The following is a 68,758-nucleotide window of genomic DNA, read 5'->3' on the forward strand; positions in this document are numbered from 1 at the left end:
CAGTACCGCATGGTCGCCCAACCACCTCTGCAGCCGGGCGATGAGACACCTGGCATAGAGTTTGGCAATCGTGCGACCAAGGGCAATGGGCCGCTGTGCCGTTCGATGTGCCGCTGGCGAGACTGCCGCCGCGCTGTCCGTTTGGCCGCGGCGTAGGCAGCTCGGCAGCCCTCCTCGCAGCACCGGACAGTGTGGGGCTCGGGGAAGAACACCATGAGGGTACCATCCTTACGGTTCGGCTGGCTTTCCTGCCCAGGGGTGTTGGGTTCGCCATCGTCCTCGCTGTGGTCATGGGCCGTGCGGCCGTGGCCCCCAGGATCCATTGAGTGGGCTTACCCTCCGGACCCGGTGGCTCTCCTTAAAGGAGGCCAGGTCAGGAGGCTAGGGGGCGACCAGGGGTGGCAGCGAGAAGGCCAGGCCCAAGATGGACGATGGCGAGGGCAGGGGCCAGCCGGTTGTGCCCCAGCACAGTACCAGTCGAGACGGCGGGACCAACAGGCACCCCGCAGGCAGGCAGCACCGGATTCCAAGCAGTGGTCAGACCGAGCAGGGCAGGAGTCTCCGGGAGGCAGCAGGCAGCGCCAGGCAGCGGCAGGACCAGGAAGCAGGGCCGGTGTGGGTCGTCCAGGGGCCACCAGGTGGCAGCACGTGGGTCTGTCCTGGAGGCAGTACAGCAGGGAGCCGTCGGCCTAGAAAGATAGGGCTGAGTCAGGGGAAGATAAAAGACACTGCTATAACACGGCATGTATCCGGGCGCCTCCACAAAGATAAGTGTAGTAAAGGCCGGTCAAGCCGGCTGCATGTACTACACCAAGGAAATTTTAGAGCGCAGCTCTTTGGCGTCCGTTCCTGGGTTTCGCGTCGTCGTCGGCGTTGTCGTCGGCCTCGTAACCAGCTCCGCCCCCCTTTAATCCCCCCAGCGCTAGCAGCGACCGACTGATACCGCTGGATGCCGCTGACGCCGCTAGAGAGTCAAGATAACGTGACTGCATAGAATACCGTCGCCGCCATGCAGAAAGAGGAGGAAAGGGTCCCCCCCCTGTTTTTGTGTGGCGGATAGGGTGCTCTTCAGTTGCCGACGCGCGGGTATTTCACGTAGGCCCCGGCACGTCGACGAATACGTGACCACCTTCCCACGGCTAGACCTGGTTCTTAGCGCTGCGGAAGCGAGGGTATCATATTGACACGTCTATTTATATTTATCGGGCGACCAGGTTTCACCGCCTAACAAATCTTATCGCACAGCGCGGGACGCGCTTGCATGTATCCGAAGTTTCTGGAAAGTTATCGATGCTTCTATCCGCAGCCTGTTGTTGCCGAACCTTGTGTTATCTGATTTATTCGCCTGACGCGAATGATGTAGAACTTTATGGAAGGCACGCGGGTCCCAACGATTAGTCTGGAACATTCGACGATTGCGTATAAAAGCCGACGCGCGTGAACCGCTGATCAGATTTTCGACGATCGCCGACTGGTTTCCCCGCTTTCGTTGTGCTATAAGTGTAGCCTGTTTTGTGGGCACAGGTTCGCCCAATAAAAAGCTAGTTTTGTATTCCACCGTACTGCTTCTTTCTTCGCCGTCTCTACCACGTGACAATATTGTTTGTGTCGGCATCGGCGGCGTTGTCCCTGAAACCAACTCCGCAGCTGGGGTTGACTCACTATCGGCGTCAGCGGCATCAGTCAGTCGCTGCTATCTCTTCCCTCCTCCCTTTATCGTGTTGTCCGCTTGCTGCGCGCGCTTGTGCCCCCATCGTTTGCCGCTGGGTGTACACGCCGCCCCCCTCCCCCCTCTTCCTGCGAGTCTCCGGTTGTCAAAGTGCCGGCTCGAACTTAATTCCTTTCTTCGCTCCTCCTCCAATGCAACCCCTGTGCGGTGGCAATCAGAGAGCCAGATCGGTGGCGGCGGATCTGTATATATGCACCGACCGAGCCGAAATTGCCGCTGCCGTTCCCCCTGTGCGGTGGCAATCAGAGAGCCATCGTAACGCGTCCCACGGCTGTGACAACCTCGCGAGGCACTTGTATAGATCTCGTCATTGAGAATCAAGCATTGGTGTACCAAGTCGAACATATATCAGTCTATTTCTCCGACCACAAAGCTTCCTTCATGACTGTCAAGAACTGTTAGTGGAGTCTTTGTTAAAGGAATACGTGTGAAAAATAAAAAAAAAATTCTGTGATAGCGCATACATGTGTTGCTCGATTTCTTTGCCTCAATCTATCGAAAAGGTGAAACAGCTTATTTGCTGCGCTGAAATTTCGCATTAGGAAGTAACGTAATCGTCGGTAATTTTTTCTAGAACAATCTGCCCACCATCCTTTAACAAATCTGCTGTTACCTGATCCTCCCCAGCTGCCTTCCCCCTTTGCATATCTCCCAAGGCTTTCTTTACTTCTTCCGGCGTTACTTGGGGGATTTGAAATTCCTCTAGACTATTCTCTCTTCCATTATCGTCGTGGGTGCCATTGGTACTGTACGAATCTCTATTGAACTCCTCACCCACTTAAACGATCTCATCCATACTAGTAATGATATTGCCGGCTTGGTCTCTTAACGCATACATCTGATTCTTGCCTATTCCTAGTTTCTTCTTCACTGCTTTTATGTTTCCTCCTTTCCTGAGAGCATGTTCAAATCTATCCATATTATACTTCGTTATGTCAGATGTCTTACCCTTGTTGATTAACTTCGAAAGTTCTGCCAATTCTATTCTAGCTGTAGGGTTAGAGGCTTTCATACATTGGCGTTTCTTGATCAGATCTTTCGTCTCCTGCGATAGCTTACTGGTATCCTGTCTAACGGAGTTACCTCCGACTTCTATTGCACACTCCTTAATGATGCCCACAAGATTGTCGATCATTGCTTCAACACTAAGGTCCTCTTCCTGAGTTAAAGCCGAATACCTGTTCGGTAGCTTGATCCGGAATTCTTCTATTTTCCCTATTACCGCTAACTCATTGACCGGCTTCTTATGTACCAGTTTCTTCCGTTCCCTCCTCAAATCTAGGCTAATTCGAGTTCTTACCATCCTGTATTCACTGCAGCGCAACTTGCCGAGCACGTCCACATCTTTTTATTCATCCTTCAAATGATCTCATGTGAACACAGAAAAACAGTGTACAATTCACTTATTGCTATCAACTTTCAGATGCTCTCGTAACCATCGCACATTGTCGGGTTGTTTGACAAACAAGCTATGCTGCATTATACAATGCTAGCTCCCTTATGAAAATGACTGTTTAAATGTTGTTGGCATATTCATGATGAATTGTTGACTCAATAGCCTTTCAACAATAACTCAACAAGCATTGAAACCACAGAGCAAAAATTCAACAGTAAAGTTGTTGGGCAGCTCACAACAAAAAAGTCGCTGACTGAGTTCTGTTGGTATATTGTTGAATAGTGTTGAGTATTATTGAGCCCTTGTTGAGTAGTTTTCAACAATAAAGGCGCTGACTAAATTCTTTTGATATATAATTTAATAGTATTGAGTACTATTGAGCCATTATTGAGTAGTTTCTAACAATAAAATCGTTGATTAAATTCTGTTGATATATTGTTGAATAATATTGAGTATTATTGAGCCAATGTTGAGTAATTTCCAACAATAAAGTCGTTGACTAAATTGTGTTGATATATTGTTGAATAGTATTAAGCCAATGTTGAGTAGTTTTCAACAATAATATCGTTGACTAAATTCTCTTGACATATTGTTAAATAGTATTGAGTATTGAACCATTGCTGAGTAGTTTCCAACAATAATGCCATTTACTAAATATTGTTAACTTATTGCTGAATAACCTTGAGTCACGAGCAATATTGGGTTTCGAAGTATATGTGAAAAACACACGAACATACGTATGTGTGCGTTTTTTGCATATATATGTTCCTTTACTGATCACTTATCACCATTGCATATTTACAGGGTGTTGTTTCACGTTACTTGAACCATAGACGTATATACACGTGTTTCAGCTAACTTTACTCAGAGTTTAAAAATATACCGATCCACCATAAGACGATGCGACCAAATGCATGTTGCTCACTCTTGTATGTGTTACGCTATTCTTCTATTTTTCCTAAGCAGTTCATTAGTCAAGAAAATTATCCATTCTGAAGGAACAAAGTTAGGCGAAAAAATCAAATTAGAAAGGTCTAGCGCACTTTCTGAAACGTCCGATTAGGCCATTTCTAACTTTCTATCTATTAAGTGTTATTGTTTTTCAGCTTACTTCACATGCCCGCAAAATACAAGAAATATCACCTGACATACCCGCTTGCGCACCGTGCTTGCAGCGCTCTCAAACGAGCCTACCATAGAGCAGGGTGTGTTGCCACTTAAAAGGCGACAGGGCAGTGACGAAGGCGTTGGCTGTGGTATTAACGCGACAGCGTTAAGGAGCTCGTGCCGCTGAAAAGCCGGTGTCGTCGGCGTCCGCGGCGTTGGCCGTGAGCGATAAATCATGGCAGGCACTTCATAAATAAAAAGCAACTTCCAAGAAGGCCTTGGGTGGGAATCGAACTAGGGTGTCCGGAGTGTGAGACGGAGACGCTACCACTCAGCCACGAGTTCGATGCTTGAAAGCGGTACAAACGCGCTTCTAATGAACGCGGTGTTGCCTTAAAAACGTGCCGTAGAAAGTTATACTGCGGTGTATATCGGTAATTATGAGCATGTAACTTACAGAAGTCGCATTGACACGAGTAGCGAAGTACGTTTGCTCTACATTTGTTCTGCGCTTACAGCACACGCAGAGCCATCTTGCGGCAAACACAGAAGACCCCCTCCTATCAATGTACGGCGTTGCCCCGACAGGTGGCGCGCAATGCGCGCATTGGGGCTGTGCGCGGCCCCGACTCTCTCTCCCCTGACGACGCTTCGCCGTGCTCCCACGCGGGTTGCAGAATCAAGCGCCGTTCCTTTCTTTAGATTACTATCTATCTATCTCTCTGCCCGTGCCAATAACGACGTTTGGCTGGCGTAAATCGTTTCCCCCTCCGAGAGACCGAGTTCTTTGGTTCGTTCCGTTTGCTCAGGCGCACGTTTCGTTGCCGCGCCAAACGCTGCGTTGCTCGACGCTCTCCGTGTGATAGGTGGGCGCAAAGTCCGATGCGGGGCGCCCCGCAAGTGATCTCTGCGCCGTAGCGCATTGTCTTACACCCCTTGGCGGGTCGATGGGAACGCTGTCGCGTTCCACTCTTGAAGGCGAAGCTTAAGCGTCCTCCAATTTTTGACGCCAGCGACGTGCTTCCCTCGCTGCGGTTCATGATGGCAATAACCAGACGGATGTTCACACCGATTAAATGGTATGATTTCGTTTGTGCGCGGAAGGCTTAGGAGCAGTGCAATCGCGACTCGCAGGTGGGCATGTCACGTGGTGCTTTTTCTATTTCGCGAGCATCCGCAGTAAGCTGAAAAACACTAATACTTAACACATAGAAAGACAGAAACGGTTTATTCGTACGTGTTGCCAACTGCTCTGCAACTTTCTAATTGGAATTTCTTTCCTAACTTCCTTGCTTCAGAAGTTGGTTAATTATCCTTGACTCAATAGCTAACTAAGCAAAACACAGAAATAGCGCGACACGCTGCATACCAAAGGGAGCAACATGCATTTAGTCGCGTCGTCATAGACTGCGTAGAGTTTACACTCGGCCTAAAGTTAGCTGAAAGAAACACCCTGCATATATATATATATATATATATATATATATATATATATATATATATATATATATATATATATATATATATAGAACAAAACGAAAAGCTTGGCTGATATGTACGTCATCATGCTCATATTTCACATGGAGGCCAAATTCTTTTCTGTGACCTAGACGGGGTGCTGGCGAATGTGTTGGGAATCTGTTCGACCACCAAGCAGAATCTGCGCTGCTATACGTTCTCGGTGACAAATCGCACCGCACAGAAACACTCGCACAATTGTTTAAAAGAATGTGACGACAGACCGCCTGCACTTTGCCGTGACGTCGAAATAAGAAGCACAAACAGCGACGTTTCTGTACTTTTCTGGTCAATAGTTCAGTGCGCATGGTTGCGGCACGCATGACTTTTTTAGAGCGCAGCTCTTTGGCGTCCGTTCCTGGGTTTCGCGTCGTCGTGGGCCTCGTAACCAGCTCGCCGACGAATCTGCTCCGCCGCCGCGCATGCGCGCTGTCGGCTCTCCGGGCGAGGGAGGATGATGGAAGGGAGGAGGAGAGACTGTGGAGGAGGGCTGGCTACACAAATGGCTCTTTGGCGTCCGTTCCTGGGTTTCGCGTCGTCGTCGGCGTTGTCGTCGGCCTCGTAACCAGCTCGCCGACGAATCTGCTCCGCCACCGCGCATGCGCGCTGTCGGCTCTCCGGGCGAGGGAGGATGATGGAAGGGAGGAAGGCTGGCTACACAAATGGCTCATTGGCGTCCATTCCTGGGTTTCGCGTCGTCGTCGGCGTTATCATCGGCCTCGTAACCAGCTCCGCCCCCCTTTCATCCCCCCAGCGCTAGCAGCGACCGACTGATACCGCTTTCGTGAGTCCGCTACCGCACTCACGAAAGACGTCGTGCACTTCCTGCAACTCGCATTAACCGTCCATCGATCCACACCGATGTTAGTAGTGGGGGACTTTAATGTTGACATAAAGACAAACAGCAATTTCCTAACACTTATGCGGGAGAACATCCCGTTCCTCTCGCTCGTAACGCGTCCCACGGCTGTGACAACCTCGCGAGGCACTTGTATTGATCTCGTCTGTGAGAATCAAGCATTGGTGTACCAAGTCGAACATATATCAGTCTATTTCTCCGACCACAAAGCTTCCTTCATGACTGTCAAGAACTGTTAGTGGAGTCTTTGTTAAAGGAATACGTGTGAAAAAAATAAAAAAAAATTCTGTGATAGCGCATACATGTGTTGCTCGATTTCTTTGCCTCAATCTATCGAAAAGGTGAAACAGCTTATTTGCTGCGCTCAAATTTCGCATTAGGAAGTAACGTAATCGTCGGTAATTTTTTTTTTAATCCAAACGACGAAAACTGTGCGCGCACAAATTAGCACGGCGTTTGCGACGTTTGAATTTGGCGCCTTTTCCCGCGCATGCCATTAGCTTCGGCCGGTGCACTGCGTTACTGCGCTAAAGAAAGTAGTTCATCAAAGAAGTGAAGCAAAACACTTTCATACACTTGCAAAGCACAACAATTGTTCTGTAATAACATGACATCGCAAAATTTGTTATCAAATGGTACAATTTATGATAATATAAGCGTGTATTTGCATGAGTGTACATGTATGATTGCGCGTTCGCGCTGTTGATGCTTGGAGCATTCCGGCGAGTTCGTGCACGCTGTTTGCTTGAAAGCTTCCTGCGTTTTCTGCGCTTTTTGTGTGCTTCGCTGTGACATCTTTGGAATATTTCTGCGTGTTGCTCGCTTTTTATGGGCTTGTTGCCTCGAAGATCGCCATGATCGCCTCCGACTCAGCGACATCAAAGGTGAGTGAGTGTTTCGAATTCCCCTTGTTCTTCCATTGCGACGCGGTGAACGGGAGCCCGGAAATGAGTTGAGCGCCTGTGCGAGTTTTCCGCGCGCCTCTTTTCTAGTTTTCATTCCTAGCACTATCCTTCCGTTGGGAGAATTGGTTGTACAGCACTGGATTTGTGTTATATAACGTGGAGCTTTGTCCTGGTTTAACTTTACTCTCCGCTTGTGGTGACGTAAGGCAGCTATGTGGTGCCAGCTAAAACAGGGCATGTTGTACGCCATGATTTCTGATACGGTGTTCGAGCACCGATTGAGTTAGCCGTTATAATGAGCGCAAAACAATGCGACGTGAAACTATCCGATCTGTACTGTAATTGAAGATATTTCGTTTGCGCCACGCTAGTAGAAGGCGTGTTAGTGAGCTGTTGCAACGGAAGGGGGGGGGGGGGTGGGTATTGGCGCGGTGGGATCAGCGAAAATGTATTCTGTTGCGCTGTTCCCTTCAGGATCGAGTGACTCCGCGGTGCTTCAACGCCACTGTCTGTCAAGCCGTGCGGCCGACGTTCGCGCGATCGGAAAACACAAAGGAGGCTGTCGCGCAATAATAAAAAATTTCCAATGTGTACATGCGATTCTATGCGATACGTGACATACAATAGGGGTGATGCCACAGAGTGCTGCGAAATCATCGAGTTATACGCCTTGCCAACCGCGTGTGTTTTGTTTTCCACCTGGTAGCGCGCATTCAACTTTCTTTTTTTATCTTCTCCGTTCGATGCCATCGAGTGCTTCGCCCAAACGGCTTCGCGTAGGCGCTCTGCATTCACGGAAAGGCAGATTTCATAGCACTCCAGGTCCTACTTTACTGGGATAGAACATTAAAAAATGTAACAGCGTGAAATTTTAGCCTTTCGCACTTTAGCAACTGATTGATGCAACAAAGTTTTAAAATCAGTAAAGGAACGAGATGCCGGGCATATCTGCCTTGTCGTCCCACTGTGTTTCGAGGCGGCATGTATATGTTATCGGCAACATAAACATCAATAATTAGCATTGTCTCTTGTGACCAAAGAAGTAGCTAGTTATGTCGAAAAGCCATTTTTGCTTTGAATCCGAGCACTACAGAGTGAGCAGATTGAAAGGGGAGCGCATCGTTGTGAACTAAATGACGACGCTTTGCCACAAGCTTGGAATAATGCTTTGTCGAAACAGCAGGTCTGTGAAATTCATTCTTTGAGTGTAAGCAAAACTTCAGTAGCATCAGGTAGATGGGGAGTAAAAGAATGTAACACTGTGGCTTTATATGAAGGAGCTGCCTTTAATATGTGGCCATAACAGTTAAGTAGATGCGTGGAAATAATTTTTAAAATAAGTAGAGGAATGTGAAATAAATTATTTCACAAGCTCAAACTGCCATTGGCAAGAGCGGCCACACTTTCGTGTATTCAATGACTAGTCACTTGTATCCGTCCAATTATGTCAGCCTAATGGTCCATGTCGCTCTTTTGATTGTCGCTTTTGCTGCAACGTGGCTTCACGTTTTAATACTGACATCTTTTTTTCAGATTCAAAGTGAGCTGGGAGACGCCCCAGCTGGAACGCTAAAGGTGAATTCTTTGGTCATCCATTCTGTAGCGTCACCATGATCAAATACAGTGATGCCGTGAAAATGTATTGCAGGAAGCAGAAAAAAAACAACATTGCTGATGCAACTGCAAGGCATTTGCTCCAGTGATCAATTGGTGCAGAGTGCCTTCATTAGGAGACATGGTACCTTTAAGCACTCAGCTGAAAGGCTTAACAACTGCACCGGGACTGGGAGTGAATTTCAGTGTCACTTGTGAACATATTTAACGCAGAATGTGCCTTTTTCAGTGTGTATGCCTGATATGAGAGGGGCGTTCAGAAACTTAGTGTGGTCATTAGTGGTCTACATGAGTGCACATCTTTCTAGTTTTACCAAAACGAAGGTATAATGACTTATGTCATACAGCAGTGCACTGCTAGAGGTATCAAACCAGAACGGCAGCACCCTTTGAGAAAGTTGGCTGAAGAACGAGCAATGATCGGGGCTTTCTGCATTTCAAGGGCCAAATTCCAAAAAGATTGATGCCGAGCTAGACGGTCTAAAGTGCCGGTCACCAAATGCTCGATATTGGCATTATGTCTTGTTAAGATACAGAAATTGCATCACTGCTCAAAAAGAAATTGGAAATTGGGACGTTGATGGGAACTGGAAGGGCTCCCCTCTGGAGCAGCCAGTGCATGCCCTTTGCTATACTCATGATCCTACCTTAATGAGAACCAGTGATGCATGTTAACCTATTACGCAGCCAAGTGCATTCCTTGTTTTGTATTAAGGGGACACTAATGACACCCTAAATGAATTTTAAATAAAGCATCGTCTTAAATTACTACTTCTGTAAATTTCTTGGTAGTTGCTTGATTATTAGAGAAAATAAAGCTCAAAGTTTAATTTTCTGAGTATCGCCCCAAAATCTTCGTGCTGACACCTTATTGTCACATCATGGATTCCAAGTATTTTTTCAAATTGGGTTGTATTGGTTCTGTAAATGTTCCGGACGCTTTTTATTTTGGGTTTTTGGAATACGATGAAGAACATCTTTATTTGTTTAAAAAATTGCTACACCTGAACAGACATCATCTAAATCCATGACGTCACAACAAGCGGGTGTGGTATCTTCAAGGCAGCACTGCCACCAATCTTTCCTCTTGCTGCTTTTACAGTTTACTCAGCCTCTTGTCACGGTATGAGTGATTCTCTTGAATTGTAGGAAGGTCATGTACAGATATATCTAAAATAATTTTTCTCTTTAGTACTTTCATGCCGTAGTTGCTTAGGGGTGTTGGCACAGCTCCGCTAAGCATCAGGTCACAGGATCAAGCAACCTCATTTTGATGGAGGTTAAATACAAAACTGCCCAGGTACTTTGCAGCCTGATTTGGTAAAAACTAGTCCAGAGTTCCCCGCTATGGCATGCCTAAACATCAGATTGTCATTTTGGCACTTAAAACGCCAGAATTTAATTAATTTAATTTTGCTTTAACGCTCCTTTAAGCTGTAGAACTCATGATCTCTGCAAAAAACTCATGCTCAAAGTATTCTCCATAAGGATTAAATAAACAGTAGATACAAGTGTCTATTTATATTTTGAATTGTGGTGATACGTGATGACTATTAGAACGGTGGTACGAGACAGACAGAATTGTAATACAATGTGTGACGGCACGATGATGCACATCAAGGAAATGATCGAGTCTCCCTAGAAGTCCCTGACATGGACATCAACTGACTGTCCACAAACTTCTGAGTTCACTCCGTGATCTTGTGCAGCCTGTGCTTTGCGAGTCGATTAATTTAATTGAGGTGGTGGTTGGCACATACTGTCCTTGCAGCTTATGTACATTTCATACAGAGGAGTGGAATCTCACATATTACATCTGGAGCACAGCAAGCGAACATGACGTGTAGTGGTAATCTTAGTAATGGTCGACAATCATGTCCCTCTTCGAGCTCCTAATGCTGCTTGTCAACACAAGCAGCAGCAGTTGCCCAAGATAGCGGGAAAGAGATTCATTGAAAAGTGGCATATGCCCAGGGTCACATAGCCAGTCACCCAAGCTGTTCTGACGGTGGATTTTGAACTCTTCCCTCAATATAGCAGCCCAATCTCCCCATTAGACCATGGGCTACCTATTGACACAAATGGATGGGAAAATAGAGACAAACACCTGAAAATATGAAGTATCCTAAGAATGGTAATCACAAAAAATAGTACTAGATGTGCATGAGCGCAAGCTCTTGGGCCAGTTGGTGCATGAACTTGGAAAGGGGGTACCAGCAAAACAAAGGACGCGCACACACGGAAAAGGCGTTAGACAGGGAGTCCGTGTCTAATGCCATTTCCTTGTGTGCGTGTCATTTGTGTTTCGCTGGTACTCCCCTTTTTTATGTACTAGATGTTTGGATACCTTGGTTTATTATTCTTGTTTGTGCTGGATTGTCCTTCTGAAACAATGTGGTATCCAGACAGCATAAGAAGCTTGTAAGAAGTCAAGTTTAGCATTCTAAATTTGCAACAGGTACTTCTGTAATTTATTTGCAGTAGGGCTGTTGTGTGAATGTGCTTGAAAGGCTTAAAACTGTTTTGCTAACATTACTTAAACGTGCAGGTTCGCATAGGCTGAAGGAGTGCACATTGAGGTTATCCTGGCACAGCTTACCATCGCCTGTCTTGGTGGACCAGGAAAGTTTGCAAGGGCCTTGCTTCACCATGTGTTCACAGAGGAGGAGCTCATGGGCCATTTGGGCTTTGGAAATAACACCAAGGGGCAAAAAAGGCTCTTGACCCCACCAGGGTCATTGCTGTTATAGGCAAGTACCACATATCCTTTCTGGTTGCATTTTTACATTCACATTCTTTCTAAAATTATGAACTTGCCATTGGCATAACAAACGACTTTCAAGTAGCCTGTGTGTGCAGTCGTGTGCTACAATAGCCTACTGTTTGGAATGACTGTTCATATGATCTGAAGTGCGTAATGCCGCCATACGCAAATGATTATAAAATTTAAAAGCTGCCTTCACTGCTGAAAGTTTTTAGTGGCTCCACCACATAAAATGAGCTGCATTTGCGCATTAGCTGTGCTACTTGGCTGTCATAGCAAGGAATAGTTGTCTGTGAAGCACGCTCCAATTCTATTGGCATGGAAGACATGTTTAATTAGCCTGAAAGTGTTATTCTAATACACGAATTGCGGAGAAGCTATGCTCAAGTGTGGTTACTGCTCAGCACCAGCAGGAGCACGTTCACCAAATTGCAGAAATCAAAACAGCTCTCCAGGTTCTGATATGTGAAACAGTAATTTCACCAATTTTAACAGACCACATCGAATTAAGGTTGCTCCTATATTGAAGGAGGTCCATGTGATTCCAGACAGCAGCCTTTTAGCAGAGGGAACCTGAGTGGTGTGGCAATTTTCTTTTGGTTGTTTCAATCAAAGAAACAACATGGACAGAGTTGCAAGCATTGGTGTCAACAGTACTACATTTAGTGGGCGCTTACTCATTCTAAGCACTTAACCTATGACTCGTATTTATTAACGCACACTTTATCACTTTGTATTCTAAGATATGAAAAAAATATTTGTGGCATTTCCCCATATACTTCAATAAATTGAGAATAGGCTCTTGGGGCCTAATGTATTAAGCTTCTTACAGACCATCGCACATGTCCACTGCTCGCATTCTGAAATTGTTAGAATTGTTTTCTGCTTCCTTACTTCACCTACCTGTTACCAGGGTTATTATGAACCATTGCCAAGTAGATTATGGGCTTAAATTAATCAAAAAGCTGAATGGGCTTTTCTGTCGCTCTTGTTTAGCCCGTTGAGGGTCACATTTTGGGGAGAAATATGCCTTTGTAATTTAGGAGTTATATATTTTTTGTGGTGTGCAAATGCTCAAAACTTTCGAATGGAATAGTGTCCTATTCAATTTAGTCTTTGAATGGTCACTATTTGTAAATGTGAGTATTATTCTAGTATATCAAAACACAATAAAACATGTAATTTGAGCCAAAGTACGGTAAATTTTCACCTCCAATAACATAGTATAGACATAAAACGTAAGAACTTGTAAGAATAGCAGACCAGGCTGCATTACTTAAGTAGCTGTACTTTAGAGGCTGTACAGCAATCAGTTATGCTTACTGAAGAGTCCTGTGCATGTGAAGAAACTTTTTGCTGCTCCATTTGTGCTTTTAATAAAGAGCTCTTCATAACATAACAATGACAGAAACTTGCAAACATTAATAATACTTGGATGTGAGCCTCATCTTACAATAATTGTGATATCAGCTGTTCAATATTCAGAAGCTATCCATCATTTGACTTGCTTCTAGCATTATTCAGTTAAGCCTCAAAAAATCACTTTTCGTGCATCCTTAATAATTTTATTGCAGATTTAAGTTCTTCAGAGGGACTTTCCGAGAAAATAAAGTGGTACATAATATTTCTAATAACGATGAAGTGGCAATACCATTTCAGTATTTGCAGTTTTAGATGTTTTATTTTTTTATGCGGGATAAAGCAGCATAATGTTTTTGTGTAATGAAACTTACAAAAATTTGTGGCAACACTCCCAAATTACTGCAATGACAGACTCCAAGGATCTAAGTGAAACATCAGTTTTGGAAAAACCCAAGGAGCAACAGCACTATAAGAATATTTTCTAGAAGTCTCAGAAGGTTGCAGCACCTCCAGTGGGATGCTAGGCAACACTTTGTTCTGAAAAGGCAAATTTTTTCACAACGTTCCGTCACAGCCACAGATGTACGGCAGTAAACCCTAAGAGGGTTAAAGAAGTCAGTCCTATGGCATATGGCTCTTAAAAGACGGCATTTCTTCGTATCTGTCACATTCTGCATGTGTCATGCTAAGCAGCTTGGTGCACAACTACATGGAATCCTCATTATAGCAATAATTCAGTCGTTGAGGCAGAAAACATACTTTGCTCTAAGCAGCGTCTTCTTTAATGTAGAAAGTCCTAAGTCACTGTAAGGCGAGAAGTACATTCCGATTGCATGTGAACTCAGGAAACCTAACTTCAAATGAAGCTACACTCAATTTTAGTCACATGACAGTATTGTATTTGGAGCATGGAAAAGCACAGTGAAGCGCTGCACATTTTAATTATGAAAGTTACAAGAAATAATTTTAGTTGTCAGTTAAGGTTTATTTATGAACAACATGAATTTTTTTCACCATTTTGTTTGTCAGCAAGCAAAGTTCACATCTTCGAGATTGAGGATATTCGTAAAGTTATTTTGCTACAGTGTTTTGTTCCTCTTTGCCCTTTCCTGCATTTGACACTTAGTGGAGTCCTGTGCTACACTGAATAAATTTAAATGGCCATGCTGTAAAGCTGTACCCGTGGAAAGTTGGAATAAAGCAGCACAAATACATAAATCAATTTCAATATAACAAGGGCATATTGCATGCCATTCTTTTGTATGTGCAAGTTGCTTTTTAAAACTTGTTCTGGCTTCTTGTTATGCAGGGATCACATGTCGCAAAGTTCCCGGTACCAACATCCCTTATGTAAAGAACTCTGGCCTCGCTTCTCGCATGGGAGCAATAGCCTCTCAAGAGCCCAAGTTGGACAGCTCAAACCAAAACACAAGTGTTGTGCTTTTGTAACTCTCGACATTTTTATGTTTTATGTTAGTCTCCTAAAGGGCCCAATTTGGATTTCCCAAATGAGCATACAAATGTGCCTTTCTATGCCTTGACATTTTTATGTTAATTTTATTTATGTTAATTATGCTAGTCTCCTGAGAAGCCCACATTGGATTGCTCAATCCAGAATACAAGTGCTGTGCTTTGTTATGGTTCACTTCATTTTTATGTTAGTTTTTGATATGGTTCCAGTAAGGATAGTGTTTCCTTATTAATATATTTTTTAAGTATCTTAAGTCATTTCATGCCAAACCACCCAATTTTGTCAAGAACTGTTACATTATGGCAAAGCATTTCAAGTTTGCTTGATTTTGAGTAGGTACAATGAGAAAATTTTTGATAAAATTTGCTTTCATACATACACTTGAGTCATTGCAGGGCAACCAACCAGCGTGTTTTTGACCATCACAGATATAGTTGAAGCACCGAACTCTTGCTCCCCATTTATTTTCCTTCACAAAATTTTTTTGAATTTTCGAAAAAATTTATTGTTGTTGCCCAGCTAAGCTAGAAGGCACTGATACATGTTTCTTTTGAAAGGGAATTTGTATGATCCAGATATTCAGATGCTGTTCATGTCAAGAGACTGAAGTGGTGTGACTGCCAAAATTTGCAAAGTTTGAATTTTCTTCTAATGTAGGGAAATACAGAAGGCACAAAATAAATGTAAAATCAGACTGGTTGACTTGGGATAGCTGCAAAAGATTTCAAGCCTTGTAGCTTCATTTGATCAGCTAAAAGAACTGTAATGTTCCAATTTTTTGCAAGAAGGTTCGTGTTCAAGGTAAAAAATTAGCTTTGGTGGTTGGCACAAAAGTATGTCGCCCATCGTTACACAGCCCTACATGTCTGCTATGCATGTGACAAGTAACAAAAAGGTATTCTTTAAGTGCAATAAATTATTTTCTCTAATGTTCATTTGTGGATCACACGTACAGCATAAATATAGCATAAATATATGAAGCCATGTGATCTAGCAAGGAAAGATTGTTAATATAATCAGCCACAAAACTACTCTACAAACTGACTGCCTTTTTTATTATTGCGAAGACAGGTGACGTCAAGCGCGGCAGCTGCAGTCTGAACTTGTATTTTTTTAACATGAACGCAAAAAGTGGTCGCCAATGGTGTCTGACCACATCAGACTGAACATGGCAAATATGATTATTATAGGTGAACATGTTCCGGCTCTGAAACAGTGGTAACAAACAACACCGCAAGAATTTGTTCATACTTATGGAGGTTTTCAGTCGTAATTATGAAGGTGCTTTCTACTTGCATCAACATCGGGCTCCAGGGAGCAGAGCACGAAGTGTCCTGCTCCCTCTATGTTGCATTGCAATGCGACATGCCCTTTAAAATGCTTTGTATGAACAATATCAGCGCTCTTCCTGGATTTACTGTCTACATAATAGCCTATATTTCTTTTTGTAAAGTGCATGAAACATATCTTTTAACACTGCAGGATTCCCTCACATATTAATACGTACGAGGTCTGTTAGAAAAGTATTTGACTTTTTTTTGCGGACACCTGACGAATATGAAACAAGCGCGTTTTCATCAGCCACCATTGAACCTTTTTGCACATGCACGAGTTTTTCCCCGCCTGCCAATAGCGTGAATTGCTGGGACGCAGCATTTGAATGAGGTAGTACACAGTGCTCTTCGTCAGTTTTTTATTGCAAGGAAAATGGCGGAGCGACTGGAGCAGTGCTACTGCATAAAATTTTGCCAAAAACTGGGCGACAGCCACGTGGAAATTATTCGGAAGATTCAGACTGCTTTAGGACACTACGCTATGAGCAGCACACAGATTAAGGAGTGGTACAACCAGTTTAAAGACGGCCACGCATCGGTGGAGAGCGAGTCACGCTCCAGTCGACCATCAACATGCCGAAATGACCAGGTCATTGCCTAAGTGAACCCCGTGGTGATGCGGGACCGTCGTGTAACTATCCAAGAAATTGTGGAAGAGGTGGGCATCAGCACATTTTATCCACATTCCATTATCACCGAAGATTCGCCCATGAAAAGAGTTGCCCCAAAATTCGTTCCCAAGCTGCTCATGGTGGAGCAAAAGCAACTTCGTGCTAAAGTCTGACAGACATGCTGGATTCCACAAACAGTGACCCCAACTTCATAACACCATAATCACAGGTGACAAGTCTTGGGTGTATGTTTACGACCCGGAAACCAAATCTCAGTCATTACAGTGGAAGCATTCCACGTCACCAACCAAAGACCGCTAAGTGCGCATCAACGTTAAAGTGTTCCTGACTGCTTTCTTTGACTCCCGCAGTGTGGTACACCACGGGTACGCACCACAGGGTCAAACAATCACTAAAGAATACTACAGGGATGTCCTCCATGGCCTATCTGATGCTGTGTGGCGCAAGATACCAAAGTTGTCAACAGGAAATTGGCGCATCCATCACGACAATGCTTTTCTCGCATTTGATTCAGACTTTTTTGGCGAAAAACCAGACTCCTGTAGTTCGACAGGCTCCTTACTCTCCTGATATGGCCGCCTGCGACTTCTGGCTATTTCCCAAAATCAAGAGGCCATTGAAAGAAGCGCGATTTCAGACAGAAGACATTATTGCTGCAACGACAGCTGAGCTAAACTCTATTCGGAAAGAGGCCTTCTCGGAATGCTTCTAACAATGGCAGCACCGCTGGGAGAAGTGGCTGGAGTCCCAAGGAGACTACTTTGAGGGTGACTAGGTTTCCAACGCTCCAGTTATGCCAGTTTTTTTTTTCTTCAGCCAAAGGTCGGATACTTTTCTAACAGACCTCGTATTGATATTTTATGTGCCATGGCTGTATGGTTTACTTGGCCCACAACAAACACAAGCCTCGTTGCGTTAGAGCATCTGTCCCTTGGCAATAAAATGCAGACACTAACACCGCTTCTCTGTCATAGTGTGGAGACGAAGCCAGCTTTGTCATGGGCATTCCCAGCTGGCAAGCTGTGCGCACATCCGAGAAAAGTTGGTGCTGACAAAATTTCAAACAAGAATTTCTCGCATATAAAAATAATGCCTTTTTTAACTTCACACATGCATAGCAGACATGTAGAGCTATCCAATAATGTATCACATACTTTTTGGCCAAATATGCAAGCTGTTTTTTTCTTCAACATGAAGCTTCTTGCAAAAGATTAGAATTTGTTTTTTTTTACAGGCGATCAGCTGAACCTTCAAAGCTTCACATATTTTTTGCTATACTATGTCACCTGGGCTACCATTCTGTATTTAATTTGTCCTGTGAATTTTTCGTTACGAAAAAAAAAACTAACGGATTGCTATTTGACTCATTTTTGCCGGTGCCAAAAGCAATTGAAGTATTCAAATTTTTGAAAAATTGGCTATTTTGGCAGTTGCATCACTTCACCGTATTTCCACGCACACCATTTGAAGGCCTCGATCAATAAAATGTGCATTTGAAAAAAAATGTTGATTGATGTCCTCTTGCTTAGCTGAGCAGGAAAACTACTAAACTGTCACCAAAATGCCACAAAATTTCTGGCATAAATAAATAAAACTGGGTAACGAGTTTTGAACTCCAGTAAACATATGGCAATGTTTCAGCTATATGTGTGGTGTGAAAAAAAACGCTGGTCGATTCGGCATGGAATCCCACACCTGCAAGTGCATCTGTGCCATTGTCAGAGTTCAGTAAAAACTGCATTTTACATAACTTTGTAAAAATGGTTTATTGCTATCTAAAATAAATGAGTAAAATTAATAGGTGTAAGTTGGCTTAAACTTAAAATGCAACGAAAAATCTCCGGTAATGGGAATGATGTCTCCCATGTTTGCCTGAAACCGTATCTTTTTCTGAATTCTTTCGTTTTTTTTGTGGCAGTGAATAAAATTGAAAAGGAACTCACACTAGGAGTAACTTTGTTGTATTCCAGCACCTCACTAATAGCTGTTTCTTTTAATATAAAAATGTGAAGCAGTTAAAATGAATAAGTCTCTTGATATGGAATTACCTGCGCAGGAACGTTATCATGGCAGAAAACACAACTGGATCATGCAACAGCAATGCAGCATAATAAACTGCTCCCATAAGCATCATTTATTGTGATTGCCATGTTTCAAAAGTATGTAAGGTTTACTGAAATTGGCACACACCATTAAACCAACAAATAAGGATTGTGCAGTGATCCATTTTCAGTTACAGATCTTTTTAAAGTTGTCTATGCCAGGTAGCATAATTCTGGAGCTGGATTATTCAGAGGTGGAGATTACTAGCACAAGAAATGGAAACCTTAAACTGATTGTCATAAATTTATTAACTCCCTTATAACATCACGGCACATATTTCAGTTTGCAAATTGTAGCCAATGAGTTTGAAAGACATATTCACTCGAAATTATTTTCCAGGATGGCACCAGTTGTGAGATTTTTCCATAAATGTGAGAGAAATACATGGGCATTCCGGTTACTTTTGTGCTTCAATGCATAACAGTGCGTATTGTTAAAAAAAAGTAAGTGCTACAGCAGTGCATTTCTACAGCCAATTAGATGGCATGTGTCTCGTTATTGGTGTCATTCTGGAAGTTAGCTTTAAGTGCATACACCTTGTAAAATTACCGTCTACAATTTGAAAAGCTTTATTAGGAACTGAGTTTTTTTTTAATCAGCTGACTATGGTGTCTTGATTTCTCATGCAAGTAATGTTTCGCACTCTGTATCTAGACTTATGTTAGCTGCAACAGTCCGTGTTTAATAAATTCGATGAAACTTAAAGATAACCACCCTGCATATCAGGTCTCAGTTGAGTGCTGTGGGCTCAAGCAAATACTGCCATGGTAATAGTACCACTGGCTCCCTAATAGAGAAAGCAAGTACCTTTTTTGAGTGTTCTTATTAAGTCATGTCAGTCTGCTTCTACATTTATTTATTTAGGTATTTATTTTTAAAAATTTATTTCTTTTGAGAAATATGTTTTACTTCAGGGCCACACAGACTACTTCAGTATTCAATTTTATGATGGTGTCAAGCTGCAGGAAGTTTGTACTGTGCAATAGTTTTTAAGAAGTTTCTGATGTGCTCAAACTACAAATGGTTGTACATTTACACAGATGTTTGGTTACAAATCAACAGTTCACCTAGAAAAATGGTTTTTGTCTGCATCAGTTCAGCACTCTTGATATTGTAGAGATCCATCGACTCTGACAATTGAAAAAAGTGACATAACAGTACTGCTAGCAGTTTTACATTATGGTTTATTACAGGCAATCTAGGAGCATGCTTTTGAGCCCAGGGTGGCAGAGGCCTGCGATACAAAACCCCTGTATTTAAATTTTATCCCTAACCTCTCACAGCAAACATACCAACGTGACATCAAAAGTAATTAATGCAACATAGCTCAGCAGTATTTTAAGGAAAGTGCAGGTTTAAACTGCTAAATACCCAGTGGGGCATAAAGGGCTTCCAACATAATTTGTGTTGATGTTCAGCAGTTCTGCAACAATTCTTTCATGGGCTTTCAATATTGACGAACAACACATTTCAACAATACGACAATCGGCTTTCAATTTTGAGCTTCAACAATCCTTCAATGGGCTTTCAACATTGACAAACGACAAATTTCAACAATACGTCAATTGGCTTTCAACATTGACAAACAACACATCTTCAACAATGCTTCAATGGGCTGTCAACATTGAAATACACCATACTTTCAACGATATGCCTATGATCTTTCAAATTGAGAGGCCACAATGATGTTTCGACAGAATGTCGCAAGCCAATTATAAACAATCGTCAAAAATTTACTCAATGATGTTTCAACAATTCCCCAATGATCTTTCAAGGTTATTTGTTGACATTGAACAATGATATTTCAATAACTTTTCCAAATATTTTTTTGTAAGGGAGGGCTACTCAAGTGTCATAAAGATTCATTGAAACAAGGAGAAAATCATTGAACAACCTTTGAACCTTATGCCTCCTATGCTTATTCCTGCGGACAACTACTGTTGCAATGGTGGAGGCTGCGCTCTGCGCTACATACTGCTGCAAAGTGGCTTATTTCCGAGTGGAGTGTTGGAGGGGGGCATTAGTACGGCATCAGTGGGTACACGAGTTACCTATTTTTATGAATAAAAAATCTTGTGTGCAAGCGCCGGAGGAAGTTTTCCTCCCCTGTGGCGCCAAGTTCCTCATTTACATGATCCCACAGAATCAGGCTTATCCTCTGGAGGGTGGGGTAGGCTGCCCTCATCGGTGTTCTCCTTACCTCTGCGAGGCATCTTCGCTTCCATATGGCATACATTGTGCAGTTTAGCGCTAAGTTGGCAAATCTGCCTTTAGTTTTCTGCTGCGTTGCCTGAGGCCGTACTCCGAAAATGTTTAAAACTAGCCGCCAAACTGGTTTTCGCGGCAACACACTCGAATAGGGCGTGGACTGCTGTTTCCGTGTAGTTGCAGTTGGGGCAATGGTCACTTGGTACGATGCCCATTCTGTGCAGTCTCTGCCGAGTCGGGAGTACCTTCCATTTCTGTTTGACGTCGAAGTCTTGCATTTCTTTGGGGAGCTTTATATTCTTTAGTTGGGTTTCCTTTATGTGGTTCATTTTTTCCTGGTCCTGAATTGGTAATTGGATTTCTGTTATAGTCTCGGTGATTCTGGCGGGTGAATCCGTGTCTATGTTAATTCCCGGTGCTTCCTTCTCTAACATGGTTTTCGTGGCCGCGGCAGCCTTATAGAATTCTGAGGGGAACTCTGCTTGTGGTCCTGGAGGTCTACTACATTCTAAAACACTTCGATTCGTACTACTCCAATACAACATTAGGCCCTTGCCTATGTAATCGGCTGAGTTGCCTAAGTACCGGGCCGTATTTAGGGCTAAAAGTCGTGTGGTCGTTTTGATATGCAGAAGTCCGAGGCCTCCGCTTGTTGTTGCTAGCTGCAGGATGTTCCTTTTTAACGGGGGTGGCTTATTTTCCCACAAAAAGGCCGGGGAAACACAACTCGTCGGGGAAACTTCCTCCTGGGTACGCGGCGTGTCGCTGTACCACTGGCTCGCATTTTCTATTGGATTCAACGTTGTTCCTACCAGCAAAACAATTACTAGTACCAGTACAACAATACCAGTTCAAATACCAGTACAAATACCGTACAAATATACAACATGCACATACAAAATACATACAAAATATACAAAATATACAAATATGTCACTGCCTGCAACAACTCTCCCAAATGCAAACATGTCTCAGAAAGGTTCGCCTTCATCACTCCACGAGTCTGGCAACCAAAATGGCGCAGATGTCGCCCCATTTTGGTTGACTGCTGGTCAGTGATGCTGTTGTTGTTGACATCGGGGGATATCGGACATCGGAAGGAGAACTGTTCCATTATAGTGAATAGATACTTGTGCTTTACCCTGTCAAAGGCTTTCGCTTGATCCAGTGAAAGGAAAGCGCCGCTTATCCGTTTTCTTGTTGGATATTCGAAGACGTCTCAGGTAAGTGTCAGGTTTGCGAACAATGATCTGCCAGGCACTGCGCATGTTTGGTGGGGGGATATTATGTGTGGTAAAACGCGTTCGATTCTGTCGTTCAGCACCGCTGCTGTAACCTTGTAATGTGTGTTAGGTAGGGTTATTGGTCGCCACGATTGGGGGCTATTCGGTTGGGCACCTTCTTTGAGCAGTAATATGATTCTCCCTTTCCCAAAGCAGGGGGGTTTTTTCTTTTCGTTTATTATCATATTGATCATGGCGCACAGTGTCTCGCCTACTTCTTCGAAAAGGTAGTATAAAATCCTGTGGTGATGCCGTCGCACCCTGGGGCTGTATCTTGCGACATGTTTTGAATAACGTTTTTCAATTCTTCCATGGTGACGTCATTACAAAATTTTGAACCTTCTTCCTGGTCGAGGTGCTGTAATTTTTCGCATAGCCTGTTAAAATTACCGGTATCCATAACGGTATCTGTCTCGTCATCCTCGAATTGTTTCCTAAAGTGAGTTAGAAAAATGTTTTGAATTTCTGCTAGGTCGTTTGTAGTTGTTCCATCTTCCCTCATGGCTTCTGTTATTTCCCTCGCATCATTGTTCCCTTCTCGGTTGCTATTAGAGAGTTTTAGCCCAGCGGGTTTACGGCCAGCGGAGCGGAGCGGTCTCCACCGTTGCGCCAGCGGAGCGGCTCACGAAAAAAGAATTTTAGCCCAGCGGATCACCCGCTCGAGCGGGGTAAAGAGCGGGGAGCTCTGCTGCCCCACCTAGTGGTTTGAATAGGAGTTACTGAGAAATGAAATTGAATTACGCTTGCTTTTATTATGCAAGAAATGTTGAATAAAGATATATTACATGTTCTCAGTGCATTATTTGTTAATAATGTACTGAGTATTAATGTACGGGTCAGCGCGGCAGTCGCCGTCTTCGATGCAGAACTGCCGGCGTTCATGTTCGCGGCTGCCGTCTTGCATTTCCCATACACGCCCGCGCGCCCTTACGCACGCTCGCGCGCTGCGTATACGCTCCGCTGGGGGAGTGCTTTCCAGCGGGCGTAAACGCTGCTCCGTAAAACCGCTGGCCGCCTCAGCGTGGTGCGCATGCGCAGTCGCGTCTCCGCTCGCCCGCTCCGCTCCGCTGGCCGTAAACCCGCTGGGCTAAAACTCTCTATTTTCTTCTGTAGTGATTTTTATTTTACAAGGTTCATGCTGTGCCTTTCTAGTTCTTTTTTTCCAGGAGGCGGTCGTGCCTTCTTTGTAGGGTCTGTAAGTATAAGCCGGTGCCGGAGGTTACGGTTTCCGCCCTCTTTATGATTTGCATCCTCCGTAGCAATTCTTTTAGCTCGGTGGTATACTTTCTGTGCCGCGCTTTGCCTTCGGCTTGTAAAGCCGCCGTCCATTTTTCTTTTAGTTCTTCCCAGGGTGACGGGCTAATCTGCGGCGCTTGTGCGGTTGTTGCTTTTAGACTTTGCTTTAGGTTACTCTTGCTGGTGTCGTCCTGCAACAGGGCAGTGTCTAGCCGCTAACTTCCAAGGTTCGCTTCCTGTCCTGGGTGGCCCTTAATTGTGCATATTACTGGGAAATGCTCGGTCCTTTTTTTTTCAGAGGTTCCGGGAGTTTCGCAACTACACAGGTCTGAAGTTTGGAGACGAGGCAGTCGGGCACATAGATCCTGTCTATTCTACTCGACGTCCCGGTGGAAACGCGGGTGGGCTCTAACCGCTCATCATGAAGAAAAACCCGTGCGTCCGTAAGATACAGGTGGCGGATAATTTTGGTAAATTCTCTAGCATTATAGGTTGATCCCTCTTGCCCGGGCCCTCTGATGTCCCTAGCGGAATTTATGGCGCTGTTGAAGTCACCTAGAAGGACGTGCGGTATCTTTTCGAGAAGCAGTGGGTGGAGGGCTTTGAAGAATGCATTTGTGTCCGACCGAGTTGCCCGAGCGTACATATTTACGAACCGAATTTTAACGCGATAGCGTTAAGGAGCTCGTGTCCCAGAAAAGCCGGTGTCGTCGGCGTCGGGTGTCGGCGTCGGTGTCTGCGGCGTTGACCGTGAGCGATAAATAACGGCAGGCACTTCATAAATAAAAAGCAACTTCCAAGATGGGCTGGGTGGGAATCGAACCAGGGTCTCCGGAGTGTGAGACGGAGACGCTACCACTCAGCCACGAGTTCGATGCTTCCAAGCGGTACAAACGCGTCTCTAGTGAATGCGGTGGTGCCTTCGAAACGAGCCGTGGAAAGTTATACTGCGGTGTATATCGGTAATTATGAACATGTAACTTACAGAAGTCGCAATTACACGAGTAGTGAAGTGCGTTTCCGTTGTATTCCTTCTGCGCTTTCCGCACACGCAGAGCCATCTTGCGGCAAACACAGAAGACCGCCTCCGCTCCATGTACGGTGCTGCCCCGACAGATGGCGTGCCACGCGCGCATTAGAGCTCTGCGAGGCGGGTCGCGGCGCGGACTCTCTCACCCCTGACAACGCTTCACCTTGCACCCTCTGCAGAATCAAGCGCCCTTCCTTTCTTTAGATCGCTATCTGTATATCTCTCTGCCCGTGCCGATCACGACGTTTGGCTGGCGTGCATCATTTCCCCCTCCGAGATACCGAGTTCTTTGGTTCGTTCCGCTTGCTCAGGCGCACGTTTCATTGCTGCGCCGAACGCCTGACCACACGGAGGAAGGAAACTAAGGAGAGGCCCTGACGTCACTCTTTGTGAAGCAAAAGTGAAGCCGGAAGTTGGCGTTGCTCATGGCGATGCTCCGCTTTTTGTGCCACCCTCCTCTCTTGTTTGCATCTTTCCCGAAACCACGCCGTGGTTTCGCGCGCGGAGCGCGCGCGCTCGCGCAACATCTGGCAGAGCATGGTGCAGGTAACACAGCGCAACAAGACACGGTGACTAACGCAAACCCGCCCACACAGCGCCTTTGCCACGGCACGAAACCTACCAGAGCAACACGTGTGAGCGCCGGTCAAAACCATAACAACGCCGCCATTGTGGCCCAAAAGGCGTGGCCATACAGCAAAAAAAAATAAAAGAGCAGCAAAAAAAATGAAAACCTATACGTCATTACCGCCACACTTTTCTCCTAGCGCGCGGAGGGGGTAGCGCCTCTCCTTAGTTTCCTTCCTCCGTGCCTGACCATATGGCTCGACGCTCACCGCGTCCGAAGCGCGGCGCCTCGTAAGTGATGGCTGCCCTGTAGCCCATTGTCTTACACCCCTTGGCGGGTCGACGGGAACGCTGTCGCGTTCCACTCTTGAAGGCGAAGCTTAAGCGTCCTCCAATTTTTCCTGTTATCTATGTAGATGTCTAATATCAAAGTCCGCCCACTTGATCCGTAGAAGCAATGTGCTCGCTTTCTAAACTTTCCTGTTACGAAAATGACCCTTTCGCAGCACGCTCGGGCGTTTGTCAGCGAAAAAAAGCTTCTACCTGGAAGTCACGTTTAAATGTCTCCACGTCCAGTGGGGTCCTTAAATTAGCCTCTTGGATAAAGAGAATGTCTATTCTTTCCTCCCTCGCACGGTTTAAGATCTCGCGTTGTTTGTTTTTCTCGCGAAAACCCCTGACATCTAAGGTTGCAAAATTAATGTGGGTCATGTACTCCTGGCTCGTTTGCTAACATAGAAGTTAGATTGCAAACAAACACAAAAGAAAACAAAAGAAAATCCAACGTAAAAAGGGGTAAGGCGGTTGTTTTCCAGTCATTGGGGAGTTCTCGGGTTTTTATAGGCCGAGTGATGGGCGGACTTTAACAATGGGTTGTGTAGGCAATCGAGAAGGAGAGGGGGGTGGGGTGGGTATATTCCGCGTGCCTCATCGCTAAGCGCGGCAACTGTAGTAGGGCAGTTGTTTTTGGTTCATTGCGCTGAAATTTTCCAAGCAAGGAAGGACGAAAACGCGGACGGGCGTAGTGCATTTTTTTTCGCTCCTCCTTTTTTTTCCCCTTATCTATGCTGCTTGTAGTGTCATGCCTTGATCAGGGCGCGGGACCTTCCCGGCCTGCTATCGTTTCCGTGACGTCCATGTCAGTCTCGTTCGTTTGCATAGTTGTTTTCTTTTGCGGAGAGGTGTCCTTTCTGGGTATTTTTTTTTGACATCTTAGTTTCACTGTCGCTGCTGGCTAAATCTTCTTTTGCTCGCCTTTGGGTTTCTGGGCTTGTGCGATCTTTGGCGTGTTTTCTTCCTTCGCCTCCCCTTCTGTTTGAACGAGATCTGTGTCTTTGTGATTTTGGTGTCTGGGCGCCAACGGTCGGGGCGTTTGGGGTTCGGCCGCCACGTCCTTTGAGTGTATCTTTCCCTGCTGCTTTTTCTACGCCCTTTTCCTGCTGTAATTTTTGAGGGGGGTTTTCGGGACTTGGTCCGCTGTTAATTTTTTCCTCGTTCAGCTTTTTAGTTTCGAGAGAGAGCTTTCCCTCCTGTGGTTTGACCTCCAGAATTTCATACTTGCCGCTGCTCACTATTGGTATGTCTTCAAAGGCGCGGCTTTTTTCTGGGATGTTGTGTTTAAGCTCATTTGTTTTTGCCTTGCTGTCTTCGCTTCCTAAATCAGCTGTCCGGGTTGTGGGTTGTGGTTCACTTGATTCTCTCGTGCTTTCTGTTTCTGTTGAAACTGCGGTTAGATTTCGGGGCGCTACGTCGTCGGTTACTTCATCGCAGCTATCTTCTGGCGAAGTGTTTTCCGGCTGTCCTACGGTCGCTTCTTTACATGCGCCGTTTTCGCTTTCTGTTGTGCTCTCCGCGCCTTGCCAGAAATCATGATTTCTTTTGTGTGGTTGGGTTGCTAGGTTGGAGCACTTGCATTTTTGGTGCCAAACTTTCATTAATCGTCGGGAAAGCCTGACTTGGCTGCGCATTTGCTGCGTGCTCTTGGTCCGTGGGCGTGTGTCGCCCGACTGCCCTGCGTACGATTTGGGATACGCCTTCCGGCGAAAACAAGCTTTTGTGCCATGGCAGCCTCCACGCTTGTGGCATTCGTCCTCGCAGCCTTCCGTTTCATGTCCGAAAATGCCGCATCGTTTGCAGTACGGGGCGGTGCACGTAGTGGCCATGTGGCTGTCGGCACCGCATTTTGCACACACGCGCCTCATTCCGCGGTACTGTATTCACACATGACCGTGTGGCCATGGACCGTCATGAAGTTAGGAATTGGTCTGCTCATTTCTATCCGCACCACTCTTACACCATTTAGCTTGTTTTGGCGGGTAGCCACCTCTGCAAAAGCCACGCTTTTGACTTTGCCTTGGGTTGCAAGGCAAACGACAGGGTGTCTGCTGGCATGTAAATTGGGTACCGGTACACATTTACAAAGGTGACTGGTGGGCCGACAGCGTCTACAGGTACCTTAACGTGGTTTACATGAAAACCCACAGCTACCACTAGCTTAGTCGCCTGTGTAGCGTTCCCCGTGCATAATAGAAATTTTGCTCCTCCCATATGTTGTAATGCTAATACGCTGTCGTCCCCCGCAGTGGCTTCAACAGTATCGATAAGGTCATCGATTGAAATATCGCCCTCAGGGGCGTCGAAAGTAAGACAGTTCTCCCGCAACGGGGTCTCAAAACTCGTGTCCATTGTGTGGGGGGCGTGGCTGCTTGAAGCATGGCCTCCGGGATTTATTGTCGTACTGGTTGCACTCGTTGTGTAGAGCTGGCGCTGGAACGCTGCTGTACTCTAGTTTTGGGGGGAGTTCAGCAGGTGGCGCTGGCTCCGCTGCGGACAGGGGGTTGGCTGGCGGATCGACAGGGGGCGTTGGGAGGGGTGCTGGCTCACGTGATCATGGGCCGCTCGGAAGGCGCTGGAGAGGCCCGCCGGGTTGCTCCGCTGCTCGGCAGATGGCCTTCGGGCAGGCAGACTGGCAGGCGGGTGGGCGGGTTGATCCTGGCAGGCGCTTTTAGTCTCCTGGAGGTCCGCCGTGATTCTGACGCGACCTCCGGCGTAGCAGGGATCACTCGTAGAAAAAGTCTTCTGGGCCTGGGGCAGCGTTTGAGCAAGGACATTGAGCAACTACCACACTGGTGTGGCAGGGCAGCAGGGGGGGGGGTGGTTGAGTTGGCTGCAGCCAGGCAGGCGTGGGAGGCTGGTCTGAGCCCCAGTGTCTCGCCGCAGATACTGCACACGTTGATGGTGCGCTGGATTCTGGCACCGTGCTCGAGTTCGAGGTGCCGCTGGAGGGACTGCCGCCGCGCTGTCCATTTGGCCGCGGCGTAGGCAGCTCGGCAGCCCTCTTCGCAGCACCGAACCGTGTGGGGCACGGGGAAGAACACCGTGAGGGTGCCATCCTCACGGGTCGGCTGGCGTTCCTGCCCAGGGGTGTTGGGGTCGCCATCGTCTTCGCTGATGTCATGGGCCGTGCGGCCGTGGCCCCCAGGATCCTTTGGATGGGCTTACTTCCGGACCCGGCGGCTCTCCTTAAAGGAGGCCAGGTCCAGAGGCTATGGGGCCACCAGGAGTGGCAGCGAGAAGGCCAGGCCGATGGTGGACGATGGCGGGGGCAGGGGCCAGCCGGTTGTGCACCAGCACAGTACCAGTCAAGGCGGCAGGACCAACAGGCACCCCACAGCCAGACAGCACCGGGTTCCAGGCAGTGCTCGGGCCGAGCAGGGCAGGAGTGTCCAAGAGGCAGCAGGCTGCGCCAGACAGCGGCAGGACCAGGAAGCAGGGCCGGTGTGGGTCGTCCAGGGGCCACCAAGTGGCAGCAGGGTGGTATGACCCGGTGGCAGTGCAGCAGGGAGCCTTGGGCCTAGAAAGATGGGGCTGGTTCAGCGGAAATACACTGCTATAACCGGGCAGGTATCCGGGCGCCTCCACGAAGATAAGTGTAGTAAAGGCCGGTCAAGCCAGCTGCATATACTACACAAAGAGAAGTTTTTATTTGCTAGTAACTTACATGGCAAATACATATGCACAACCTTCCAGTGCGTAACAGATAGCAAAACATATAGTCGGATACAACTTTAGAAAATAGGCGGGGTTTACTCCTCCGAGGCGGATGCACATCAGCATCCACCAATGGGCGCGCACTCTGGACCGACGTCATGCGCCGGGCGGCCGGTGATTTCGCCGCTTCGGTCATCTGGGCGGGGTCTTCCCTTTTTTCTAAACTTGTATCCGACTATAGATGATATGTACAATGAAAAAAAACGATGATCATATTGTTTACAACGGTTCTTCCTGTGTGGAAGTTTTATTAGTATGTGTACTGTGAAACAATTCCGTATAACAACATTTGCTATACAGCTCTAGATACGTTACACAATAGATAACATGGTATTGCCATTTTCCGACGTGGCCGTTGACTGTGACTTCGCTCAAGACATGTGGCACAAGGTCCACTCACATGCTACTTGTTCCTTTCCTGCGTAGGCTGTGTACTTAGACACTCTTCCTACATGTGTTGTACCTTATGACATTGTGTTATATATCGACATCGCTCCTCAACTGCAGAGCTTTTTTTTGGCGGGGGGGGGGGGGGGGAGGTGTATTCGTATTTTAATACTTCGTCATGGGCGCTGTGATCTTATTGTTCTTAACCTTCCAAAACCGGGTGTGCCACTTCCTTAGGAAGTGGTCCACCCCGTTCCTAGATAGTTCATTACTTAGTATGATTTTCATCAAATTTCTGATCTGTTTCAAGACTAGATAAAGCGCTTTTTGCGGCTTCCTTATACGTTTTGCCATCCCTCTTCTCTCCAAAGACAATACATAATAATTACTGTTAATAACTTGTCGAAACGGTTTTTTTTTCGCTCTGCTTGCAGTAGTCGACACTTAAAGGTGTTGCATGCTAATTTCCACACTGCTTTTGCTGCTCCGCATTCTTTGAGTGCGTGACTTTGAGTTTCCAGCTGTGCACAATTCGGGCTGTGGTCTGTCTTTGTGATTCCAAGGTGCTTCAGCCGCGCTCTGGTTGGCAACACTCCCCATCGTCTTTTCCACTCGAAATCTTTTATTTCGCTCGGTAACACCGTTTTCTTCCACCATGCCCATTTTTCTTTCGCGCTTTTCTTAATTTCTTCTAGCTGGAGTTCCTTTATTGCCATTTCAGCATTTACTTCCGCTGGTTTGATTTCTCTTTTTGGGGTGTTGGGGCATAGTTCTTCAATTGCTTTGGTGGTATTAATTGCGTCCTTATAAAAGCCCATTGGGTTTTCTGCTCGCGGCCCGTACCCTTTTTCTGTTGATATCAGACGACCAAACGTGCTGGTCCAGTAGTGGATAGCCGACCTGCCTACATACTGTTTGCTGTTGATCAGCATCTCTACTGTCTTCGATGCTAGTGTTCTCGCTGTTTGCCCTACATTCGGTATCGCCAATCCCCGTCTCGACTTTGGTAGCCTGAGTATTCTTCGCGGCACAGGCGCCGGTTTCTTATGCCACAGGTAGATCCCGATTAAGGTTTCCAATTGATTCGCCACGAGTCTGGGCATGCGTGCGATTCGTGTCACGTAGAAGGCCGGTGCGCAGATCTTTGATCGAATCACTTCAGCTTTGTCCACCAGGCTTTGCTCTGGATGCGTTGGGTCATCTGCCACCTTCCGTGCTTTGTTCAGGGGTTCAGTCCAGCTTTTGGGTGATACGTCGCCTAGCTCGAACCACACCCCCAGTACTTTGACTGCATCTAAGAATTCTATTTCACCTAGCTCCTTTTCGCAAAAGGTACCGAATCGGAGTGCTTTGCTTTTTGTTTCATTTATTTTGGCTCCGGATAGTCTTGCATATTGCTGGAATATTTGTAGAACTGTTCTATAGCTTGCCTCGTCTCTTACAAAGAGGGAGATGTCGTCTGCGAAAGCCGAAATTTTTACTTCTGTGCTTCCAAGTAATGGAAATCCCCTTATTCTTTTTTCCTCATTAATTTTTCTCAGAAGTGGATCCAATGCCATCACGAACAGAATGAGTGATAGCGCGCACCCTTGGCGGGCTCCTTTCGTCACCTTGAAGTTTTTGGTTACTCTGTTATTAATTAGGATTTCGCTTTGCGAGTCGCGGTATAGTGTTTTCATTATGTCCATGAATTGTTGTGGGAAACCAAAATGAGACATCACATTGAACATGTATTCGTGTCTTATGTTGTCAAAAGCTTTCTCTTGGTCTAATGTTATAAAGGCTCCTTTGACCTGCTTCGCCTTTGCATATGCCAGGGTGTCCCTTGTGAGGGTTAGAACAGCGAAAATTGATCTGCCAGGAATCGCTGCTGCCTGGAATTCTGATATAATTGTCGGCAATACCTTACCTATCCTCATTGTGAGGATCGATGTTGCAATCTTAGAGTCTGTGTTCTGGAGAGTAACTGGGCGCCAGGCATTAGTATCGAGTGGGTCCGTATTAGCTTTAAGTAAAAGCACAATCCTTCCTTTGCTGAAGGACGCAGGTTTCGTTTTGTTCGTTATTAGTTCGTTTAATGTTTCTGCTAGCCTTGCTCCGATTTCTGAAAAAAAGGTAAAGTAAAATCCTGTCACAATTCCATCAAGTCCCGGGGCTGATTCTTTATTCATGCGACTAAGAACGCCAACAATTTCTTCTTTTGTAGCGGGTGCATATAATAAATGTTTATCTTCTTTAATCTGAGCTAAGTGTGGCAGCCATGTGGGTGTGTTTGGTTCAGGTTGGTCGACTGTTTCTTGCATTATCGTTGCAAAATGTTCAATAAAGAGTGTTTCGATTTCGTCCTGTTTTGTTATTACTTCCCCGCTTTTGGTACGCATTCTCCTGATGCTTTTGTTTTTATCAATCGTTGGTCTTGGATTGCGTTTTTATCTTCTTCTGTTGTTACTTGTTGGTCTTGTAATGTCAGTGGCTGACTTGTTCCCTGTTTTATTTCTTTGCTATGGTTTTTGTATCTGGTGTGGAGCAGTGGCGTAGCCAGAAATTTTGTTCGGGGGGGGCTATGCCACTGGGCCAACATATATATATATATATATATATATATATATATATGTGTGTGTGTGTGTGTGTGTGTGTGTGTGTGTGTGTGTGTGTGTGTGTGTGTGTGTGTGTGTGTGTGTGTGTGGCTGCACGTTGCAGCTCAGCCTCCTCCTTAAGAGGAAGCTTTAGCTCGGGTGCTCCTATAAGTACATGTAGAAGGGTAATTCGTTTTTCCCTGCAACCACTTCACCAAATTTGAGGAGATTTGTTGCATTTAAAAGAAAAAGTTTAATTCTAGTGACTACTGGCTTCGAATTTTTCATTTAGGAGGTCAATTATTTATTTAAAATTGGCCAAAACTGAAAATTTTCAGGAAACGAAACTATCAAGTTTAAAACTCCGTGACTCAACAATGAAAAATGATATCACAATTCTGTGAATTGCATCTAATAGTACATCTACAGCGGACAAAATAGATATGTTACACACGAATCTAAAAAAATTTAGTATTGTGGAAATACGGCTTTTGCAGAACCCTTGTACACAACGTAACAAATTCACGTAAGATACAAATTGACACAGCAAACTTGTCCGCTGTGACTGTTATAATAAATGCCGTTTACAGAACCACAATATCTGTTCTTCATACATAGCTATTAGTTTGTAAACGTCGTGCTTCTATTTTTTCAAACTTTCGAATTTTCCAAAGTATCTTAAACAAAATTCAGGCCCTAAATCAATGTTCTGTTTCCAACAAACACTAGGACTTGACTTTCTCTCTCAAATGCAACCAATTTGAATAACAGCGATTAGCAGCATTATCTCAGAAAAGCGTTTCTGCGTTTTACAAGTATTTGAATAGGCCGTGTCGGATTGGGCCCGAGCTAAAGCTTCCTCTTAAACAATTTATCGAGGGATCAAATACATGAATAATAAATGCATTGTCATTGCCAAAGATGCTGCAAACGAATTCTTGAAAGCTACGCACTGTAAATACAAGTAAAATATGTAATTTTTCATAAAATATTATACTCGTATGTGCCAAAAATTGTGCCTAACGCAACTGACGTCAATGCTTCCATGTTTTTTGTCTATTTAATAAGTAAAGAAAATATCACACGAACATTAGAACTATATCAGTTCGAAACCAGGAAAGCAGTGCATGCCGCTTATATGAAAAATTAAAAGGCAATGAACTCGAACAAGTTCAGGACAAATATGTTAATAAAACTTTGTCATTCAAGAACCGCGCTTACATTCTTGTATATATGCAATGGCCAGCGAAAAATCTCAATGACGCTGTCGTTTGTTCCAATGTATTACGCAGGAGTAGCTGTCCCTTGTCGTGTATCGTGAGTAATTGCACAGAAGTTATAGTCGCGACAGAGAGCACGTATAAAAAGCAGGACTTCTGCAAGATATATGAGGGCAAGTCAAATGAATGAGCCAACAACGGGGTACTTTATTTAAAAGTAGTCTTCATGAGAATTTAGACATTTGTCCTATTGACTAATGAGTTGCGTGATTCCCGTCTTCTAAAACTCCTTGGGTTGCTGCTTCAAAAAGTCTGTATCTGGTTCCCTTGAGCTGTTTTTTCGGTTGCCCCAAAATGTAGAAGTCGCAAGGTGACAGGTCTGAGCTGTATGGCGGATGTTGCAGTGTTTCCCACTTGAACTTTGCCAGTTTTCTATTAACCACATAGGCGACGTGGGGACAGGCATTGTCGTGGAACAAGATGACCCCATTCGTCAATTTTCCACGTTGTTCGTTCTTGATTGCGACACGCTGCCGCTCTGGCGTTTCACAATATCGGAAACAATTGATAGCCTCACAAGATTTAGCAAATTCTATCAGTAATGGACCCTGTCGATCGAAAAAAAAGTCGACAACACCTTTCCAGCGGGAATGATGGCCTTTACGTTCTTTGGGCGTGGTAAATTCGAATGTTTCCACTGTATGCTTTGCCATCGTGTTTCAGGCTCGTAGTAGTGGCACCAAGGTTCGCCCCGATCACAGTTGCAAACAAGAAGTCGTCATGTTCATTGTGATACCCAATCAGATGAGTCAAGGCAGCGCGAAACTTCTCCGTCTTCTCGCGATGGATAAAAATCCTGGGGATCCATTGCGCATCAAAGAGCCGATAACCGAGAAGCTCATGAATTATGGCGTGAACCGAACCGTGACTGATGTTCAGACGGTCTGCCAGTTCATCGATGCTTATCCTCCGTTCTTGTTTTAGCAGCTCATGAACCTTTGAAATTGTGTGGGGGTGCTTGCACGATGGTTTTGGCCCGGTCTTGGAATGTCTTTGCAACGTCCTTTGAACCGTTTGCTCCGACGCTTCACAGTGGTCAATGAAATGCAGTGTTCAACGTACACGGCAGTCATATGGTGATTAATTTCTGTTTTGGAAACACCTTCAGCTGTCAAAAACTTCGCGACACCGAGCTGTTCAACTTTTGAAGTGTCCATTATGTGATGCAACCATATTCAACCCAGTGTATGAGAGCATTAAAGAACATTTATCTTCACACCTGCATGTCACTTTTGTATATGAGACATGCCGTTCTCCTGCGCGCATGCCTCGCAGGTAATGAACCGAACCATTATTGCGCGGTTAGGGTAGGCTCACTTTCATTTGACTCGCCCTCGTACATTAGAAATGCAAAGATACAATGGGATATGGAAATGCGAAAATACGGCTTGATAAAGGACAGAAAAGTGTCACTGGAAACAAAGTTCACTGCATGTATACACAAAACCTCGCAACAAGATATTTAAGTATACGTATAAGTCTCCAATGAGTCTATGTATGTAAGAAGAAGTAACTGTATATAATGCGTCAAACAAGGCAAATAAACATGTTGCACAATCGTAGATTCACAGAATCCTAGATTCCGTCCCCATTCCATGCACTCCCCCCTATGTATTGCGCGCGACGGAAGGCGGCGCGCTTGCTCCCCGCTTTTCTCCTTTGCGCACACAAGACAGAGCCACCATCGTCGGCTCACCCATTCCACCTCCCCTCCTACGCTTTCACTCGCACATACAGCATGCAGCGCGTGGTCACGATGTTATCACCCTTGGACTTTATACGAAACATGAGGGCGATGGCAGGAATGCGCCTGGAGTGCCCATATAATTGCTTTCGCAATAATATAATAAACGTATCTGGCAACAGCAAAGAAGTATCATAATCGAACTTTCACCATGCGACAATTCGCTGCGCCGCAACAATGTATTTTTTTTCTGTGAGGCGGAGCCACCGAAATGGAAAAAAAAAACGCATAGGAAAATATGTTGGCCAGAATCTAATGCCTACTTCGGGCATCTAATGGGCCTACGGAAGGAATACCGAAGAAAACATGAGGCGCTTGGTCCACTGAGAACCATACGCATACTGCTCAGTATCCAACATCGGCGAAACAAGACTTTCCGGAAAGGTTCCGCTCAAGGAATGCGGTGCAATCCGAGTCCCCACAGTGATGGCGGCGAGCGACCATTGTTTTTTTTCTCGTCTGCTAGCCAGAAAGTGTCCAAAACCCTGTCCGGTGAAAATCCACTCGGCCAGAGCAAACCGAACGCGCACCGAAGTGCACCGCACGGTGGTAGGGGCCATACGAGAAAAACGTATGCGCTCTGGCTGGCTCTGGCAGCCCGCGGGTAGGGTAGCGAGAACACAAAAAAAAATTTAAGAGGCTCAATGTGTCCTCGCGAATAAAAGTCAAAGTAGAAAAAATAAATAAGAACGTAGTTACTTTGGCTGGCTTTAGTGTCTTGACATGGATGTTCTGGCGTAGGTTAAAAAAAATGTTAATATTTTTTTATGTGACATGACGGCACAAATGAACCACCCCAACGCTTCGTCTCATTGGACCTCGCTGCTTGCTTTGTCAACTCGTCTGCTAGTGTGCTGATTTGGCTTGTCTCGTTGTATGTTCCGACGTAAGACTTTAGAAAAGTCAATAGATCTTTGGCGTCAAATGTTTATAACAACATTAAACCCACAAAGTTCCGCAATTGAAAATCTAAAGCACAACTTTGGAAATGTCAATGCACCTTTCACATCAAGAGCTTATGAGATTTATACCCATAAAGTTTCGCAATTGGTATCCATGCGCTCCGTAGATTCCGTGGCCTCAGTGAGATGCCGTGGCGAGCCCACTCACCATCATAGCGCCCTTGAAACTTTGTGCTCGGATGGGACTGCTTGGCGTTATGCGACTCCCGGTGTATGGGCGTTGCCACGAAATCCAGCCAGAGCTTGCAATCTTCGCGGTTAAATGTCTTTTCGAGCGTCAAAAAGACATTCTAAACAAAATCCAGAGTGATTTCTGGCGCCGGGGGTCGCTTTGGTCGGCGGTGCATGGACAGCACGAAAAAATTTCGGGGGGGGCTGAAGCCCCATAAGCCCCCCCCCCCTGGCTACGCCCCTGGTGTGGAGGTCTAATAGGTATTCTTGCGTGCAGAACGTTAGTTCACTTCCTCTTTCTATTATACGGATTCTTCTCGATATTTCATTTAGTTTTTGTGTGATTAGTTTTTTTCTTTCTTTCCCTGCTTCGATAAGAATTCCTTTCCATCGTTCTTTTAGGTCATCCCAGTCTTCGTTTTCTGGGTTGGTTTCCATAGATCGAGTCAACTTTTCCTTAATCTGTAATATCCTTTTCCTTAATCCTTGATCCCGTAATAGGTTTGTGTCCATTCTCGACCTGCTCGGTAAATTCTCGATTCCGCACTGTCCCTTTAGCCTAAAACTCAGCGGTTTGTGGTCGCTAAAAGTCTTCAAACCTTCTGGGCCATTCATAATTTGGATATCTACCACGTCGGATATCAGATCTGATGAAAGGTATACACTCTATCTAAACGTGATTCTGTTCTCCCACCACATCTTGTGCCTCCAAACTCGTTACCGTGTGTTACATCCATGCGTCTGACATGTTATGGTACAACAATACTTTGCGTAGCTCCTTGGCATGGTGGTTGGGTCTTCCCTGGCCTGGACCACGAATGTCGCGAACCGAGTCCAGGACGCAGTTAATATCTCCCACTACGGCGAACGATGATTTGATGGGTGTATAGTCCCATAGATTTTTAAAGAAATCATTAGTGAGGTTCCTTGCTACTGGCGCATATGTTTATTATCTTAATATTCTGATTACCTAGACGCATGTCTAGGCAAATAATTCGGCCTTTCGAGTCATACGTGCAGAAGGTTTGGTGTCGAAAACGGCCGGACACAAAAACTACACCTGTTCCACATGCCCTAGAGAGAGTAAGGGAAAAGAAGGCATCGAACCCCGTTTGTTTGGCGGAAAACAACCACGTCTTGTGGTGTACGCATGTTTGTTTCTTGCAGAGATAAGATATCTATACCCTTTCATCGGGCGAAATCAATTAATTGTCTCTGTTTTTCGGTATTCGGAAGACCTCTCACGTTAAAGGTCATGCAATGGAGGCTTTCCATTGAAAAAACAAAAACAAAATTACACTAACCAGGGCGAGATGGAGCAAAAGGCATTTTTGTTTTGTGGCCGTTTTGTTTTTTCCCGATTTATTTTGTTGTACATTACCGCGGTAGATCGTGCGCTGGGTGCCGCCCTCTTATCTAGTAACCGAGTTTCTGTGTAGGTCCGGCGCGCTTGCACCGCCAAGGCGTGTATATGCATATTCGTTTTTTTTTTGTGTGTGTGCGGGCTTAGAGCACCGCGTTATCTACGCACGCCCCGCCCTGTGAAGATAGGTCCATTTCGCTCTCTGAGGAATCAGCTCTCTCAATCGAGGGTGAATTTTTTCTGGGTTTTTTAAACGTCGTGGTTTTTGAATCCCCCTCGCTGCTAGACGCTTCCCCTTTATTTCTTCTTTGTTTGTTCGGACTTTCACTTTTCCTCTCTTGACTTTGTTCGTTACTTCCATTTTTCCGCCGGGATCTGGAGCGTTGTCTGTGTGCTTTTGTCAAGAGTGTATTGGTGGGCGTGGCTTTCTTGTGTCTGCTTTCGTCTTTCGTTGAACCTTGGTTGACTGGGCTTTTTTCTTTTGTTGACGGTGTTACTTGCGGGGAGGGAGGCGGGGGCATGTCTGTCTGCCTGTCTATCTCGGGCACTAGATACCGACCACTGCTCACGATTGGTTCCTCCTCGAAATTCTTTTTGGTTTGCACTTTTGTTTCCGTGATTTTTGTATCTTGCGGTTGTTTTGCTCGCGGTGTTTTGGGGGTTCCTCATTTCGCTAGGGGAGTCGGTTCTGCCGCGAACCCTTCTTTCTGTCCCACTTCTTGAGTTGCGTTCGCGTCTTGTTCTTTAGATGGGGCGCTATCGTTCCTCTCGTCAGCGGTACTAGTAGGTATTGGCTCATCTGTTGTTTTTCCTATGTCTGCTGCTTCGCCTGAACTGGGTGTCATGTTTGTGTCGGAATTCGAGCTTGATGTTTTCGACATTTCCTGGCTATTGTTGCCACTTTGCTCATCACTGCTCCAGTAGTCGCGTCTGGCGCTTGAAGGTTTTCCGTCACGTGGCTGCAGCACTTGCAATCCGGGAGGCTTTAGCAGCGTTGGGAACTCTTTATCTGATTGCGTAATACGCGGCGCGTCTGTGTCCGTGTTCGGGAGAGCCCATGCAGCCCCGGCGTATGATTTCGCGTACGCTTTGCGGCGAAAGCAACCTCTGGTGCCGTGATGGCCCCCGCACTTTCTACACTCTTCCTCGCATTCCTTATCCTCGTGGCCGAAACTACCACATCTTTTGCAGAATGGGGCTGTGCATGAGTTTGCCATGTGGGAACCATCCCCGCAGCGCGCGCACACACGGCGCATGCCACGGTATTCGCACATGACCCGAAACCCCTGTACGGTTAGAAAGTTTGGGATGGGCCTCGTCATTTCTATCCGAACCACACGTACACCGTTTAGTTTGTTCGTGCCGTTAATTGCTTTGGCAAAGGAAACACCCTTCACCTTGCCAAATTGTTGCAAAGCAAACGACAGCGCTTCCGACGACAGGTACACTGGGTAACGATACACATTGACGAAGGTTACGGGTGGGCCAACGGCATCGACCAGCACTTTGACATTGTTTACAAAGAAACCCTCTGCTACCATTATTCTGGTTGTCTGAGTAGCGTTGCGCGTGCATACAAGAAACTTGGCTCCACCCATATGTTGGAGTGCCAAGACACTGTCTTCGCCAGTTGTTCTTTCAACCGCGTCAATCAAATCATCAATAGAAATGTCTCCATCTGGAGCATTAAAGAAGAGACAGTTCTCCCGTAATGGGGTCTCACAACTGGACTCCTGGCTTGGGGGCGTTGCCATGCTGTTGCTGGCTTGACTCCTCCGAGCCTCGGGTCGGAACTAATTCCACTGGTACTGTACAGCTGGCGCTGAACGCCGCTGTACTCTGGTAGGCGGGGAGCTCAGCAGGAGGTGCTGGCTCCTCTGTAGAACTGGTGTTGGCCGGCGGCTCGACAGGGCGCGCTAGCGGGGACGCTGGCTCCCGTGATCATGGGCCGCTCGGCAGGCGCTGGAGAGGCCCACCGGGTTGCTCCGCGACTCGGCAGAAGGAGCTCGGTGCGGGCAGGCCGGCGGACAGGCGGGTTGATGCTGGTCGATGGGCGCTTGTGCTTTCCCTGGAGGTCCGCCGTGGTCCCGACGTGACCTCCGGGATGACGGTATCGACTCTTGGAGAAGTCTTCTCGGCCTGGGGCAGCGATCTTAGCCAAAAGGCCGAGAAGCGATCTCTTTCACTTCACTCGATTGTACTACCACCTTGTGGGTGCCCTGCCGACATTGGTAACCTCAGCAACAGCGTGGGCAATTTTATAAAACTCAGCCCGTCTAGAGACTCTATGCTCTCTATCTCACGAATGAACTCGCGACGCCTCAGTCTTTCACTGTTAACGAAACGCTGTCGCGTAGAAACGAGACCCGAGCGCAAGCTTGTTTGCAAGGCAAAACCAACGAAGGCAACCTCGTAGAAAACGGAACAGGCGAGCGGAAAACACGCGCAAGGGGAATGCTTACTTCCGTCTGAATGTGACCGCTCAAGGCGACTTTCTTTGAGGCCTTCGTTTCAAGCCCGTGCGCAAGTGTAATACACTAAGCGCATTTCCTTCATTTCCTTTTATTTACCGCAAGGCCCACTGAAAATTTTGATACGGCACAGGCCGGGACGGATTGCAACGTGTCGATTCGACCGGTAGAATTAGGTAGCGCGCCCCATGTACGAATAAAAGCGAATGAAAAAAATAATTATAGAAAAGGCTGCGCACTCCTTCCAACCGGAAACATAGAGGGGAGGAAGATCGCCATGTGGAGCACAGGTTGTAGGGGTTGAGGGACGGACTTCGAGATGAAAACAAAACTTGGGAGGGTTTATTTTACATTATTTACAAGGAGGTGAGCGTCCAGTAACAGTCGTACAGTCACTACGGGCCGGCAGCAACTCGGACGCTGCGGCCCGAGGCAAGAAGTTCGAGAGAGGTGAATCAGGGAATGCTCTGGTCTCTCTGGAATGCTTCTTTTAAACCCTTCGAGGACTGGAAGTCGCGTCATGTTTGGCCAATGGGAGAGTCCGCTCAGATGACGCCATTTTCAGCCAATGGTAGGCGCCCGTGCGATGGTGTCATACCCGGCGAAGAGAGTCGGCGCTTGGTCGTCCTCCTCTCTTGATCACTTGATCCCCCTGCGATCTTGCCTCGCTGACTGGCAATGCGCTTCTTCCAAGGAGGAGAAGGTGGGGGGCGCTCTTACTCCATTGTACGAAGGCCCACCTGCTCCCGGTGCTACGGCCCCGCAGCGGTAGCTAATGTCTTCTTCAAAGGCGAAGGGGGATGATTGGGCTCCATTGTCTGAGGCCCCCTTCTATTCCCGGCGGCGTACGAACTTGTTTGCAAGTGTCCTGCCTCACGAATGTGGCACCCCTGCTTCTGCATTCCTCAATTAGCTGTGCTGCGATTCGAAGTGGTTTGGGGAACTCGAAGTAGCCTCAGGAAACGGCGCCATATCTAACAGCTCGTCCTCGCCCCGGTTGTTCTGAATGGCCGGTGAACTCAATTCGCTGGCCATGAGGAACGCTGAAAGAAGCTGCAAGGTACTGGGGTCGAGCCTCGTTTGACAACCTTCGGGATCCTTGGCCCTGGAGAACAGTCGTCAAACAAACAAAACAACACAGCGCTGCACCACGTGCAAGCGCAGGCTCTTCACCCCTGACTCGCCAGGCTATTACTGAGTCAAAATGAACCCTGATCTTTTATTTCCCCAATTTTGACAAAACAGTTCCACTTCCAAACAGCTATCCATTTCACCTCAAATGCCGACAAGACCAGAGTACTATTGTTGTTGCGAAACAAAAGGGTCTTTGACGTTGCAAACAACAAATGAAAACAGCCGAACATACCTTAAGTGGCTTAACTACACGAACAGCATGTTTCCAATCTATCGCAGTGGCATACTTATCGCACGTATTGGTGCCACTGGACAATCTGGTCAACCTTACAAGTACGCAATCACAAGCGCACTAGCCTTGTGGTCACTATTCAGAACGCATACTTTTGTCGTAGGCAAACTTTTCGTTTACGCTTACTCACGTTTCTCCCTGAAAATCCTACAGGACACGTGACATAAATGAACAATTAAACTTGCGGGACTTACACACTGCGCAGAACCCTTAAAATAATGCGTCTTTTAATAACTCGTTCCACGCATACTTATCAGGGAAGTCAGAATACGGCTGCCCTCAACACACACGAGCAACCCAGTCATAAATCTGCTTCCTTCCGTCCACACAGGACACGCGCTAATGGAACTAAGAACGCTTCTCAGTGCAAATCATGCATTCACTGAAAATCTACGCGCTTAACCTCAGAAAATTCAACACTTAAAAAGAAAGAAGGTTAAATAACACAGGCGCTTTACCATAGGCCTTTCGACGATAACCTTGACCTTCAGGTTACTCACACACACAAAAAAAAAAGCCTATATACTCATTAATGAGCATCTCGCGAGACTACAGGTTTACATAGAACGCATCTTTCAAATCTCGAGCTTCTCGAACGAAAACACAAAGCTCATACGTTTACATATTGAAAGAAATCCTAGTCTCAAATCGCGAAAACTTTCCGATGCTCAAAATAAAAAACAACACACTTCATTTCTACGGAAGGGCTCTTGGCCTCCCTTTCCAAACGCTTACGTCTGACTCATACTTTGAGTCGAACCCGGGGTGGTCGCGGTTTCAAAGCTACTCTGGCTATGGAGGGACAACAAAAGGGCTGACTCACTATCAGCTCCCCCAAGACTTCACGGACTCCTGCCAATTTGCGTCCTCGCGCCCCGCTTTCAACACAGACTCGATTGACCGCGTCGCTACTCCCCACCTTGTCTCGTCCTGCCACCTTGCGTTTCTTCGAACTGCACGCTGAGCTGTGAAAAGAACTACAGAACGACGAGGAGATTAACTGCCCCGTGCCCTTTGTCCGCGTCCGTGCAGAACTTGCTTCGCGGTCCCCCTATGACCGGTGGCTCGAACGTTTTCGATGCGTCAACATCGTCCGTGACTACCGCACCTTCTTCCTCGCGCGCTGCCCTTTTGGGTTTCTCGCTATCTTTGGCGGCGCTACATTAGTTACCGACTTTCGGTGTTTACCGCGCTTCTTTTTACGGCGCTTTCTCTTTGCACTCGCTTTCATCTCGCCTCGTGCCTAGTGGTGGCCGGTACACATTTCGTCGGCCCGGATCGGTCTCTTACCCGAACAGTCTGTGTGATTCTCACTTAAATCAACACTCTCTCTGCCTCGACTGGCGGACAGCTCAACCGACTCTGGCACAATGCAGCAGGCTTTACTCGAGTTAGACAACTCGCACTCTTGCGAACTGCCCTCTACTACATTGCCCAGCTCACGCTGTGCATCGGCACACAGCCCGTCGGTATCGATCGCTGTCTCACGCGCACAGTCCGAATGATTAACAACTGAATCATCCCTATCTAGGCCATCTAGACTGGCGGAGAGCCGCACCGATCCCTGAACAATGCAGTTCTCTCGTGGACTACAGAGCTCGCCATCCCGAGAACTACTCTCAACTGCATCGTCCAGTTCGCACTTCACTTCTGCACGCAGATCTGACCGGACGTGGGTGCTCGCGTCTGTCGGGTCAGCAGTATCCTTTTCTTCGCTAGCAACCTCGCTAACATTACCAGCGACGCACACACGCGGTAACTGTGCCAATTTGTTCGCAGCTGGCCTAGCTGGCTCTACAGTAATCTGTTGGCACAGCACCTCGTCGCTCTCCTTGCGGCCTTTAACGGCCTCTGTTGCCACTAAGGCATCGTTAGCAGCTAGCCTTTTCTCTTCACTTATGAATCGGCAGCCCATCTCACAGGCACTACTCTTCTCGTCGGCTTTTGGCGAAAGTCCGCGAGACACTTCCTCATTCTTTCGCTCTGTACTACCTACAGAATTCTCAGACAGCCGTTGTCTCTGTGCCAATAACTGATCACAATACTGTATCTCTTTGATCAGTGCTGCCTTCTCTCTCTCATACTTTTGCTCACGCTCAAGCTTACATTGCTGATACTCACGTTCGCGTCTATTCTCACGTTCGTGACGCTCACACCTAAGAGTAAGTTCTTGAAGCTCATGCTTCCGTTCATTCTCGCGTTCTTCACGCTTACGCTCACTCCTAAGTTCATGACGCTCTCGCAAACGTTCACGACGCTCACGCTCCCGTGGCTCCTGTATCACCTCCCAAGCAAGCTCAATGCTTTTGCCATCATTGCCACTATCGTTAATCGCCTTTACGATAGCTGGCGTTTTCATCTTTTCGTCCGCCTCAACTCCGAAATCGTCGCACACCAACAACAAGTCTAACCTCGTCAACCTTCTAAGATTCATGGCAGCTGCCCCGACAGGTGCTTAAAACTGTTTTCCTTAATTAATTTGTGCAAACACACAATGCAACAAACTCCCGATTCCCAGAACTATCAAAATGAACACACAACATTTGAGTCTGGCGAATCAAAAGGAAAAAAACCACGCGCTCACTTACGGTTGCAGCACCCTGCCATCCGGTTCATTCGTCCGCTGTTCCCGGTTCCTCCGGACTCGCTGGGTCGAAGGCTCGCTCCTTCTTCGCTACTCCCAGTTTCTTCGGACCTCTTTCGACGAAGGCTCTCTCTTCTTCGCTCTTCCCGGTTCCTTAGGATCTCTCTCGACGAAGGTTTATCCGTAGCGCTGCCACCAGCTGTTGCATTCGGAGGCGATCTCACCGCTGCCAACCAGATATAGGGGTTGAGGGACGGACTTCGGGATGAAAACAAAACTTGGGAGGGTTTATTTTACATCATTTACAAGGAGGTGAGCGTCCAGTAACAGTCGTACAGACATTACGGGCCGGCTGCAACTCGGATGCTGCGGCCCGCGGCAAGAAGTTCGAGAGAGGTGAATCAGGGAATCAGGGAATGCTCTGGTCTCTCTGGAATCCTTGTTTTAAACCCTTCGAGGACTGGAAGTCGCGTCATGTTTGGCCAATGGGAGAGTCCGCTCAGATGACGCCATTTTCAGCCAATGGTAGGCGCCCGTGCGATGGTGTCATACCCGGCGAAGAGAGTCGGCGCTTGGTCGTCCTCCTCTCTTGATCACTTGATCCCCCTGCGATCTTGCCTCACAGACTGGCAATGCGCTTCTTCCAAGAAGGCGAAGGGGGGGGGGGGCGCTCATGCTCCATTGTACGAAGGCCCACCTGCTCCCGGTGCCTACGGCCCCGCAGCGGTAGCTGTCTTCTTCAAAGGCGAAGGGGGATGATTGGGCTCCATTGTCCGAGGCCCCCTTCTATTCCCGGCGGCGTACGAACTTGTTTGCAAGTGTCCTGCCTCAGGAATGTGGCACCCCTGCTTCTGTATTCCTCAATTAGCTGTGCTGCGATTCGAAGTGGTTTGGGGAACTCGAAGTAGCCTCAGGAAACGGCGTCATATCTAACAAGGTGTAAAAAAAAAGCGCTACCCCATCATCTTTACCACTGCCGTGTGTATGTGTGTGTGTGTGTGTATACACACACGTGCATATACACGCGCGCGCACACACACACACACATAACTATATACGCACACATGCTAGCATAGCTTAAGCACAGCTGGAAAGCTCAGCCTTGTGCAAGAAAAAAGGACCACGCCCTTTCACAAGCCTCTTTAAAACATTTAAATGAGAAACATGAGTACAGTAAGGTCGTTCGAAACTGGCGCGAAAACGCATTTGCACCATCTGTGTACGGAACTAGGAAAAGCTACGGACTTCGCCATACAGAAAGAAAGGTAGATGGCGCGAGCTAACGCTCCGTTGCCTACTAAGAACGAGAACCAGTGAATAATGGCAGAAACGTCTTGGGAAGAGAAAAAAAAAACACGCAAAGGTTGTTGGCTTGCGCAAGCATTCTATTTTACAGCGAGTAAAGAGCATAGCAACTTCTACAAGAGCAGCAACAATGAGAAGAACGTGAGAGAGGGACAGAAACAGGCGTGTTTCCTTGGAATGCAGAGCATGCAGCACACACTATGAAGTGCCAAAAGGACGGGGAAAGCAGATGGCGCGATTGTGTATGTCCTCAAAGCTTGAAAACAATTTCTACACTACAAGGTGTGCCGAAGCCCACCTACTCTCATCAGGTTGCTCCCGCCTCCAATTGCATTTAAATTAAAATTACAGTCGCCTCAAAGGCAGAGAGAGAGAAAATGTGTGCACTTGCTTCGCGCAGCTGCACCCGTTCAAATTTTACAGCAACAAGAGCACTCCCGCAGGCACAAAGTCCGCTGCCGCGTCCGCCTGGGCGGAATGCACTCGCTTCCGTAAATTGCCGTGCTGGCCTCGGCAACCAACAGGTGTCTTGCGGCAGACTGCTGCATTGTAGCACACCTGAAACCGCGCAGACGTCAGCGATCGCCGCGACATCGCTGCGAGCGCTCGAAGCGACTAAAGTCCGAAACTACGTCCGCCGGGGCGGCGGGAGCTCGATACCCTTCACGAAACTTCTGCGTATACACCGCCGCACGGCCACGACGGAGTCACTGGTATCCTGCACGCAGCTGCATAGCGTCGCGCCGGGAATCGTTGAAGCACCATGCAGACGTCGGCGTCGGCCCCGACATGGCTGCGAGCGCTCGAAGAGACAAAGTCCAAAGCCACGTGAGCCAGGCGGTGTGAGCGCGACGCCTTTGGCGCAACTTTTGCATACAAGCCGCCGCATGGCCACGACGGAGTCGGTGTCACCCAGCAGAGGGCTGCACTATAGCACGCCGGGAACCGGTAAAGAACCGCGCAGACTTCGTCTTTGTCCGCGACGTTGGCGCGAGTGTGCGAAGAGACGAAGTCCGAAACGACGTCAGCCGACGTCTGCACTCGTGCTCGGAAATGGCGAAAGGGCCGTGCTAGCGCGCCTCGAATCAATCGGCCGGGGGCCCCGTAGGGGGACCGAAAGGCGATTCTTCAGGACACCGAGCTGTCTATTGACGAGAGATTGCCGTTCGCGCATTCGGTCGACGCGCTGCGCTTTCACGACTTCGGCATTGTGCTGCGGACGTCAGCTTTCAATCTTGCTCGCGGCGCTGCGAGGCGGTGCGATTTTCGCCAAACGCTCATCGAAAGTGGCACGAGTACGGCCCCATGTAGATTTGGGAACTTATCGCTGCTATTATATGGGCGTGCCAGAGAGCAGTCGCCCCCAAAAGCGACCTGGGTGTTTGATATGCGGTGGGCTTCGTGCCCGTCAAGCGTGTCCCCGGTATCGCTCCCGTGGATCCCACAGCTAACGTCTGCAGCCTCATCCGCTGACAACCTGCCCGATTACGTTCGGTGACGTTTTCGCATCGACCCGTTCGCTTATGACCCGTGTTAAGCGCTTACCGTTGGCGCGCCGGCCGTGGCCGGGTGGGTTTGAGCGCGGCCTCTGGGGACGTGTCCGGCGTTCGCTGGCGGCCCCTGCGTGGGCACGCACGGAGCCCGCCGGGCGCGAATGGTCCGCGGGGCCATCGGGACTTGCGACGGGGCCCCTGCAGCGACTACCATCCAGCCGCAACGTCATGCGACCTTTCCGGCCGGGTGCTAGCGGCCCTGACACCGGCTCATACCCGCGCCCTCCCTACGGTTGGGGGCTCGATCCCCACTGATGGCACTGTCCTCGCACTGAACACATCGTTTTTATATGTATATACAAGTACACAAACTCAAGTCGGATTGTGGAGTCCGTTGTTGTCCTGTCGGCCGGAGACGGCGGGGCTCAGCGCCCCTGGCAACACGGCCTCACGTAACCGACTGGTTGTGCGACCTTTGGTCCGGTGTCTGAGAAAGCCGTGACGCTGTGCCGCTTTCGTCATTAGAGACTTTTAGCAGCGACAAGTTACCGTAGGGAAAGCGCGGAAATACCGTACCGGCTGAAGACTGCGCATGCGCGCGCTGTACCGTACGTAAACATTTTCCGCGAGGTATACGAGACGGTATAGTGAACTAGAATGTATTCTAGTGGCGCGAACGGCGACGCCCAGGCACGCCGTTTCGCACTGAAGCAGCGAGGTGGCGCCGCTGCAACCTTTTCTAGCAAAGGTTTCAATGCATTCCGGCTATTATCTGGCATATACCGATGTTTCTGTGCGCTTATTTAGTACGAAACGGCGATTCCTTCCTTATGGAGATTTATTTGGAGCTGCACCTACGTTAGAACGCGTTAAATTCGAAATTGAGCTTGCCTTCACGGCTGCACTAGCTGCGGAAGTGCTCACCCCTTGTAATTTACTGGCGTTAGCTGCGGCTGATATCGGACCAGTGATCGCACACTACAAACCATCCTGGCCACGGCAGGTGCTACAGCGAGTGCATTCTGTCCAGCCGTGCAGGACCCGCTTTCTTAGAGGGCAAACTCAAGTATCAGCGAGAAACTGACAGGCGCGCGGGTTTTCGCTTTTCTCGTTAGCCGCGCGCGTCGGTTCAAGTACCATTTTTTTTCTCCTTTTTTGGAAATAAAGCCTATTATTGTAGTACGAAATTCGGCATTTTCAGACCAGCAACCGCGAATTATTCATTAAGCAGGATACCTGCATATTGTTAGGCAGCTTGGCAATTGCAAAGCTGCTCTTGAGAGCAGCTTTGAGATGTTACGTTTTTTTTTTGACAGGTAGTGATCACAAACAAAACGTACGTTTTCGGACCTAGCCACCCGGGGATATTTAGTGGTGTCATATCAGTGCTCTCTTTTCAAGGAACATCTGTTATGGACCATTTCTACAAGCTACGCACCAACGTTATTTTCATTGGTGATGATCATGCACAACATGCAAAAATTACGAGGAGGGCAATAAAGTTGTGTTTAAGCACACGGCAAGGTTTCACGCCGGCAAATTTTATTAGCATCGCACAAAAGGCAAGAACAACAAGGCAAGACCCAACGTTATCAGTTAACAATGCTTCAATTTCTTTTTCTAGAGTGAAACTAAAGATCGCATGATCTAAGAGCATCTACTCAACTTCAAGTGCTTTGAAGCCTGACGCCTCTTGTCATTGCTTTAATACTCTTTGTGAAAAAGTGCATGCGAGTGGTTACGTAGAAAGCAGTCATTTCTGCTGCAACATTTTGACAGTGGTCCGCGCACCCAAGGCTGTAATTTCGCTTAGCTGTTAATGTACTCAGCACATCCAAAATGCTGTCTGAATGCAGCTCGTTTAAGCTGAAACATGCTGTAAAGGCGTTCTCAAGGTCAGCCACAAACTGATGCAGCACACTTGGAGCAACTTTCGAAGGCCCTTGCATTCAGCGCAAGGAGTTCCTGCAAATTCAAATATTTGACCATAAGAATCACATAGCGCAGTTGTACTTAAAAAAAGGCTAAGAAGCCGAGCTTACCTTCTTGATTCACTTTTCCTTGACATTTTGTGCTGAAAATGCCACGCCCACTCACAATGCTTGCCGCCCGTAGTTTTTCTCTCAAACGCTCCGTTATTTGACTGAAGTCTGTGACCAGCATGGCTCCCTTGCAGACACAAATTCCCTCTGTCTCTCGCAGCACATTGTCCGCTTCTGCCAGCGAACACACGACAGTGTCACTACATAATGCACCTCTAACGAATACTTGTGCGCGCACTTCATCTCCGGTGGCAGCAAACAAAACAACCTTGTCATGTACAACCTCAAGCCTAGGGCTTGTTTCTATGCTTGTTCTCGCAAAGCCAGGACTTGAGGCACCATCGTACATAAATCGGCACCAGTACTCAGGAGAAACTTCTAAACTACAAAGTGCACCAGTCGTGAACGCTTCAGTTCCCGATGAGTCCACAATGTCATTGTCGTCGTTCGCTGCGCTACTGACAGAATCCTGGCACTTCTTATTTGTTGACACGCTTGCTGGAGCTGGCCTTTTCCGCTGAGTCCTTGCTTTCACGGGCTACACGGAAAGCTAGGTCGGGCAACCAGGCAAGAGCGTAGGCACCGCGTCAGGTGCCAGCGATGGCTTACCGCGTGGAATCCGCACTTGGCTGCCGTTGATCACATGAACGTAGTCGCGCAAAATGAAATGCGGCTCAAAGTGGTGCTCACATACCGCAGCGGTTTCTGTGAGAGGCTTGTCCTGTCTTCGCAAACTGCGCTCCCACTTTTTTCGATGCTCCTCGTCCCTCGGAGCAGCAAACAAAGATGCTTTGGGAGCACCCGGATAGCCGCTTCGGCATCCCGGAGCAAAACAGTGAGAGTCCGTCTTTCTCTTTGCCATTGTGTACTTCACATGGTGCTTTCGAAGTGATATAAGACGTCTTCGTTGGTGCTACGCGAAACACACGTGAAATTTCAAGGCCACAAGCAGAAAAACGTGCGCAACGTACCGAACGCAAACCGCAAAGACTTCGACCGACGCGCGCGCGGTCCTAGAAAAGAGACCTGCAGCGCCACCAGCGGCCGTCAGTGGCGTCCGGCGTGTCAAGAGCGCCCATTTCCCTTCCGTTCGCGCCACTAGAAACTATTCTAGTTCACTATAGAGACGGTAAGTAGTGTCACGTGGGTCACGTGGGCACCGAGTTTCGCGAACCAAGACAGTCCAAGCCAAGACACAGCTCACACTGCGAAATGGCGTCCACCATGGAATGCGCACCATGTGTGCCTGTTTCTCGCGTGCGGTTTACGCGGGCAGACGACTTGATATTACTTCAAGTCGTCAACGAGTTTCAGCCAGTGTGTGACCCGATGAGGTGGCAAAAAGTCGCCAAAGTCGTGCAGGAAAAAACGGGCAAGCCTTGTACATCTCGCCGCGTTAGAGAGAGGTTCGACCTCCTCCTCATCCAATTTCGCCGCAAAGACAGTAAGAACCGTGGCAAGTGAGTATATTCTATGCACGTTACTTCAAAGTCACTGCTTTGCCCCGGACCTTCGATACTGAAAGTGTGTGTTTCGGCGTAGGCCGGGTGTGGAAGAAGTAGTTGACGAATTCGATCAACTGCTACAGTGCATCTCCGACTTGGCCAGTGAGTGGCGATACAAGCCGCGCGCAGTGGACCGCCAGAGCAGGCAGCGAAAAGCCTGTCAAAGCGCCGCTGAAAGCGACGCACCGACTGCAGCGCACACGCAGCCTGCTGTAGCCCAGTCGGTGCGCACTTCAGTTGCAGCAGAACTCAAAGCCAAGGCTGTGCGAGCCTACTCTGCTACTCCGGAATCCGCCGGCGGCGACCGGTCCTGCTTCGGTAAGGATCTAAGCACACATTTGGTGTTGCGTTTTTTCCGATTTGCCCGAGTTGTCATATATGCTATGCTAAACTTTAAGCCTCGAAATGCTAATGTAAGAGCTGGAAACTTAAACGTGAAGTCCATAGTTCCGGTATTGACAGGGAGCAGGAAAATGTCAGTTGTAGATAGTTCAACCGAAGTGGTGACGTTTTACCTGTAATAAAATTTTCCTGTTTTTAGTAAAAATGTACTCGCTATGGCCAGAAATAAAGTTCAAAAAGTTGCTACACATTTATTCATTGTGATACTTTGCACATTTCAGGGCTAAGAACAGCTCGCAGCAGAGCACTTAACAGTGATGCGACTTCAGTCATGCTGTCACCTAAGTGGAACTGTAGTCGTAATGAGTGCAAATACACCGGATGATCATAAACCTAGATAGTTGTTGTAAGCAGAATAGGACTGTAGGTATAGCGTGAGGTGGAGAAGATAGACAGAAGAAACACACAGCACTTTTATTTCACCTGCCTTTAATACCAGTATTTCAGCTGTTGTATCAACCAATCCCCTGAAAAGCACGCAATCTGCTTGTGCCAGCCTAAGTGGAAGCTTAGCAGTAGTTTATGAATGAGCATCTGCATTTGGATATGTTTGAACGTTCATACTATTGTGAGAATGTGTGACTGTTTCACGCTTCAGAAGTCTTGTAAACGTCCAATGAAACTAATGCTTCTGTCATGCTTCTGTGCCACATAATGTTGAACAGCAATGTATCTCTCTTATGCAGATGGTGACACACATGTAGTGTCGCCTGCAGCAGCAATGCTGCATGGGATGTACGCTGACGAAAATGATGATCCGGGCATCCACGCAGTCTTGGAGGATTTCACACCATCAAGACCACACAGCTGTTTGAGTGCTGTTACTGACACAGCTGAGCCACAAATGAATGAAAGAGGTCAGAGCACCATTTGTGGTTATGGTACCTGTGACAGCAACAGCCCTCAAGCATCTTGTATGGGTCTATGTGGTATGAAGGAACCCATTAATGCAGGTATGGTTTAACATATCATATTAGGTGCTATAATTTGCTATGCCACCATGCTACAAAAAATTTGTGCAGTGACTAACTGTGAGGTGTCAAACACTAGGCACATGTCTAGCAAAATATTTTGCACTTGTGTCAACCATTGAAACCCATCATCTTCCTTGCATTCACATTTTGGAGTGTCCTTCCACCCAAAAGAAGCAAATTCAAGTTAAGGTGCAATCACACAGGCAACTTGAAGGGGTTGTGCGACCATTTGCAACTGGCGACAAATCTTTCTTGCATTCACATTTGGAGTGTCCTTCTATACAAAAAAAGCAAATTCAAGTTAAGGTGCAATCACATATGACATTTAAAGGGGTTGTGCGACCATTTGCAACTGGCGACAAAAAAGTGACTGAATCTAACCGATGCTCACACCGGCAAGCCCGATTGAGCGTGACGTGTAACTCACAATCCGGGAGATTATTGTCCTCAACGAAAACTCTATAGGGATCTACGCAGTTTGCGCACACTTCGCTGGTTTTGTGTTCCAGCAACAGGTATGTAGTTTGATTCGAGCAAAGAGGAAGTTGTCATCACTGTGCTGATGTGCTCTGCCATGGTGTCAGCAGTATCATCGCGAAATCTGTAAAAGCAACGATAGTGCGTGCGCTTGTGCCTCCATTCTCGATAAGTGGCTGGCCATGCTAGCCACATCCTGGCAGAATTCCACGTGCATGACGAGGAGTGTTATTTAGAGTAAGTTCTTATGTCTGGTTAACCTTGTGTGGGAATAGGTGCGTACTTTTAGTGCTTTCTTTTGCTGCTGTTTAGCTCCCTGCGAATGCTACTGCGTACATTCAACACATTGCTATAACTGCTGCACCCCAGCATCACGAGGCAAGACACCAACTACATTACTGGGAAAACACAGGGAAGGCGAGAGATGGAAATTTAAGGCGATGAGATAAACGAGAACAAGGTGAAAGCAGGAGCCAATGTTTTCGTACAAGAATGTATGGAAACGTTGGCTCCTGCTTTCAACTTGTTCTCGTTTTGCTCATCAACTACAGTCCTGTAATCCGTAGCGTAAACTTTAAAATAACATTCCTGTAGTCTGCTGTGGTGGCGTCGACTTTCTACGTGCGGCCTACAAGGATGCCAGATGAAAACAGTCGCTAACATAACTTTCACCGCACTGCTGATTAGTTGAGCAGTAAAACATACATAAGGACAGGGTGGCTACCGTCGCTGTCAGCACTGCTATGTTTAGCAAGCACGCTTTGATTCTCACTGAGGTGTATGTTTTTTGCATCAAATATATTGAAGAATATTATCGTAGGAGCATTAATTATGATAGCTACAAGCGTAATTAGAACTTACATTCTTGTACTTGTACAAAAACGAAACGCTGCTGAATGTGCCTCTGGTGGCTGCTTTTAGAGACTCATTATTGACCTTGTGACACAACCACAATTTCCTTGAGGTCAAACCCCCTTAAAAACTCTAGTGCTCCCTTATACTAAAGGAGTTTGTGGGTGCCCCTGTGACATGGGTATAAGAGAAGCAAAATAATGAGTTTCTTTCAAACAGCTGGGCTCTGGAAAATTTTGTGATGCTAGACGGAAGGTGAGGGTGATAAAGTGTGTGACTAGGAATGGCAGCCAATGGGACGCGGAATGATTCTCACATGAAAATAGTTGCAGAGATGTCTTTGGCAGCAGAACAAATGAATGCTACCAATGCCGGTGCCACAGCCGGAGCCACAATCACATAAAAAATACAGTGCACCACGGTAGAGTCCACAGCGCCGACTCCCGATAAATTGTCTGAAGAAGACCGGCAAGTGGTTGTGATGCTTTGGTCCCTTATAACTACCCTTCGTGTCTTTTTCAGCAAATTGAATACTCTGTCAGCGCGAAGCGGGCGTAGCGGCCGGATTTCATGAAGTGGGAATTTGCCGGGTTGGCCGCCACACACACCATCGCCTTGCCTTGGTTCGGTTTGTCATGAAGAGCTCTGTCCCTTTCGATGGAGAGGAGCGCCCGGATGGTCTTGACCAGCTTGTGGCGGTTCCTCGCTGACACGGAGGCCTCTCCGCAGTTGATGCGGGCTCTATGCTCCAAGAGCTCCCAGGCGATGGAGAGGCGACGGGAGGCTTTCCGGGCCTCCGTCCACACAGACTGCACCTGTGTGGACGTTAGTAGGATGTCGCCCTCCCTCTCGCCTGAGAGGTAGGCCTCCATGTCCTCGGTGTTCGCGGGTCGTCTTAGCCGTCTTGACACGCTGCCCTCTAGGTCCCCTGCTGCACGCTCCCGGACTTTCACGTCGGTCGATGTCAGTAGCTTGAAGGCCCCATCCACCCGGCAGATGTCGCTGAGCTCCGCCGCAAATGGGATCCCTGCACTGCCAGCCTGAGAGCTTCCGTACAAGTATTCATTGGAAGCTCTGGCTGGCACCTACAGGAGCTCCTGGTCTAGGAATTGCCACTCTGCAAGGCCCACCCGCAAGGCCCACCCGCATGGCAAAGTTCAAGGCTGGGTACAAGTATGTTTTTATGGCATCCAGCCTTTGCCATGGGGCGAGCATGGAGGAGAGCAGCTTTCTGCCTAGGTGGACGGCCTCGTCGACCGTCGTCTCGTCCGGTAGCACCCTGAACCCCACTGGACGGCCCAGGAAGTTGTGCTCCTCGAAGTCGCCAAGCGCCGGAATCGCATCGCCACCCACGGTGAAAGAGGTGGGCCGTGTACCCACGAGGTGGCGACCAGACAGATGTAGAGACCGGCACTTGGCGGTGTTCAGTCGCAGCCCAAGCCGGGCCGACAGGGCAGTCACACGGTCCAAGCGGCTCTGCAGGGTGGTGGGATCCGCGGCCAGCAGCGTCAGAGCATCGGCGTAGGCAAGGATGTTGTGCTGCCTATCGCCTCCCTGTACTGCACAGATGACCGGGTCCAACACCAGATTGAAAAGCAGGCCGCTCAAAGACAGCCCTGTCTCAGCCCGGCTCCGATGGTGATTGGCTCCGTAATGCCAGCTGCTGCCACGATGCAGGTGGTGTTGGTGCGGTCATCATCATCATCATCATCCGCCTGGTTACGCCCACTGCAGGGCAAAGCCTCTCCCATATTTCTCCAACAACCCCGGTCATGTACTAATTGTGGCCATGCCGTCCCTGCAAACTTCTTAATCTCATCAGCCCACCTAACTTTCTGACGTTCCCTGCTACGCTTCCCTTCCCTTGGAATCCAGTCCGTAACCCTTAATGACCATCGGTTATCTTCCCTCCTCATTACATGTCCTGCCCATGCCCATTTCTTTTTCTTGATTTCAACTAAGATGTCATTAACTCGCGTTTGTTCCCTGACCCAATCTGCTCTTTTCTTATCCCTTAACGTTACACCTATCATTCTTCTTTCCATAGCTCGTTGCGTCGTCCTCAATTTGAGTAGAACCCTTTTCGTAAGCCTCCAGGTTTCTGCCCCGTAGGTGAGTACTGGTAAGACACAGCTATTATACACTTTTCTCTTGAGGGATAATGGCAACCTGCTGTTCATGATCTGAGAATGCCTGCCAAACGCACCCCAGCCCATTCTTATTCTTCTGATTATTTCTGTCTCATGATCCGGATCCGCAGTCACTACCTGCCCTAAGTAGGTGTATTCCCTTACGACTTCCAGTGCCTCGCTGCCTATTGTAAACTGCTGTTTCTTCCGAGACTGTTAAACATTACTTTAGTTTTCTGCAGATTAATTTTAGACCCACTCTTCTGCTTTGCCTCTCCAGGTCAGTGAGCATGCATTGCAGTTGGTCCCCTGAGTTACTAAGCAAGGCAATATCATCAGCGAATCGCAAGTTACTAAGGTATTCTCCATTAACTTTTATCCCCATTTCTTCCCAATCCAGGTCTCTGAATACCTCCTGTAAACACGCTGTGAACAGCATTGGAGAGATCGTATCTCCCTGCCTGACGCCTTTCTTTATTGGGATTTTGTTGCTTTCTTTATGGAGGACTATGGTGGCTGTGGAGCCGCTATAGATATTTTTCAGTATTTTTACATATGGCTCGTCTACACCCTGATTACGTAATGCCTCCATGACTGCTGAGGTTTCGACAGAATCAAATGCTTTCTCGTAATCAATGAAAGCTATATATAATGGTTGGTTATATTCCGCACATTTCTCTATCACCTGATTGATAGTGTCAATATGATCTATTGTTGAGTAGCCTTTACGGAATCCTGCCTGGTCCTTTGCTTGACAGAAGTCTAAGGTGTGTCTGATCCTATTTGCGATTACCTTAGTAAATAGTTTGTAGGCAACGGACAGTAAGCTGATTGGTCTATAATTTTTCAAGTCTTTGGCGTCCCCTTTCTTATGAATTAGGATTATGTTAGCATTTTTCCAAGATTCCGGCACGCTCGACGTTATGAGGCATTGCGTATACAGGGTGGCCAGTTTCTCTAGAACAATCTGCCCACCATCCTTCAACAAATCTGCTGTTACCTGATCCTCCCCAGCTGCCTTCCCCCTTTGCATATCTCCCAAGGCTTTCTTTACTTCTTCCGGCGTTACCTGTGGGATTTCGAATTCCTCTAGACTATTTTCTCTTCCATTATCGTCGTGGGTGGCACTGGTACTGTACAAATCTCTATAGAGCTCCTCAGCCACTTGTACTATCTCATCCATATTAGTAATGATATTGCCGGCTTTGTCTCTTAACGCATACATCTGATTCTTGCCAATTCCTAGTTTCTTCTTCACTGCTTTTAGGCTTCCTCCGTTCCTGAGAGCATGTTCAGTTCTATCCATATTGTACTTCCTGATGTCAGCAGTCTTACGCTTGTTGATTAACTTCGAAAGTTCTGCCAGTTCTATTCTAGCTGTAGGGTTAGAGGCTTTCATACATTGGCGTTTCTTGATCAGATCTTTCGTCTCCTCCGATAGTTTACTGGTACCCTGCCTAACGGAGTTACCACCGACTTCCATTGCACACTCCTTAATGATGTCCACAAGATTGTCGTTCATTGCTTCAACACTAAGGTCCTCTTCCTGAGTTAAAGCCGAATACCTGTTCTGTAGCTTGATCTGGAAGTGCTCTATTTTCCCCCTAACCGCTAACTCATTGATCGGCTTCTTATGTACCAGTTTCTTCCGGTCCCTTCTCAGGTCTAGGCTAATTCGAGTTCTTACCATCCTGTGGTCACTGCAGCGCACCTTGCCGAGCACGTCCACATCTTTTATGATGCCAGGGTTAGCGCAGAGTATGAAGTCTATTTCATTTCTAGTCTCGCCGTTCGGGCCCCTCCACGTCCACTTTCGGCTATCCCGTTTGCGGAAGAAGACATTCATTATCCTCATATTATTCTGTTCCGCAAACTCTACCAATAACTCCCCCCTGATATTCCTAGTGCCTATGCCATATTCCCCCACTGCCTTGTCTCCAGCCTGCTTTTTGCCTACCATGGCATTAAAGTCACCCATTAGTATAGTGTATTTAGTTTTCACTCTACCCATCGCCGATTCCACGTCTTCATAGAAGCTTTCGACTTCCTGGTCATGATGACTGGATGTAGGGGCGTAGGCCTGTACAATCTTCATTTTGTACCTCTTATTAAGTTTCACAACAAGACCTGCCACCCTCTCGTTAATGCTATAAAATTCCTGTATGTTACCAGCTATATTCTTATTAATCAGGAATCCGACGCCTAGTTCCCTTCTCTCTGCTAAGCCCCGGTAGCACAGGACGTGCCCGCTTTTTAGCACTGTATATGCTTCTTTTGGCCTCCTAACTTCGCTGAGCCCTATTATATCCCATTTACTGCCCTCTAATTCCTCCAATAGCACTGCTAGACTCGCCTCACTAGGTAACGTTCTAGCGTTAAACGTTGCCAGGTTCATATTCCAATGGCGGCCTGTCCGGAGCCAGTGATTCTTAGCACCCTCTGCAGCGTCGCAGGTCTGACCGCCGCCGTGGTCAGTTGCTTCGCAGCTGCTGGAAACTGAGGGCCGAGGTTTGGTTGTGTTGTTCATATAGGTTGGTGCGGTAGAGGTGTTCAACGATGGTAGCAAAGCCTCCCCCGCACCGGCGCCCCGGACAGCGTCGACGAGGGCCTCATGGGTGACCGAGCTGAAGGCGTTGGCAAAATCGAGGAACCCCATGCACAGCTCCCCACCTCCTGTCCTGGCATCATCCAGGCGTCCCTGCAGCACGACTGTGTATTCAAACAGCCCATCGTGCAGCAGGAAGCCCTTCTGACACCTGGAGAGTACCGCATGGTCACAGAACAACCTCTGCAGGCGGGTGGTGAGACACCCGGCGTACAGTTTGGCAATCGTGCGACCAAGGCCCATTGGTCTCCAGTTTGTGAGGTCCTCGTGGTCGCCCTTCTTGTGAATCACGATTGTCCTCGTCGACGTCCAGCTCAGAGGCGTGCGGCTGTATTGGAGGCATACGTTGTATACCGCCACCAGGAACCTGCCCTCAGGGTCCACCTGCCTCCTGTGGTGGTACGTGAGGCGGTCCTCCCCTGGAGCTGTACTCTCGCATTTACGGAGTTTGGCTGCGACTTCTGGTGAAAAGGGGCACAAGTCCAGTTCTTCCGTGGCCGGAAGCCTTGACCACAGGATGCTGGTATCCACGGTTGTTGGTGACCAGAGGTTCGAGTAGTGGTCTTGCATTGCATTGGGGTCAATCGGGCAGAGCTGCGACGGGCCTTCAGTGATCAACCGCACTGCCCGGCGCCGGTTCCTTTCGTACAGTGTTTGGATCTGCTGGGGGTTGTCGGGGTTCACCTCGCGCATCTCTAATTGGCGCGAGTACGCGACTCGCAGCCGTAGGTGTTTTGTTGCGGCTGCAATGGCACGGTCGAGGATGTTTTCAAACAGTGCCCACTCCCCAGCAGACTCAGGCAACCGGCTCAATGCCCGCAGCTCTGCCGTCTCGTCCTCTAAATCCCATGCACTTCCCTCTGGCCGCGTGGTACCAGCATGTTCTTCCTGGGTCCTGAAGTCCAGGGTGCTTCCGTCATGGTCCTGCACCTCTGCCCTGCCTGGGGAGAGCTCCTGCATGGCCGCCGGCTCGTGAGCCTCGGAGACTGGTACTCCCGGGCTGCCTCGGTTGGACGGCAGCGATGGTGTTGGAGAAGGAGTGGCCGAGGTCGCGGTCCGCCCTGATTGGTTTGGCGTCCGCGGAGAGGGTGCCTCGGCCATCTCGCCATCGCTGCTGTGTCCGGGTGTTCCCCGAGGTGCCACAGGAGACGGCTCCTGGTGGGCGGCCTGCTCGATGGCCACCGCCGGTGTTTCGGGAGGGTCCTCAGCGGGACCCTCGGTGCTGTCCTGCTCTGTTGGGGGGTGCTGTCGTTGTCCTGCTCCGACGCACCAGAGGCAGCACCCGCGGCGAGATCACGCCTGGCTGCTAGTGCCGCCTCCCTCCTGTGCCATTGTTCGTGGTTGCTCAAGCCCCTCCTTGTGGGGAAGGACATTGAGCAACTGCCACACTGGTGTGGCAGGGCAGCAGGGGGGGGGGCGGTTGAGTTGGTTGCAGCCAGGCAGGTGTGGGAGGCTGTTCTGAGCCCCAGTGTCTCGCCGCAGATACTGCACACGTTGATGGTGCGCTGGATTCTGGCACCGTGCTCGAGTTCGAGGTGCCGCTGGAGGGACTGCCGCCAGGCTGTCCATTTGGCCGCGGCGTAGGCAGCTCGGCAGCCCTCCTCGCAACACCGGACCGTGTGGGGCACGGGGAAGAACACCGTGAGGGTGCCATCTTCATGGGTCAGCTGGCGTTCCTGCCCAGGGGTGTTGGGGTCGCAGTCGTCCTCGCTGTTGTCATTGGCCGTGCGGCCGTAGCCCCCAGGATCCATTGGATGGGCTTACCTTCCAGACCCGGCGGCTCTCCTTAAAGGAGTCCAGGTCCGGAGGCTAGGGGGCCACCAGGAGTGGCAGTGAGAAGGCCAGGCCCATGGTGGACGATGGTGTGGGCAGGGGCCAGCCGGTTGTGCCCCAGCACAGTACCAGTCAAGGCGGCAGAACCAACATGCACCCCGCAGGCAGACAGCACCGGGTTCCAGGCAGTGGTCAGGCCGAGCAGGGCAGGAGTCTCCGAGGGGAAGCAGGCAGTGCCAGGCAGCAGCAGGACCAGGAAGCAGGGCCGGTGGGGGTCGTCCAGGAGCCACCAGGTGGCAGCAGGGTGGTGTGCCCCGGTGGCAGTGCAGCAGGGAGCCATGGGCCTAGAAAGATAGGGCTGGGTCAGGGGAAAGACACTGCTAAAACCGGGCAGGTATCCGGGCGCCTCCACAAAGATAAGTGTAGTAAAGGCAGGTCAAGCCAGCTGCATGTACTACCCAAAGGGAAGGTTTTGTTCCTCCAACAAATTTGATGTCGTCATAAACTTCCTATACACAGTTCACTCGTTTCTATACATCTTTATGGTGCTTCCATATTATTCACACATTGAGCTCTTTGTTCTCTATACATGCAGACTGCGCGTATCTTTATACAATTCAAGTGCTGGTCAACAGTCAGAAAAAACATTGAAAAAAAAGGAGACAGTAAACATCATTGCATCTTGTGGTACCTGAGCCTATTCCTATTAGCGGCTGCCGTTGGAGCGTCGGAGACAGCGCTCTGCGCTACATGTTGCCGCGACTTGTTCTGTTTGCATGTGGTTTGAGGGAGGGGGGAGGTGTTAGTATGGTATTAAGGGTAGTGAGAGTTGCCCGTTTTTGTAAATGAAGAATTTCGTGTGCCAACGCCTGAGGAAACTTTCCTCCCCGGTGGCTCCGATTTCCTCCGTGCAGGTAGTCCCAGAAAAGTAGGCTGATTCTCTAGAGGGTGGGATATGCCGCTCTCACTGGCGTTTTCCTTACTTCCGCGAGGCATCTGCGCTTCCATATGACATACGTGGTGCACGCCAGCACCAAGTTATCAAATCTGCCTTTGGATTGCTTATGGGGTGGCTGAGTCCGTACACCGAAAACTTTTGATGCTAGTTGCCATACTATCTTCGCGGCGGAACACTCAAAAAGGGCGTGGTCCATGGTTTCAATGTGTTTGCAGTTGGGACATTGGCCGTTTGGCGCAATGCCCATTCGGTACAGCCTCTGACGTGTTGGGAGGACTTGCCATTTCCTTTTAGTTTCAAAGTCTTGTATTTCCTTGGGAAGCGTCACGTTCTTCAGGTGGTTCTCCTTGAAGCGGTTCATTTTTTCCATGTCCTCCTTTGAAAGTTGTTTTATTGTCAGTGTCTCGTTAATTCGGGCGGGCGAGTCAGTATCGATTTTTATGTCCGGGGCCTCTTTTTCTACCATGGCTTTGGTGAAGATTGCGGCCTCATAGAATTCAGAGCGGGATTCGGCGAGTGGTCCTGGTGTTCTGCTGTAGTCTAAGATGCTGCGGTACGTACTGTTCCAGTATCTCATTAGGCTCTTGCCGATGTAGTCGGTCGAGTTGCCTAAAAATCGTGCCGTTTTTAGAGCGAAAAGCCGGGAGGTTGTCTTGACGTGGAGGCTGAGACCTGCGCACGACGTCGCGAGTTGCAGGATGTTCCGTTTTAATTGGGGGGGGGGGGAGGTGGGGGGCTGTTGTCCCATAGAAAAGCTGTGATCATTCTATTTAGCTTGTTAATTGTTTTGCTGGGCATTAAGCCTATGCGACTTGCATAGTTGGCGAAGCCGCAAGCTGTGGTTCTAATTGCGAGAGCCTTGTCTGTCAGGGTTAATTCCGTTTGCTGTAATTGGTAGAGTGCCTGTTCTGCCTTTGCTATGGCAAACTGCCATGTAGTTGGCGCTACCCCTTTTTGTGTGAAATACAGTCCGATGACCTTCACAGTGTCGACTCGTTGCAGGTTTCCTATAGCACTCGTTGGGAAGGAGCCGAATATAAGCGCTTTGCTTTTCCCTTCGTTTAACGCGGCGCCAGACAGCGTTGCGTACTCTTCAAAAATTGTTCTAAAGTACCAAAGACTTGTTTCTTCGCGAATGAAGACGGAGAGGTCGTCCGCATAAGCCATTATTTTTACTTCATCTTGTCCTGTCATTGGGAAACCACGGATGCGACCTTCTCCGATTATGCTGGATATCAAGGGTTCTATGGAGATGACAAACAGGGTTGGTCCTAGAGGGCAACCTTGACGTATTCCCCGCCTATAATGAAATTCCTGTGTGACGGTCCTGTTTATCTGTATGTTGCATGTCATATTACTATACAGAAGCTTAATTATCTCGATAAAATCTGTGGGGAAGCAGAAATGTTCCATTACTGTGAAAAGATAATTGTGGTTGACTCGGTCGAAGGCTTTTGCCTGGTCTAAGGAAAGAAATGCACCGCTTATCTCTTTTTCTGTTGCATATTCGAATATGTCCCTTGTTAATGTCAAGTTTGCGAAAATGGATCTGCCGGGGACCGCACATGTTTGGTAAGGGGATATTAACTTAGGAAGGGCGTGTTTGATTCGATTATTTAATACTGCTGCTGTGATTTTATAGTTCGTGTTTAGTAAGGTGATTGGACGACACGATTGGGGGCAGTTCGATTGGGCGCCTTCTTTGAGCAAGAGTATGATTCGCCCTTACCCAAAGGAGGGGGTTTTTCCTTTTCGCTTAATATCATATTAATCATGCGGCAGAGCGCTTCACCTACTTGCTCAAAGAAGGTTACATAGAACCCGGTGGTTATGCCGTCGCATCATAGGGCTGATGCGTGTGTCATATTTTGCATGATGTTTTTTAGCTCCTCGGTTGTGACGTCATTAGAGAGGTTAGTTCTTTCCAGCTGGTCAAGGTGCTGCAACTTTTCGCATAGCTTATCAAGGTTCCGGGCGTCTTTATCGGTTTCAATTTGATCGTCCCCGAACTGTTTTTTAAAGTGGGCTAAGAAAATGCTTTGTATTTATGTTGGTTCTTTTGTTGTTGTACCATCTTCTCTTATCGCTTCTGTTATTACTTGTGGGGCGTTACTCCCTACGCTGTTACTGTTTTCTTCTGTAATGGCCTGTAGTGGGTGTGGTTCTTGCCGTACGTTGTTAGTGCGCTTTTCCAAGAGGCGATCATACTTTCTTTGCAGTATCTGCAAATACGAACCGGTACAGGCGGTTATGGTATCGGCCCTCTGTATGATCCGCATTCTTTGTATTTTATTTAACTCGGCAGTGTACCTTCTGTGCCGCGCCTTGCCTTCGCTTTGTAATGCCGCGGTCCATTTCTTCGTGAGATCTTCCCAGTTACTGGGCTCATCTCTGCCATTTGCTCAGTTATTGCACCTAATGTTTGTTTCAAGTTTTCTTTGCAGGTGTCGTCCTGTAGTAAGGCAGTGTCTAGTCGCCAACCTCCGGTACTTGCTGCCGGCTTTCGGAGGCTCGGTATCATACAGACTATCGGGAGGCGGTCAGTTTTTTTCTTCAGTAGCGTCGGGAGCTTGGCGACCGTGCACGTATCGAGTTTTGGGACGAGGAAGTCAGGGATGTATATCCTGTCGATTCTGCTTGTGGTTAGGGTGGAGATGCGGGTGGGTTCAAACTGTTCATCATGGAGGTAAACCCATGCGTCTGTGAGGTACAAGTGGCGAAGGATTTTGCTGAGCTCTTTTGAATTATCAGTTGAACCTCCTTGCCCTGGGCCTCTAATGTCCCTTGTGGAGTTGATGACACAGTTAAAATCTCCAAGAAGGACGTACGGTATTTTTTCGAGAAGTAGTGGGTGGAGGGCTTTGAAGAAAGTCTTCGTTTCTGAACGTGTTGCCGGGGCGTAGATGTTTACGAATCGTACTTTCCTGTCGTCTATATGAATGTCTAACATCAGGGTCCGTCCGTGCGCTCCATAGAAGCAATGCGCTTGTCTTCTAAACCTGCCTGATACAAAAATGGCTCCGACGCCGCACGCTCGGGTGTTTGTTAGTGAAAAAAAAATCCTCCACCTGGAAGTCTCGTTTAAATGTCGCCACGTCAAGCGGGGTCCTCAGATTTGCCTCTTGAATGAAAGGAATGTCTATTCCTTCTTCCCTTGCGAGATTCATAATCTCGCGTTGTTTGGTTTTGTCGCGGAAACCCCTGACGTTTAGGGACGCAAACTTAAGATAGGCCATTGGCTCCTGGCTCGTCTGATAACTTAGGAGCTAGAAAAGAAAAAAAAAGAGCAGGGGGAGGGGGCATGGTACTGGATGGTCCTTTCACTCCATTGGTGGGACCTTTGATTGTGACGGCCGTCCAATGGGCGGACTCTGACGCAGACTTGTGCGGGCGATCTGAAGGAGGCTATGGAGGGGGATTGTTCCGCGAGCCTCGTTGCTGGTGGCGGTGTCCGTAACATGGCAGTGGCAAGGGGGTTAAACGTACTCTTGCACAGGCGCTGTCTTGTTTATCATGCCTTCTGGCATACTAGAACAAGGAGGGGGGGGAGATCCTTTCATCCGTTTTTTAGAGCGCAGCTCTTTGGCGTCCGTTCCTGGGTTTCGCGTCGTCGTCGGCGTCGTCGTCGGCGTCGGCGTTGTCGGCGTTGTCGTCGGCCTCGTAACCAGCTCGCCTCCGCCGCCGCGCTCCGCCGCCGCGCATGCGCCGCTGCTCCGCCGCCGCGCATGCGCGCTGTCGGCTCTCCGGGCGAGGGAGGATGATGGAAGGGAGGAGGAGAGACTGTGGAGGAGGGCTGGCTACACAAATGGCTCTTTGGCGTCCGTTCCTGGGTTTCGCGTTGTCGTCGGCCTCGCAAACAGCTCCGCCCCCCTTTCATCCCCCCAGCGCTAGCAGCGACCGACTGATACCGCTTTCGTGAGTCCGCTACCGCACTCACGAAAGACGTCGTGCACTTCCTGCAACTCGCATTAACCGTCCATCGATCCACACCGATGTTAGTAGTGGGGGACTTTAATGTTGACATAAAGACAAACAGCTATTTCCTAACACTTATGCGGGAGAACATCCCGTTCCTCTCGCTCGTAACGCGTCCCACGGCTGTGACAACCTCGCGAGGCACTTGTATAGATCTCGTCTTTGAGAATCAAGCATTGGTGTACCAAGTCGAACATATATCAGTCTATTTCTCCGACCACAAAGCTTCCTTCATGACTGCCAAGAACTGTTAATGGAGTCTTTGTTAAAGGAATACGTGTGAAAAATAAAAAAAAATTCTGTGATAGCGCATACATGTGTTGCTCGATTTCTTTGCCTCAATCTATCGAAAAGGTGAAACAGCTTATTTGCTGCGCTCAAATTTCGCATTAGGAAGTAACGTAACCGTCGGTAATTTTTTTTCCCACTGCTTTCTTGCGCTCCTGCTTGGCACGCTTCTTATCGTGTTTACGGCGTGCATGACATCATGGTGCGACTATGGCGTGGGGATTGCCCCGAGTGTTGCGTTTTCTGTGACGTCCATGTCACTCTTGCCCGTTTGCTTGGTTGTTTTTCCTGGCAGCGGGGAGCCCTTTCCCGGGATCTTGTTAGGCATTTTCAGTTCACCGTCGATGCTTGTTTGTTCCTCTTTAGTGCGTCTTTGGGTGTCTGGGCTTGGTCGCTCTTTGGTGTGTTTTTTTTTCTGCGCCGCCCCTTCTGCCAGATCTAGACCTATGCCTTTGCTGGGCTGTTGCCTGGGGACCTACGGTCGGTGTAGTTGGGACGCCGCCGCTCCGTCCTTTCAGTGTGCCTTTGCCAGTTGGGTTTCCTTCGTTCTTCCTCGGTTGTTCTTCTAGGGGAGGGGGTGGGGGTTCTGTCTTTGGTCCCTCAGTAGTTATTCCTTCACTCTGTTTCTTTGGTACTTCGGGAGAGAGCTTTTCTTTCTGCACTTTATCCTCCGGGATGTCGTACGGCCCGCTACTGACGATTGGGGCATCTTCAAAGGTGTTGCTTCGCCCGGGGGTGGGTTTTTTTGGGTCATCTGTTTTTTCTTTGCCGCCTTCGCTTTCTGAGTCTGCTGGTTGTTGTGCTGATTGCGGCTCGCTTGTTTCTCTCGTGCTATCTGTCTCTGTGGCGTCTAGATTGCGGGACGCGCCATCTTTCATTACTTTATCGTGGCTCCTTTCTTGAAAGACGTCTTGCGATTGCCGCGCTGTTGTATCTGGGCTTATGTCGCTCTCACTTGTCGGGGTGCTTTCTGCGCCCAGCCAGAAATGGTGCGTTTTTTGGGGGGGCCTAGGTTGCTCGGCTGAAGAACTTGCATTCGTGGCACAGAATTTGCTGCTCCGCGGGAAACCCTGGTTCAGTTGCGCGTTTCTGGCCTGCTCTTCTTAAGTGGGCGTGTATCGCCCAACAACACCCGCATAAGACTTAGGGTATGCTTTTCCGCGGAAGCAGGCTTTGCTTCCATGGCTGCCTCCGCATTTATGACGTTCTTCTTCGCAGCCTTCGGTTTCATGGCCAAAAATGCCGCAACGTTTGCAGTACGGTGCAGTGCATACTGTGGCCATGTGGCTGTCAGCACCGCACCTCGCACAAACGCGCCGCATTTCTCGGTACTCGCACATTATCCTGCAGCCATGGACTGTTAGGAAATTTGGAATCGGCCTGCTCATTTCGATTCTGACTACACGAACACCGTTAAGCTTATTTTGGCGGTTAGCCACTTTTACAAAAGCAACACTCTTGATTTTGCCATAGGGTTGCAAAGCGAGCGATAGAGTATCAGCAGACATGTAAATCGGGTATCTGTACACATTCACGAAGGTGACTGGCGGGCCGACAGCGTCTACAGGTACTTTGGTGTCATTTCCACGGAAGCCTTCGGCTACCATGAGCTTAGTCGCCTGTGCGGCGTTCCTCGTGCAGACTAGAAACTTCGAACCGCCCATGTGCTGTAGTGCTAGGACGCTGTCGTCCCCCGCAGTCACCTCAATGGCATCAATCAAGTCATCTACAGACATATCGCCCTCAGGGGCGTCAAACGTGAAACGATTCTCCCGAATTGGGGTCTCACAACTTTGGTCCATCGCTTGGGGGCGTGGCTGCCGGGAGCGTGGCCTCCGGGATTCATGGTGAAAAACTAGTTGTACTCGTGGAGTACAACAGGCGCTGGAAACGCCGCTGTACTCTGGTTGTGGGGGGGGGGGGGGGGCTCAGCAAGTGGCGCTGGCTCCGCTGTGGTCAGGGGGTTGGCCGACGGCTCGACAGGGGGCGCTTGCAGAGGTGCAGGTAGCAAGAGCTTGGTGGCGCAACCCACCGCCCCGTTCCAAAGGGGACGCTCATAACATCCATCCATCCATCCAGCTCCCGTGATCATGGGCCGCTCGGTAGGCGCTGGGGAGGCCCACCGGGTTGCTCCGCTGCTCAGCAGATGGCTCTCGGGCGGGCAGGTGGGCGGGCGGGCGGGTTGCTCCTAGTCGGCAGGCGATTCTAGACTCCTGGAGGTCCGCCGTGTTCCCGACGCGACCTCCGGGGTGACGATGTCGACTCTTGAAGAAGTCTTCTCGGCCTGGGGCAGCGATCTTAGCCAAAAGTCCGAGAAGCGATGTCTTTCACTTCACTCCATTGTACTACTGCCTTGTGGGTGCCCTGCCGCCATTGGTAACCTCAGCAACAGCGTGGGCAATTTTATAAAACTCAGCCCGTCTAAAGACTCTATACTCTCTATCTCACGAATCAACTCACGACGCCTCAGTCTTTCACTGTTAACGAAACGCTGTCGCGTAGAAACGAGACCCGAGCGCGAGCTTGTTCGCAAGGCAAAACCAACGAAGGCAACCTCGTAGAAAACGGAACAGGCGAGCGGAATACACGGGCAAGGGGAATGCTTACTTCCGTCTGAATGCGACCGCTCAAGGTGACTTTCTTTGAGGCCTTCGTTTCAAGCCCGTGCACAAGTGTAATACACTATGCGCATTTCCTTCATTTCCTTTTATTTACCGCAAGGCCCAGTGAAAATTTTGGTACGGCACATGCCGGGACGGATTGCAACGTGTCCAATCGACCGGTAGAATTAGGTAGCGTGCCCCATGTACGAATGAAAGTGAATGAAAAAATAATTATAGAAAAGGCTGCCCACTCCTTCCAACCGGAAACAGACAGGGGAGAAAGATCGCCATGTGGAGCACAGGTATCGTAAAAAAAAGTGGTACCTCATCATCTCTACCACTGCCGTGTGTGTGTGTATACACACACATACATATACATGCACACACACACACACATATACACGCACACATGCTAGCATAGCTTAAGCACAGCTGGAAAGCTCAGCCTTGCGCAATAAAAAAAAAGACCACTCCCTTTCACAAGCCCCTTTGAAACATTTAGATGAAAAACATGAGTACAGCGAGGTCGTTCGGAACTGGCGCGAAAACGCATTTGCACAATCTGTGTACGGAACTAGGAAAAGCTACGGACTTCGCCATACAGAAAGAAAGGTAGATGGCGTGAGCTAACGCTCCGTTGCATACTAAGAACGAGAGCTAGTGAATAATGGCAGAAACGTCTTGGGAAGAGAGAAAAAAGAAACACGCAAAGGTTGTTGGCTTACGGAAGCATCTTATTTTACAGCGAGTAAAGAGCATAGCAACTTCTACAAGAGCAGCAACAATGAGAAGAACGTGAGAGAGGGAGAGTAACAGGCGTGTTTCTTCGGAATGCAGAGCATGCAGCACACACTATGAAGTGCCAAAGACACGGGGAAAGCGGATGGCGCGAATGTGTATGTTCTCAAAGCTTGAAAACAATTTCTAAACTACAAGGTGTGCCCAAGTCCACCTACTCTCATCAGGTTGCTCCCACCTCCAAGTGCATTTAATTAAAATTACAGACGCCTCAAAGGCAGAGAGAGAGAAAATGTGTACACTTGCTTCGCGCAGCTGCACCCGTTCAAATTTTACAGCAACAAGAGCACTCCCGCAGGCACAAAGTCCGCTGCCGCGTCCACCTGGGCGGACTGCACTCGCTTCCGTAAATTCCCGTGCTGGCCTCGGCAACCAAGAGTTGTCGTGCGGCAGACTGCTGCGTTGTAGCACACCTGACACCGCGCAGACGTCAGCGATCGCAGAGAC

At 48.1% G+C, this 68,758-nt stretch overlaps 1 protein-coding gene across 1 annotated transcript; it reads right to left on the bottom strand.

Annotated features, from left to right (window-relative positions):
- Positions 1–39,506: 39,506 nt before the first annotated feature.
- Positions 39,507–59,667, bottom strand: LOC139050361 (uncharacterized). Its single transcript, XM_070526602.1, has 5 exons — positions 59,403–59,667; positions 57,892–59,172; positions 54,326–54,741; positions 53,791–54,222; positions 39,507–39,803 (listed from the first exon to the last, which is right to left on the bottom strand). The coding sequence occupies exons 1-5, from the start codon at positions 59,665–59,667 to the stop codon at positions 39,507–39,509; spliced, it is 2,691 nt and encodes an 896-aa protein (XP_070382703.1).
- Positions 59,668–68,758: the final 9,091 nt, after the last annotated feature.

This window comes from Dermacentor albipictus, chromosome 10 (genome assembly GCF_038994185.2).
Source record: "Dermacentor albipictus isolate Rhodes 1998 colony chromosome 10, USDA_Dalb.pri_finalv2, whole genome shotgun sequence".
NCBI lineage: Eukaryota > Metazoa > Arthropoda > Arachnida > Ixodida > Ixodidae > Dermacentor > Dermacentor albipictus.

Bases quoted from the DNA above. Each gene is read 5' to 3' on its own strand.
- LOC139050361 (XM_070526602.1), bottom strand. From the start codon at position 59,667: ATGGATCCTGGGGGCTACGGCCGCACGGCCAATGACAACAGCGAGGAC. The intron at 59,173-59,402 runs GTATCTGCGGCG...GCGTCGGAGCAG, and splicing joins GCGCACCATCAACGTGTGCA to GACAACGACAGCACCCCCCA. The intron at 54,742-57,891 runs GTGCGGGGGAGG...TCATCTGTGCAG, and splicing joins CGACGCTGTCCGGGGCGCCG to TACAGGGAGGCGATAGGCAG.